Source organism: Lolium perenne, chromosome 7 (assembly GCF_019359855.2).
Source record: "Lolium perenne isolate Kyuss_39 chromosome 7, Kyuss_2.0, whole genome shotgun sequence".
NCBI classification, from domain to species: domain Eukaryota; kingdom Viridiplantae; phylum Streptophyta; class Magnoliopsida; order Poales; family Poaceae; genus Lolium; species Lolium perenne.
The window spans coordinates 112,536,863-112,608,951 of NC_067250.2; the positions used below are offsets into that span (position 1 = coordinate 112,536,863).

Here is a 72,089-nt window from a genome sequence, read left to right on the forward strand (position 1 = left end):
ATTCAACTAATGGTGAAGACCAAATAGGTCTAGGGTCAAAACTTATAAAAATGCCATAGGGCATATGTGAGGGTTTTTAGGGTTTTGCATTTTAGGGAATTTCTTCCTCTTTGATTTATTTGGTTGGTGATCTTACTATGATCACACTAGGGTTTTAGAGCATAGAAAATACAAGTACAAGCAATCATCATGGCATATCACTCAAATGCACAAGTCCTATGCATGGTACTATATGCAAATAGAAAAGTTTTTGTTGGTTTGAAATTTTGCTTTCTGGAATTCTCTAACTTTCTTTTTATTGAAATTTGGGGTGTTACAAACCCTTCCCCCTTACAAAAGATCTCGTCCCGAGATCGGAAAGAAAGTTAGGTACTAAAGAGATCTGGGTACTCCTTCTTCATGAAGTCTTCGCCTTCCCAGGTGGCTTCATCCTCGGTATGATTGCTCCATTGGATCTTTAGAAACTTGATGCTTCGGGTGCGGGTGGTTCGGTAAGCTTCTTCCAGGATGCGAATCGGCACTTCGCGGTAAGTCAGATCCTTGTTGATATCCACCGATCTGTGATCGATGTTCTTGAACACTTCGGTCTTCTCCGGGACTTCAAGGCACTTCCGGAGAAGTGAGATGTGAAACACGTCGTGCACAGCCGACATTTCTTCAGGCAACTCCAGTTGATAAGAAACTTCACCTCGGCGACTGAGGACTTGGAAAGGTCCGACATAGCGGGGTGCAAGCTTTCCTTTCAGTTGGAACCTTTGCATTCCTTTCAAGGGGGATACTTTGAGATAGACGAAATCTCCGATCTCAAAGGTCATCTCCCGACGTCTTTTGTCGGCGTAGCTCTTCTGTCTGGATTGCACGTTTTGAGATACTCTCGGATCTTGTGGACTTTCTCTTCGGCTTCCCGAAGAACATCTGGGCCGAAAACTTGGCTCTCTCCGACTTCTGACCAGTTCAGGGGGGTACGGCACTTCCTTCCGTACAAGGCTTCAAAGGGGGCCATCTGTAGGCTGGCTTGGTAACTATTGTTGTAGGAGAATTCTGCGTAAGGTAGGCAGTCTTCCCACTTGGATCCGTATTCCAGTACGCATGCTCTAAGCATGTCTTCTAGTATCTGGTTTACTCTCTCAGTCTGTCCGTCGGTCTGAGGGTGATAGGTGGTGCTGAAATTTAGGCGAGTGCCTAGTCCTTCATGCACTTTCTGCCAGAACCTTGAGGTGAACTGTGATCCTCTATCTGACACTATCGATTTGGGGGTTCCGTGCAGAGCGACTATTCTGGAGATGTAAAGTTCAGCTAACTTGGGGCCTTGATAGGTGGTTTTGACGGCGATGAAATGGGCAACTTTGGTCAATCTATCGACCACTACCCATATTGAATCATTGCCTTTGCTGGATTTGGGCAGTCCGGTGATAAAGTCCATTCCTACGGAGTCCCATTTCCATTCCGGAATATGGAGGGGTTGTAACAGTCCGGCGGGTCGTTGATGTTCTGCCTTGACTCTCTGACAGATGTCACACTTAGCGATATAGCTACCGATCTCTCTCTTCATTCCGTGCCACCAAAATTGTTCTTTTAGGTCCTGGTACATCTTGGTACCTCCGGGGTGGATTGAATAAAGGGTGTCATGGGCTTCTTGCAGAATGACTTGTTTCAAGCTGGAGTCCGATGGTACGCAGAGACGTTCTTTGTACCAAAGAATTCCGGCTTCGTCTATGGTGAATCCGGGGGCTTTTCCTGCGGCTATCTGTTTCTTGATTCCGTCAATGCTAGCGTTGTCTTTCTGGGCTTCCTTGATCTGACCAACCAAGGTGGGTTGCAGTTCTATGCTGGCTAGGAATCCTTCACTAACAAGTTCAAGTCTGAACTGTTCAAACTCTTGATGCAAGCTGGGCTGTTCAGTTGCGAGCATGGAGTTCAACTGACACGGCAGTCGACTCAAAGCATCCGCTACCACATTGGCCTTGCCGGGGTGGTAGTGAATCTCCATGTCGTAATCCTTGATCAGTTCGATCCATCGGCGTTGTCTCATGTTTAGCTCCTTCTGGGTGAATATGTATTTGAGGCTTTTGTGGTCGGAGTAGATCTCGCATCGATTACCCATGAGGTAATGACGCCAAACTTTCAAGGCTAAGACCACGGCTGCAAGCTCGAGGTCATGGGTTGGGTAGTTCTGTTCATGTTGCTTGAGCTGTCTTGAAAGGTAGGATACAACCTTGCCTTCTTGCATAAGTACGCATCCAAGTCCAGTCTTGGAGGCGTCGCAATATACGTCAAAGGGCTTTGCGATATCTGGCATGATCAGGATTGGGGCTGTTGTCAATCTACTCTTGAGCTGTTGAAAGCTCTCTTCGCATTTGTCGGTCCACTCAAACTTTCTGTCCTTTTTCAGCAGTTGGGTCATTGGTCGAGCGATGCTCGAAAAACCTTCTACAAATCTGCGGTAGTATCCGGCTAATCCAAGAAAAGCGCGGACCTCGGTTTGTGTGGTTGGGGCTTGCCATTCCATAACGGTTTTGATTTTGGCGGGATCTACGGCAATTCCTCCTGCGGACAAGATGTGTCCTAGGAATCCAACTTCTTCCAGCCAAAACTCACACTTGCTAAACTTGGCATACAACTTGTGATGTCTAAGGGTTTCTAGGACAATCTCCAAATGATGTTCATGTTCCTCTTCGGACTTGGAGTAGACGAGGATGTCGTCGATGAATACAACGACAAACTTGTCCAAAAAGTTCATGAAGATCTTATTCATGAGATTCATGAAATAAGCGGGGGCATTGGTCAGTCCAAACGACATGACGTTGTACTCATACAACCCATATCTGGTGGTAAAGGCAGTTTTTGGGATGTCGGTGGCTTGGATCTTCAGTTGGTGGTATCCAGTTCTAAGATCAATCTTGGAGAAAACTCGGGATCCGGTGAGTTGGTCAAACAAGTCTTCGATCTTGGGTAAGGGGTATTTGTTTTTGATGGTGACATCGTTAAGCTTACGATAGTCCATGCATAAACGATTTGCACCATCTTTCTTGTCGACAAACAAGACGGGGGATCTCCAGGGGGATGCACTTGGTCTAATCAAACCTTTGGCTAACATGTCATCGATTTGCTTCTTCAGCTCCACGAGCTCGGTTGCGTTCATGTTGTAGGCTCTCTGGGCTATGGGTCCAGTTCCGGGGATTAACTCGATGATAAACTCGATATCCCGATCCGGGGGCATACCGGGTAGATCATCCGGAAACACATCAGGGTAGCGACAAACGACCCTGATTTGATCCAGAGTTGGCTTGGATACACTTTGGTTGCAGGTGAATTTTCTGGGTAGTTTTTCAGAGACGTGCTCAACTACGATACCGGTGCTGCTAGTCATAGTGATGGCTTTCTTGGCACAGTCTATCAATCCATTGTGCTTGGACATCCAGTCCATTCCTAGGACAACTTCCAAACCTTTGGTTCCAAGTATGATTAGATTTGCAAAGAAATCTACATCATGGATTTTGATTGGCACATTTTTACAAAATTTTCTGGCTTTGGTGGTTGATCCGGGGATTTGGACTATCATAACATGCTTCAAACTGAGGGGTTGAATTTTACTTGTTGATGCAAAGTCTTCGGTGACAAAGGAATGAGATGCTCCGGAATCAAACAACACTCTAGCAGGGATGTGGTTGACAGAAAACATACCCAGCACAACATCTGGTGCTTCCTGGGCTTCTTCAGCGTTCATGTGGTAGAGGCGGCCGTTGCGGTTGTTGGGGTTGTTGGGAGCGAACTTCTTGCCGGTGGAGACACGGCGTTGCTGCTGAGCAGGTGCAGCGGTGTTGCCGGCGAGCTTGGCAAGACGCTTGGGACACTCGTTGGAGTAGTGCCCCACTACACCACACTCATAACAAGTGATAGTGGTCTTGTCCTGCTTGTTCGCAACGGGGACGGCATTGCTTCCGGTTCGGGGAGCGGTGTTGGTGTTGGTGTTGTTGTTGTTAGGGGCTCGGGGTGGAGCGCGGTTGTAGTTGTTGTTGTTGTTGTAGTTGTTGTTGTAGCCTCCTGGCTTGGAGTTTCCTCCACTCCGGTTCTGATAACTGGGGCGAGAGTTCTGCATCTGGGGTTTGTTGTTTCTCAGAGTGAAACCTCCGCTTGAGCTAGGGCGAAACTTTTGGGGGTGGCTTGATCCACTCTGATTGGCCATGCGGCACTTGCGGTTCTCATTGGCTTGGTTCAACTTGCCCTCCATCTGGATGGCGGAGTCAACAAGGGCTTCGAGGTCGGCGAAGGGGATGTTGACGAGGACAGTCTGCATCTCATCATGCAGTCCGTTCAGGAATCTCTCCTTCCTCTTTTCAACGGTGTCGGTCTCATCAGGGGCATACCTCGACAAAGTGAGAAACTTGTTGCGGTATTCAACCACCGTCATGCGACCTTGTTTCAGCTCACGGAATTCATCCCTCATCTTCTTGATAAGACCCAGGGGTACATGGTACTTGCTGAACTTGAGTTTGAAATCCTCCCAAGTCATGAATTGCCCTCCATTCATGGCACGGGTGCTTGTCCACCAAGCGCGGGCTGGTCCAGCGAGATAGTGTGTGGCGAACAGGACCTTCTCGTTGGCTTCTACTCCGGCTACCTCCAGATTGTTCTTCATAGTCTGGAGCCAATCGTCGGCATCGAGGGGCTCCTCGGTCTTGCTAAACACCGGAGGGTTGGTGTTTTGGAAGTTCTTGAGCTTAGATCCGGGGTGGTCATGATTTCCATGGCCTTGGTTGGCGATGTTCTGCAAGGCGATGAGGTTGGCTTGGCGTTCGGCTCTTTCGGTTTCCCGGTCTGCAAGCATGGTTTGCAGAAGTTGCAGCATCGCGTCGTTGGTGCGATTCGGAGGGGCCATCTGAAGATGTAGAAGATTATGAGATAAGAGGGAACATTATAGGGTTCATTTTGATTAAGTTTGAAAAACATTTGAAAACTTGTAATCTTTTCATGACAAACATAACATTCATTCATTCATGCAACACATAGTACAAACTACACACATACTCCAATGGTTTTAAGAACCATTCTCATGCTACGATACAAGGGACGGGATACAACTCACACCTACTATAAGTGAACTAGTGCAACTACTCCTCATCATCGACATCGATCGGGACGTAGTCGTCGGGTCCTGCCTCCAGGAACTCGTAGTCCTCCTCCTCGGTGTTCTCGTCCTCCTCAAAGTCGTTGTCGTCACTCAGAAAGGCGTCTCCTCCCTGAATGTCGATGCCTCCATCGTCATCCTCCAGCTGGCGAATCTGATCCTCCTGGACCTTGACAGTGGCCTCAAGTGACGCGATCCGGGCGCGAAGGCGACAAATCGTAGCGTCCTTCTTGGCACGCTGCTGGCGAAGGCTCTTGCGGTCGTTGTTGAGTAGCTTGATCGCCTCACCCTGCTCGGTGATGTGAGCATGGGTCTGGTTCGCGTAAGCGCGTGTGGCGTCGAGGTCCCTCTGAGTCTGGTAGAGCATGAAGTCCAGGTGCTCAGCATGGTGCCTAAACTCCGGGTGCGGCTGCAGCTCCATGGGCACTCCCGCGGCATCACGCCTCACAAGGTGGGCGTAGCGAGAAGCGAGGATGCTCACCACGTTCTGTCCACAGAGGCGCGCAAGTGCCTCCTGTAGGCCACGGGCGAGTCCGTCGAGCCAGTTGCTCTCGCGGAAGGAGAAGAGGATCCTCTCCGAGGTGGGAGGCTCCATCTTGCACCTTAAGTCGGCAGTGATCACCCACTGCAACTCTCCTCCAGGCGTGTCGTCCAGCTGAACCCCGTGGAACTCGGGGTGTGGGCGCCCAAGGAAATCAGAGAGGGCGTTGAGGTCGTGCTCGAAGATCAAGCTCCCTCCGTTCCCAAGCTGGTAAAACATGGTGTTGATGGGTTCATTCAGCGCCATCTAAAAGAGAATTGGATGAGTAAGTTAGAGAGTGCAAAGTGTGGCAAAGTTTTAAGTTGATTCAAATAAGATAGAACATGATTCATCAAATTTTGGCAAAGTCTCAAAGACAAGAGTGTAGTAAATTTTCACAAATAGTTTCTTTCATTTGCTTTCAAAGTTAAATTTTTCAGAACGCCCATTCTAACTAAGGTCTTCTAAGGTCAAACAATGGCTCTGATACCAACTTGTCAACACCCGGATTTTTAAGTCCGAATGCCTATTATGTCATACATCGCAATCCCAGGAATATTGTTGTTGCGAGGCATAATAGTTAAGTATCACAGTCATCATTCATTACAAACTATAAGTCTTACAATTTGGAATCACATGATCCATATTACACGAATAGTTGATCTATGGATCAACGAACAAACACAAGTTCATAGTTCAACATAGCGGAAGCGTAAGATACAAGGACTCTCTAGTCCACAGGCCAACGCTTGACGTCGGAAGGCGCTTAGTTGTCGTAGGCGTCCTGCTGGTCGTCTCCTTGGTCCTCTTCATACTCTGGCCATTTGAATAGCCAGGGACAAAGCCGTGAGTACGTTGAGTACTCGCAAACTAATAATAATGTAAGTGCTAGACATTCTAGTATGGTTTGCTAAGCTCTAGTTTATTTGCATAAAGCTAGTTTTAGTTCACAAAGTTTGAGAAAAACTTATTCAAGTGCTAACTAACTCAAGTGGGAACATTAGTGTCATTCCCACCATTCAAGTGGTGATTTCAATTCAATTCACCACAAGTCCTTTCACCATCACCCCTTTCAACATCATTTTCAAAGATATGACATCGGCAACTGTATGGCCTTTCCAACCGTCCGTAACCGTGGACGCGGCTATTCGAATAGGTTTACACTCTGCAGAGGTTGCACACTTGTGCCACAACATTTGATTTCATCCGTCGGGATTTCCCCGAATCATCGTAACACAGTACGCGGATCATCAACCATAACCTTTCACTTACGAATCCTAGTATGAGCACCTCTCCCCATGAGCTTGGCCTCCCAGTGAAGACCAACTGTCAACCTGGGAACTGCACAGGGCTTGGGCCGGACATTCACCTCATTTCGCATCATATCATATCATTTCTTTTGTGGTAGAGGCAGCTTTCGGCATAACCCCGATGACGCTTGTTTAGAGGGAACCCATACTAAGACGCATAAACTTCCAGTTAAGCCCTACCCATAATCAGGTATTGTGGGGGTACTTAATAATTGGAAAGGTATCGCATTCAAACCAACATCATTGTTTTATCAAAAATCACCATCTTCTCTTGTTCACATTCACCTTCAAAATCATTCAATGGAATGCATCTTCATTCCAAGGTTTCAAAAATCCTTCAAATTCACATTGTTCCCATCTAGAGTAGTCAAGTTTTAATTTATTAGCACTAGCTCTAATTCATGAGGGGTGCTAACTTGCTTGGCTTGGAGAAGACTAACTCACTACTCTAGTAATCAACTTGTACTTTGACCAAAGTTAACTATAAAAGTAACTCATTTAGAAAACAATTAAAAACTTGTAAAGTAAAAACTTGGGATGGGTTCATATAAGAAAAGATAAGAAACATGGTGCCTTGCCCCAAGGGGGCTTTGTACTTTGCAAGAATATTAGCTTGCATTGGTAATAGCTTGCCTTGGTAGTTCTCAAACTGTTCCTCCTCCTCCTCTTGGTAGCAACCTTCTTCTTCGGCGTACTCTCCGGTGCTACCGTCTAAATGTGAATACGAGTATAATTACTCACTAATTCAATGGCTATTCCATACATCACATATAACACACAAACTAGTCTATGCACACACAAATAATTAACTAGGGTGCATGGGTTGTGGGATTAAATAGAATGCACTTCTTTGTATCTCATATGTAAATGATAGTTTCCATAGGGTTCTTGAGAAATAATTTCCTCTCATTGAAATCTTCTTAAGATTTAATTTCTCAACCAATCATAGATGAACTCATATTGACCTTAGTCAAATGTTCATCATCATCATTTGAGAAAATGATTTAAATGAGGTGGATCACCTCATACTATTTAAATAACACTACATTTGATTTAAATCTCAAGTAATTCATATAAGAGAGTTTGGGACCAGGGGTCCAAACATCCCATGAATCCATGTGAGACAAGTTTAAATGAAGTGTAATACTCCACATAATTTAACTTTAATAGTTTTGGACAATATCAACTAGTTAAACTAGCCATAATATCCATTCATTAAACCATGGCATGATCATACAAAGTGACCACACCATTTTATTGCATAAACAATTAGTGTAAGTCAAATGTGAGCTATTAGAGTTGGAATTAACTTAATATCTATTTTGGTTGATTTTTAAGAATTATTTGAATAGGGAAAAGTCCCTGTCTTGTTATTTTTATCACATTTATTCTACAAAGAATCTGACCATGGGGCCAGTGGCATTGGCTAGATATTTTCATTAGCTTTCCAACAACATAAAGTTCACTAAATTTGGTTTAGCCAATTTGAATCTATTAAATTTCAAAGTTTGGACAGTATTGAAATGGATTTGTAATAATTAAACTGGATTTGAATTTAACAGGCCGGCGGGAAAACTAGTTGGGCTAAACAATTTGAAAACGGCCCAAACCAACCCAGTCCAGCCCAGCCACGGTCCATAGACGCGCGGGCTGCCTGACAGGGTGGGGGCCAGGCGTCAGTGGCTCATAACGCCCGAAGCGGTATGTTTCAATGTGGGGCGTAGGATTAGAATCCGATCGAACGGCTCCAGTTCATCGTCCCGCCGGCGAGAGGGGAGTTCACCGGCGGCTCTGGTAGGGGGTGGGAGAGCTTACAGCGGCTCCAGCTAGGGTTGGCAATGTGCTCGGGGAAGGTGTGGACGACGGCGAAGCAGCTGGTAGCAGTGGCGGAGCTCGAGGTGGCCTGGATCAATGGCGATTGCTCCAGGGCTTCCGCGGCTCCGATCTTGCAATTGGCCTTGCTCCGGCGACGATCGAGGTGGCTAATGGTGCGAGGAGAAGTGGTGAAGGGTGGGGAGTGAGATGGTGTGCTCAGTTGCTTCCAGGGAACGCTCTATTTATAGGATTGAGCAAGGGTTGCGGGGCAGGGTGGTGGTCGACATGCTCGCGGCGTTTACGGGAACAGGTCGTCGTCTCCGGTGCCGGCGGTCACGGGTTGGTGCTGGGCGCGTGTCTGGCGTGGCTGAGGTGTCACGGCGGTGCTCAACCTGTCGCGGGAGGGACCAGGGCGTGCTCGTGGTGGGGGCGCGGCGCGTGTCCAGGGCGCGTCCGTGGCGCGCATGGTCGCGACGCGAGCGGCATCCAGGGCGATTTTGGGCGCGCGTCGTCCGGGCGTTGTCGAGCTCCTCCTCGACCAGGGTGGTGCTAGGCGGCGCTAGGGTAGCACGGTGGCGAGCAACGGCAGGGTAGTCAAGTTGGGGAAGGAAGGGAGAGAGGTGGAGGTGGTCGGGCTCGGGGACATGGCCGGCATGGCCATGCCCTAGCTTGCCCTCTCCTCTCCTCAGCCTCACTATGCATCACTTAGGGTTTAAGGGGACCAGGGACACAATGTGATAGATTAGGGTAGTTTAGGTGAGGTAGATTCACTATTTCAAATAGTGTGTAATAGTGTCATATTTGGAAAATGTGAAAAATATCCAAATTTGAATTAATTCAAAAGGTGAAAGTTTTTGAAATGTGAGTGTTGCTATTAGTTGTAATTGACCAGAGGTGATTTGAGGTGGTGGTGGAAAAATTATAATTCCAAGATTGGCCAAAATGGCTAAGTGGAGATTGTTGCACTTGTTAAAATGTTGCAACTTTGGATGAGCATAGTTATTGCTCAAGAAAGAATTTGGCATGGTGATCTTTACAAAAAGTGTTCATCTTGATGTTTTCTTGGATGAGGTGCAAAGAGTTAGCAAGGTTTAGTTTGAGAAATTTGAATTGCAGGGGCTCAAAGTAGTGATCAGACTAAATTTGGCAGATTTGACCGTTATCATATGTGAGTGGGAATTGTGTTTGAATTTCATTTGATTTGTGAAACTTTGATTCCAAAAGTTGTAATAAGTGTTTAATAACATTATTCAACTAATGGTGAAGACCAAATAGGTCTAGGGTCAAAACTTATAAAAATGCCATAGGGCATATGTGAGGGTTTTTAAGGTTTTGCATTTTAGGGAATTTCTTCCTCTTTGATTTATTTGGTTGGTGATCTTACTATGATCACACTAGGGTTTTAGAGCACAGCAAATACAAGTACAAGCAATCATCATGGCATATCACTCAAATGCACAAGTCCTATGCATGGTACTATATGCAAATAGAAAAGTTTTTGTTGGTTTGAAATTTTGCTTTCTGGAATTCTCTAACTTTCTTTTTATTGAAATTTGGGGTGTTACAAGCTTTCACTCTCCTTGATCATGTTGTATCATCTTCCTCTCTTGATCCTTGAAAACTTCCTCCACACCAAACTCAAAACAACTCATTAGAGAGTTAGTGCACAATCAAAATATTCATGTTCAGAGGTGACATAATCATTCTTAACACTTCTGGACATTGCACAAAGCTACTGAAAGTCAATGGAATCGAAATATCCATCGAACATAGTAAAACAGGCAATGCGAAATAAAAGGCAGAATCTGTCAAAACAGAACAGTTCGTAAAGACGAATTTTATTGAGGCACCAGACTTGCTCAAATGAAAATGCTCAAATTGAATGAAAGTTGCGTACATATCTGAGGATCACTCACGTAAATTGGCTTAATTTTCTGAGTTACCTACAGAGAATTAGGCTCAGATTCGTGACAGCAAAGAAATATGTTTCTGCGCAGTAATCCAAATCTAGTATGAACCTTACTATCAACGACTTTACTTGGCACAACAAAACACTAAACTAAGATAAGAAGAGGTTGCTACAGTAGTAAACAACTTCCAAGACACAAATATAAAACAAAATACTGTAGTAAAAAAAACATGGGTTGTCTCCCATAAGCGCTTTTCTTTAACGCCTTTCAGCTAGGCGCAGAAAGTGTGTATCAAGTATTATCAAGAGACGAAGTGTCAACATCATAATTTGTTCTAATAATAGAATCATAAGGTAACTTCATTCTCTTTCTAGGGAAGTGTTCCATACCTTTCTTGAGAGGAAATTGATATTTAATATTACCTTTCTTCATATCAATGATAGCACCAACAGTTCGAAGAAAAGGTCTTCCCAAAATAATGGGACAAGATGCATTGCATTCAATATCCAAGACAACAAAATCAACGGGGACAAGGTTATTGTTAACGGTAATGCGAACATTATCAACTTTCCCCAAAGGTTTCTTTGTAGAATGATCAGCAAGATTAACATCCAAATAACAATTTTTCAATGGTGGCAAGTCAAGCATATTATAGATTTTCTTAGGCATAACAGAAATACTTGCACCAAGATTACATAAAGCATTACAATCAAAGTCATTGACCTTCATATTAATGATGGGCTCCCAACCATCCTCTAGCTTCCTAGGAATAGAAGCTTCGCGTTCTAGTTTCTCTTCTCTAGCTTTTATAAGAGCATTTGTAATATGTTTCGTGAAAGCCAAATTTATAGCACTAGCATTAGGACTTTTAGCAAGTTTTTGTAAGAAATTTATAACTTCAGAGATGTGGCAATCATCAAAATTCAAACCATTATAATCTAAAGCAATGGGATCATCATCCCCAATGTTGGAAAAAATTTCAGCAGTTTTATCACAGGCAGTTTCAGCAGTTTCAGGCAGTTTTTCGCGCTTTGCATTGGAAGTGGAAACATTGCTAACACCAATTCTTTTATTAGTAATAGTAGGAGGTGCAGAAACTTGTGGAGCATTAGCATTGCTAGTGGTGGTAATAGTCCAAACTTTAGCTATATTATCTTCTTTTTCATTTTCTTCTCTTTCCCATCTAGCACGCAATTCGGCCATCAATCTTATATTCTCATTAATTCTAACTTGGATGGCATTTGCTGTAGTAACAATTTTATTATTATGATTTTCATTAGGCATAACTTTCGATTTCAAAAGATCAACATCAGCAGCAAGACTATTGACTTTAGAAGCAAGTATATCAATTTTCCCAAGCTTTTCTTCAACAGATTTGTTAAAAGCAGTTTGTGTACTAATAAATTCTTTAAGCATGGCTTCAAGTCCAGGGGGTGTGTTCCTATTATTGTTGTAAGAATTCCCATAAGAATTACCATAGCCGTTGCCATTATTATAAGGATATGGCCTATAGTTGTTACTAGAATTGTTCCGGTAAGCATTGTTGTTGAAATTATTATTTTTAATGAAGTTTACATCAACATGTTCTTCTTGGGCAACCAATGAAGCTAACGGAACATTATTAGGATCAACATTTGTCCTATCATTCACAAGCATAGACATAATAGCATCAATCTTATCACTCAAGGAAGAGGTTTCTTCGACAGAATTTACCTTCTTATCTTGTGGAGCTCTTTCCGTGTGCCATTCAGAGTAATTGATCATCATATTATCAAGAAGCTTTGTTGCTTCGCCAAGAGTGATGGACATAAAGGTACCTCCAGCAGCTGAATCCAATAGGTTCCGCGAAGAAAAATTCAGTCCTGCATAAAAGGTTTGGATGATCATCCAAGTAGTCAGTCCATGGGTTGGGCAATTTTTAACCAAAGATTTCATTCTTACCCATGCTTGTGCAACATGCTCAGTATCCAATTGTTTAAAATTCATTATGCTACTTCTCAAAGATATAATTTTAGCAGGGGGATAATATCTACCAATAAAAGCATCCTTGCATTTAGTCCATGAATCAATACTATTCTTAGGCAGAGATAGCAACCAATTTTTAGCTCTTCCTCTTAGTGAGAAAGGGAACAATTTTAATTTTATAATGTCACCATCTACATCTTTATACTTTTGCATTTCACATAATTCAACAAAATTATTAAGATGGGCAGCAGCATCATCAGAACTAACACCAGAAAATTGCTCTCGCATAACAAGATTTAGTAAAGCAGGTTTAATTTCAAAGAATTCTGCTGTAGTAGCAGGTGGAGCAATAGGTGTGCATAAGAAATCATTATTATTTGTGGTTGTGAAGTCACACAACTTAGTATTTTCAGGAGTACCCATTTTAGCAACAGTAAATAAAGCAAACTAGATAAAGTAAATGCAAGTAACTAATTTTTTTGTATTTTTTATAGCAAACAAGATAGCAAATAAACTAAAACTAGCAAATAATTTTTTTGTGTTTTGATTTAGTGCAGCAAACAAAGTAGTAAATAAAATAAAGCAAGACAAAAACAAAGTAAAGAGATTGCGATGTGTAGACTCCCCTTGCAGCGTGTCTTGATCTCCCCGGCAACGGCGCCAGAAAACAGTCTTGATACGCGTACAGCACGCGACCGTTGGGAACCCCAAGAGGAAGGTGTGATGCGTACAGCGGCAAGTTTCCCTCAGTAAGAAACCAAGGTTTATCGAACCAGTAGGAGTCAAGAAGCACGTGAAGGTTGATGGTGGCAAGATGTAGTGCGGCGCAACACCAGGGATTCCGGCGCCAACGTGGAACCTGCACAACACAACCAAAGTACTTTGCCCCAACGAAACAGCGAGGTTGTCAATCTCACCGGCTTGCTGTAACAAAGGATTAGATGTATAGTGTGGAAGATGATTGTTTGCAGAAAACAGTAGAACAATTGCAGTAGATTGTATTTCAGTATAGAGAATTGGACCGGGGTCCACAGTTCACTAGAGGTGTCTCTCCCATAAGATAAATAGCATGTTGGGTGAACAAATTACAGTTGGGCAATTGACAAATAGAGAGGGCATGACCATGCACATACATATTATGATGAGTATAGTGAGATTTAATTGGGCATTACGACAAAGTACATAGACCGCTATCCAGCATGCATCTATGCCTAAAAAGTCCACCTTCAGGTTATCATCCGAACCCCTTCCAGTATTAAGTTGCTAACAACAGACAATTGCATTAAGTATTGCGCGTAATGTAATCAATAACTACATCCTCGGACATAGCATCAATGTTTTATCCCTAGTGGCAACAGCACATCCATAACCTTAGAGGTTTCTGTCACTCCCCCATATTCACGGAGACATGAACCCACTATCGAGCATAAATACTCCCTCTTGGAGTTACTAGCAAAAACTTGGCCAGAGCCTCTACTAATAACGGAGAGCATGCAAGATCATAAACAACACATAGATATAGATTGATAATCAACATAACATAGTATTATCTATTCATCGGATCCCAACAAACACAACATATAGCATTACAGATAGATGATCTTAATCATGTTCGGCAGCTCACAAGACCCGACAATTAAGCACAATGAGGAGAAGACAACCATCTAGCTACTGCTATGGACCCAGAGTCCAGGGGTAGACTACTCACTCATCACTCCGGAGGCGACCATGGCGGCGTAGAGTCCTCCGGGAGATGAATCCCCTCTCCGGCAGGGTGCCGGAGGCGATCTCCGGAATCCCCCGAGATGGGATTGGCGGCGGCGTCTCTGGAAGGTTTTCCGTATCGTGGCTCTCGGTACTGGGGGTTTCGCGACGAAGGCTATTTGTAGGCGGAAGGGCAGGTCAGGGGGCGTCACGAGGGGCCCAGGAGACAGGTCGGCGCGGCCAAGGGTGGGGCCGCGCCGCCCTACCTCCTGGCCACCTCGTGGCCCCACTTCGTTGACTCTCCGATCTTCTAGAAGCTTCGTGTGAAAATAGGCCCCTGGGCGTTGATTTCGTCCAATTCCGAGAATATTTCCTTACTAGGATTTCTGAAACCAAAAACAGCAGAAAACAGCAACTGGCTCTTCGGCATCTTGTTAATAGGTTAGTTCCAGAAAATGCATAAATATGACATAAAGTGTGCACAAAACATGTAGATATCATCAATAATGTGGCATGGAACATAAGAAATTATCGATACGTCGGAGACGTATCAAGCTTTCATACACATATAGCTCTATGTGCATCTGTTGCATGGCAATCACTACTCCTTGCATAGCTTCGATCATAAGACTTCCTCTTGTCTAATGATCACTTATAGCTTTGTAAGACTTTCTTCCATTTGGCCTTCCAAACCCCCATTAACATTCTTCATGCCATAACATCCTGGTGCTAATACCAAATGCTTGCGCTCACCGGTTGAGTAGACTTCGAAACAGTTGATTCATGACGTTCATGTTTATGTTTACTTGACTGAATCCTTCTTATGTTGTGAAAATTTACTTGATGCTTGGAATGAAGGATAGAACTTCTACGCTGAATACTTAACACATCTTTAATGAACTTTGTACGGTTTCATGTCTTTGAAGCAATAGTTCATGAAAACTTCTAGCTTGTTTAACTCTTGCATTATCATCTCTTATATCAATATAGACATTTGCTTTGAGTGATTTGATCTCAGTTCATATGCTTTACATCATTATTGGATCAAGATTATGTTGGTAGCATGTCACTTCAGAAATTATCTTTGTTATCGTTTACCTACTCGAGGACGAGTAGGAACTAAGCTTGGGGATGCTGATACGTCTCCAACGTATCTATAATTTCTGATGTTCCATGCTAGTTTTATGACAATACCTACATGTTTTGTTCAGACTTTATATCGTTTTGATGCGTTTTCCGGAACTAACCTATTGACGAGATGCCGAAGTGTCAGTTCCTGTTTTCTGCTGTTTTTGGTTTCAGAAATCCTAGTAAGGAAATATTCTCGGAATTGGACGAAATCAACGCCCAGAACCTTATAATTCCACGAAGCTTCCAGAACACCCGAGAGGCACCAGAGGGGAGCCCTGGGGCCACCACACGTGTGGGCGGCGCGGCCCAAGGGGGGGCGCGCCCCTGTTGTGTGGCGCCCCCGTCAGCCTTCCGACTCCGACTCTTCGCCTATAAGAAGCCCCCTGACCTAAATCTTCGATACGAATAAGCCACGGTACGAGAAACCTTCCAGAGCCGCCGCCATCGCGAAGCCAAGATCTGGGGGACAGAAGTCTCTGTTCCGGCACGCCGCCGGGACGGGGAAGTGCCCCCGGAAGGCATCTCCATCGACACCACCGCCATCTTCATCACCGCTGCTGTCTCCCATGAGGAGGGAGTAGTTCTCCCTCAAGGCTAAGGGCTGTACCGATAGCTATGTGGTTAATCTCTCTCCTATGTACTTCAATACAATGATCTCATGAGCTGCCTTATATGATTGAGATTCATATGATGAGCTTTGTATCACTATTAATCTATGTGCTACTCTAGTGATGTTATTAAAGTACTCTATTCCTCCTCCATGATGTAATGGTGACAGTGTGTGCATCATGTAATACTTGGCGTAGTTTATGATTGTGATCTCTTGTAGATTATGAAGTTAACTATTACTATGATGGTATTGATGTGATCTATTCCTCCTTTCAAAGTCTGATGGTGACAGTGTGCATGCTATGTTAGTACTTGGTATAATTGCGTTGGTCTATCATGCACTCTAAGGTTATTTAAATATGAACATCGAATGTTGTGGAGCTTGTTAACTCCGGCATTGAGGTGCTCTTGTAGCCCTACACAATTAATGGTCTTCATCATCCAACAAGAGAGTGTAGAGTGGTTTTATTATGTGATCAATGTTGAGAGTGTCCACTAGTGAAAGTATGATCCCTAGGCCTTGTTTCCAAATAATGCAATCATCGCTTATTTACTGTTTTACTGCATCTTTACTTACTGCAATATTACTACCATCAACTGCACGTCAACAAGCTATTTTCTGGCGCCGTTGCCGGGGAGGTCACCGTTTGTTTACTGTTCCACTGCATGTTTACTCGCTGCCATATTTTATTCAGATTGCTATTACCACTCATATACATCCATATTACTTGCATTTTACTATCTCTTCGCCGAACTAGTGCACCTATACATCTGACAAGTGTATTAGGTGTGTTGGGGACACAAGAGACTTCTTGCATTGTGATCGCAGGGTTGCTTGAGAGGGATATCTTTGACCTCTTCCTCCCTGAGTTCGATAAACCTTGGGTGATCCACTTAAGGGAAAACTTGCTGCTGTTCTACAAATCTCTGCTCTTGGAGGCCCAACACTGTCTACAGGAAAAGAAGCGTGAGTAGACATCAAGCCGCCACCTGGCCACCGGATGCCTCGAGCTCTCCTCCACTAGCCGCATCCAACTCGCACACGCAAGTATCCATGGAGAGGTGGCAGCACTCTTCTGCTCGCAGTACTTCCGGTGGCGGCCGGGAGCATGTGTTTCGCCTCGAATCTACCTGAGATCCAGCCTTGGAGGGCTCCAATCCGTGCTCCTAGCACTTGATATGGCGCATGTCGTCGGTCTTGCAGGGGAATGGTGGAACCCTAGGAGCTGCCCCATTTAATTTTGTGGGAGCTTTTAGCTGTCCAACAACTTATTCGCGAGCCCATGGTGTTACCGCAGGCCACCTTCAGTTTTCAGATATTAATTTAGACGGTGCCTGGTAATGGTGTTTGGCCAAGTAAAACCATCTGCTATGGCTAATTGAAAGCAATAATCCGTCAAGAATCCTGCAATCTCTCAACCAAACCATCCATGTATGTTTATTCTACGTGTAAGCTGCTTGGTAATTGAAGATTTGTGATAAAGACGTTGCATTCTGAATAATTAGTCGTGTATCTCGACACTGCAGGTTCTTGTAAGAAAGTGAGGCCTTGGTGTTTCTAGATGGTCAGGATGAAACAATAAGAAGTGTCCGACTTCATACACACCCGTGAAGATTGTCCATCCTTCATGTGTAGCTGTTCGTTTCAAGTATAGCCTGCGTTGAATACAATGATCTTTCATTCTAGAGTTATATGTAGTTTTTTCTTAGAGGATTTTAAGACCTTACTTACCTACTTAGAGAGAGGTAAGATGACAATTTAATCATAAACATTGAAGATAATATGCGAATTAGATGATAACCATCAATTGTTCAAGGTAAATTAAATTCAGCTTTATGAAGTAGCAAGTGCATCAAGAATCATAGAAAATATTTGTCAGAGTTAAGGGGTGAAAACAAATATATTGTAAATGGTACGAAAAGGAAATCTTGATGGAACCTATGTTGTTTGCAATTATAATGTTAGAAACAAAAATGAACCGGTTGTTTTCTGCGATATGGAGAAATCTACTTACTCCCTCCGATCTCTTTTAATAAACTCGAATTTAGTACAACTTTTTGCTAAATTTAAATCAATTAAAAAGAACCGCGGAGTATTTAATTTAGACCCATCGCAACGCATGGGCACTTTTGCTAGTATATACCTAAACTGTCGCACTTGAACTAATCAAAGACGTAGATGTACAATATACCTGGGACATGGAGCTAACCCGAGGGCGTGTGTACCGTGTGTGTGTTTGTTGGGCCATGGGTAGGAGTGGAGTTGGCAGCTGAGTATATAACAACCGAAGTTGTAAGCGGAAAGGCAAGAAAAGAAATAGAAGAAAAACAATCCCTGAAAACTTTCTCTCGCTTTCCCGTGTTCTTCCTTCTATCTTCCAGATTGAAATTACTCTTGTATCTGTGTGTGCTCACGTCTGCTCACGTCCCAGATCACCATCGGGGCAAGGGGTGTGACATAAACAGATGGCGGCGGCTTGGAGTCGCAGAGGACGAGGCGCGAGGGGGCAAGGCACGACGACGGTGGCGGCTCGTGGTCGATCGTGGCGGCGGCTTGGGGAGCGCACGGGATTGGGGAGCTCGTTCGATCTAGGTTTTCACCTCTCGTACGTGAACCTGAGAAGGAAGCGACCGAACGTGCGAACCTGCCTGCCTCTAATAGTCGGGCCCCGTACGTGGAAGGTCCTACCCGTCATGGAGTCTTTCCGAAGCCGAACGAGTGAGAAAAATTTTGACTAATCGAACGGCTGTGGTGAAAAGCGGGATTGGAGACTTACTGTTGCATGCTGATTGGATGTGTTGTGAAGTGTATATGAGAATTGCCCAGCCCTTTCCATCAGTTCGGACTTTTGGTTCAAGTGGCTCGTGCATGAAGCTTATCATGGTATCAGAGCCCCAGGTCTCAAGTTCAAATCATGGTTTTCGCAATTAAGCCTAAAAATTGCTCTTGCCCCCCTCTAAAGCCACCGCTGTTTCAGTGTGCTCTTCTTCTTTCACGTGTTGACTTTCTCTTCTCCCGTCACACACAAGTGGGGGTGTTGTGAAGTGTATATGTGGATTGCCCAGCCATTTCCATCAGTTCGGACTTTTGGTTCAATTGGCTAGTGCATGAAGCTTATCAGGACGAACCAGATTGGTTTGCCCCTCTCAGGTGCCTTGCATGCGCGGGTCTTCTTGGAATATTTATAGGAAGGAATGGCTGGCTGGTACAACGCCTCCAGCTTTACATTTGCATCTCGGTGTTGCTCCAAGCATCCGATTAAGAGCTACTGCAGAAAGACCAAATCTACAGAAGATGCACTAGCCTTGTAGATTTTAAAAAGCCTTAATAAGCCGTCCATCCCAACATGTTACATGAGAGAGCCTAGGATGGTTCCCACTCAAAAAACAAAGCATGAAACAAAACATGGAAGATACCAAAGACTACTTTTTTTTAGGGGAATACCAAAGACTACTTATGGCCATCAAAGCCATACAGGCCGAAATCCCTTGACGATGAACCAAACTGGTCTAAAGCGGAAGAAAAAGAAACATAGATTTTTCGAAATCAGTAGATAAATCTATACCTACTAATAAAGGAAGTAAGGTTTCTCCCCACTTTTTCCGTCCGTTTTAGACTTGTCCCTGTTTTTCTGTTGATATTACGGGCAGTGCCACCGCATAAGTCATAAAACGGTTCGTTTGTTGGTCGCATCCGATTGCTCGTTTCCTGGATGGTTTGTTCCTGATCGCTTTCTATCGCTCGGTATGGGCCGATTGATTGGTTCCCATCAATGTAGTGGGCTGATCACTTTATATTGCTCGGGCCCAACAAAGTATGCAACGATTTCGCTATCCATGTCACAAAGAAGCTGGTCGTCTGGGCTTTCTTATTCATCGTTCGAAACTGAGACATCCGAAGAAAGGGTCACGCTCAATAGACAATAGTCTCACCTCGCTCTCATATACGGAGTCACATCTGTTTATATACGTGATTTTTGGGATTGTAGCAAGCCGCCTTGGAACAACAAGCGAATATTACAGAAACACAGGGGCTAACGATAATGGAGGGAATTGAGAGGAGAGAGAGAGAGTCGGGGGTAGGCACAGCCATCAGTAAGGAGCGCTCCGGGATTTGAGAGGAGAGACAAGAGTCGGGAAGGCCGGCAGTCAGTATCATCAGGTATAGAGAAAGCAAACAGCTACGTGTGCCCATTCATACTTGATCAGCCTGACGCTACGACCTATGAAGTAGAAAAAGCTTGATGTCCCTTCCGCCAAGTTTACTACATACAATCTTTATTCTCTAAAAAAAGAGAGGCCGTGTATATAGGATCAAAACGGGACACTTCTGCTGCATGTAGGAACCTGGTTTTGATGTTTTCAAAATTAATTTTTGACCTTAGGATGGCAAAAAAAAAAAACATAATTTGAGAGAGTAGCAGCTTCCCCATCAATAAAATATAATTTTTAGTAATGATATCTTTCATGTGCTACAAAAAATATAGTGATACTCTTCATTGCTGGTCAATAAAAATAAACCGTAGCTATAAATTTATTTGGATTTGTATCTTAGTAAATTTCGTGTAGGGATGTCATCAGCGGTTATTACAAGTCTGCGGTAAGCTGGTGCCACGATGGGTTCTTAGAATTGGTCATGTTTCTCGTGATTAGGAGAACATGTGACCAACAGTAACCAAGAGGTGAGTTTTTTTTCTGAGTATTTGTTTCTCCCGGTGCAATGCACGGGCACTTTTTGCTAGTCTCCTCCTATGTCAACCGTGGGCAACTTTTTTTTTTGAGAAGTGACCGCGGGCTACTACTACGGACAAACCAGGACGGGAGAACGCCGCAGCCCGCAGGCGAGCTGTGGGCCGAGCCCGAACACTCATGTTACACTTTCTGGGCTGCCCGTACCAATTTAGACCGTGGCTGTCCCGTGGGCTTCTTCCCCGTGCGGGACTGAGCCGATGCGTAGTGGGCATTCCGGCCCGTGGCACTACTGTGTAACGCAACAAGCTACCGTGCCGTTCTAAAAAAAAAACATTTCCCCTTTTTTCTGGAAAGGCGAAAAATCTCTCTCTGCTCAGATTGAGTTGAGGAGATTCGCGCGCTCTCACCCAGAACAGCACAAACAAGACGTCATGGTCGCCTTTGTTCTTTTTTTTTTTTGATATGGAACACGTATATTCCATTAAGTCCTGACAAGATCGTCAGCAACCAGACTGATTACAATTGGTGGAAAGTTCTCCAGCCACAGTTCACAGCTATCTAATGCCCCACTCGCACCAAGTGCAGCCAGCTCATGTGCTGGTTTGTTACATAGTCTTGAGACATATTCAAAGCTAAACTGAATAAAAGACATTGACAACAGGAACTTAGCATGTAGAAATAGAGGTCCCAGCCTCGAAAGATCATAGGAGTTCGTCTCCATAGCTTGTTTGAGAACAAGGCAATCCGTTGAGAAGACAACTCGGCCAATTCCTAGGTTTTCCGCAACAGGGATGACATTGACAAGAGCCAACAATTCAGATTGTAGCGCTTCAGATGCCGCATTCACCCTGCCAGCAACAGCAAATACAGGTTCTCCCGCTGCATCCCTTCTAATGGCGCCCCAGCCCCCGGACTGTGCTTCCTCACTGAAAGCCCCATCAAAATTGATCTTCACCATGTCATCTGGGGGAAGCAGCCAACTCTTCTTCTCCACAGTGCTCGTCACTTTTTTATCGATGCAAATGGATTTCCATTCCTCAACATGACGTTGTATCAGGAACTGAAAATCAGAGACAGAGTGGCGTTGTTCTTCATGATTAATCTTGTTTCGTTCCTGCCACCAACACCAGAGAAGTGCCACACCTTTCATGCACATGTCATTTGGGATTGATCGTCGCCTTTGTTCTTGCTCGGACGTTTCATCCCCACTTGCCCAAAGAGTCAAGAATGAGGTTCTAATTTCTTCCAAGGAAAAAGTAACCAAGAATGGGACAAAGCATAGCGGGGCAGCGAGATCAGCAGGGAGAGATTTTTCGCCATAAACTGCATTGCACGCTTCTTCCAAATTCCCTTATAATGTTCAATAAAATGTCTAATTTCAATGCGATTGAATTCATCTGAGTACTACAGTACACTTGAATGTTTCTCTCTTTTTCGCGTTATTATTCAAATTCCGCTGAGAACAGAAAAGAAATCGCTACTCGCTAGGAACCATCGCCCGTCGCAGTCGCCGCGCACATTCTCTCGGCTCCGGTTTTCTCCGTTCGTTCGTTCTAGTAGTCGTCGTCGCCGCCGAAGTCGTCGTACCCGCCGCCGGCGGCCAGGTCGGCCTCCACCTTCTCCGCCACGCCGTCCTCGATCTTGTCCTCGATGTAGCTCGCCCCGCCCGCCAGCGCCAGCCCGCCGAGCACCCCCGCGGCCGCGCCCACCGCCAGCCCGGCCCCCATCCCCATCCCCTTCTTCTTCTTGGTTGGGTCCTCCACGGCCGGCGCGCCGGACCCGTACCCGCCCGATCCGTACGCAGGGGCAGGAGCAGGAGCTCCGTATGCTGGAGCAGGAGCAGGAGCTCCGTAGGCAGGAGCGGCGCCGTAGGCAGCAGGGTAGCCAGCAGGCTGCGGCGGGGCGCCGTAGGCGGCCGGGTACCCGGACGGCGGCGCGGCGTAGGCCGGCTGGCCGTACCCACCCGAGCCGTACCCGCCCGAACCGTACCCAGCGGAGGCTCCGTAGGTCGGCGCGGGGGCGGCGTAGGGGTCGCGCGCTCCTGCTCCGGCGGGCTGGCCGTAGGGGGGCGGGTATGCGGGGTCGTAGTACCTTGCGGCCTCGCGGACGGCGACGCGGACGTCGAGGCGGCCCTGGGGCCGCCCCGAGGGCCGCTTGAGGCGGAGGGTGCGGGACGCGCGGCCGCCGAGGCCGGCGTCGTCGAGGACGTCGCGGAGCGGGAGGCGCGCGGAGCCGACGAGCGGCTTGGTGCCCTCGGCGGCGTTGGCGTGGACGACGTCGAGGTGGAGGACGGCGTCCTCGAGGCGCGTGGAGGAGTGCGGGAGCGGGACGGCGACCTTCTCGTCCCACTCGGGGCTCTCGCCGTGGTCGAGGTCGACGCGGGTGGAGCACTTGGCGCCGTCGTCCACCCAGAGTACGGCGTACGGCTTGAGGTCGCCGTTACGCCAGTTGACGTTCTTCAGGTCCCGCGCCGAGCTCACCGTCACCTCCACCTCGTACCTCGACCCCATCCTTGCCCCTCTCCTTGCCGCCGGCGGCCAAGACGAACGGTGGAAGCTCTGTGGCTGGTGCTGACGAACGAGCTGTTGTGCTCTGCTTTGAGTGTTGGGTGACGGACGCCGAGGGGAGCGTTTAAATAGGAGCGCGGGTGCCTGTCCGATGACGCCGTTTGTGGTGGGGCCCACACGTCGGGACGATCGAGAGGTTGGACTGACGGACGGACGAGAGTGGACGCTGGACGGTGCCGGGGTACTGAATTTCGTCTTCTTTCTCGCTGTGCTGCAATAGCTGCTACGGTTTCTTCTCGTTTACTAGTTTCCATTTTCTCGTCATTTCTTAGGGGTTAAGGACTCACGTTAGGTGCTGCCGATCTTGGTTGGGTTTCCTTTGTTGCCAAGGAATGGTTAGGATGGATGGTTAATGAGGTTACTAACGAAGGGAGGACGCGCGCGTCGTCACAACTGCTGTTTGGGATTATCTGCACTGCAATGGCATTCATTCATAACCTATCCAGACTTATTAACCACGCGAATCAATGCAGGGAGATTGGAGTAGATACTGAATGATTCTGGAGCTCTATCTGGTTCCATCAACATATCCGTCCATGTCCATGTCATGCTGAATGGTTCTGGAAGCGCCGGTGGTGAACGATTAAGAATTAGGCGTGCAAATTGCGCCCTGACGCAGACAGTGACCAATTATCTTTGGGTCAAAGAAAACAACGACCGATGGAACCGAGAACGATGACAGCAAGTCCGTAGCACTTGCTAGTGGCTCTCTCCCGATCAGTTCTGGTCCGCACGGCGGACTTGGCCGGTGATCGGGACGCCACAGGGTGGTTCGCCTCCGATATACCGCCGGCGGCGGAAAGCAACCCAACCGGGATAGGATGGTGGGCTGGAAACTGTAAAAGGCATAATATCCTCACTCCGTCCCATGACGCCGGTGTTCCAAAAGGAGGCACCGGACCAATGCCATGCAACGCGGTTTGGACGCGGAACCGCGTCTGCACGCAACCATAGTCCATAGACGCTGAAAAGGGCACAGCTTCCCGTATAAGTATATATACCCATACCCCAACCCAAGTGAATTTACCTTGAATTGCACACCTTCCACCCAGGAAATGAAGTGCAAGAAAATCTACCTATCGTGCTCATACCTCTTGTTAAACTGGCTCTAGATTTCATCCTACGAATGAACAAAATATCATAGCGGAACAATGTCAATTAACAGATTAGCAAAATGCATCAATCTTGGTCCAGCACGTGGTAAAAAAAACATGTTGACTCGAAAACATGTGACGGAGCCTTGAGCCCCTGCCGCTCCAGATACTTGTACTATGATTCCGCCTAGAACCAGATGCTCAAGTGTTGGGCACTTCTAGCATAAAAGGTTCATCAGGACATGCTTAAAACAACCCAGTGAAGAAACCAAAAGGCAGAATAGAAATTTAACATCTTCACTAAACATCACACCGTCGCGCTTCCCAGCAGCAAGCAAATGCGAATGCGAGCAGTCTGACGTGCACCAAAGTGGAACCTTTGAAATATAACCATAAAGAACAGAAGCATGGCAAGGATTGCTTTGGGTTACTCCGCGTCTAAAAGATATCAATGCCTTGCTCATCGAGCACTTCAAGGAGAGCTTGGTTCAATCCCACATGAAGACAGGCATGATACTAGAATCCAGATGTATTGCCACACTCTAGTGGCCTGTTTCTTTTTTTTTATTCATTCATGCTGAGAAAAGTATATTCAGTTAAGTACACTTGCGCTACCCTTGGATATGGTAAAGGGTAGAACCGTCTGAGATTCACAATGTTTTTTCGCATAGGAAACTAAGCTGCCAAACTCTTCGAAGCAATCTCGTAGACGTTTTCAGATAGTCCATTGGCTGAGATAATCATCTCCAGCTGGGCCTGTATAAGAAAGGAGCGTGTTAGACTTTAGCCCGCACCTGTATAATACCTGTTCAGCAGAATAAGCAACCATTTTCCAAATGTGGAGTTACGAGTTTTTGGAGATACCTTGGCAAGAGCTTGTCTGGTCTCATCATATCGCCTCCACCGGGAGAACGCTGACACCATGCGGGATGCGACCTTCGTTGTCGATCCAAAAAAAAAATCAAAACCAGACTAAAACACTAAATTGGATGCGAGACGTTCATTTATTTTATTAAGATATACGAAACAAACCTGAGGATTTATTTTGTCGAGCTGTAAGACAACTTCACCCAAGAACTTGTAACCAGAACCATCTTTCGCATGGAAACTCACAGGTGACCCGCAAAATCCTCCAATTAAAGAATATACCTAAACCGCAAGCAAATCTTCAAGTAAGATCCTCAAATGCTACCACAAGTTTGAAGGCCAAACAAGTTCAACTAAAAGCACCATGTACCTTGTTGGGATTCCGCATGTCAAAAGCAGGGTGAGACAGCAAGTTTTGAACATTGGCTACATTTCCAGGAATGTCTGAGGTAGCTTGCAGAGCAAACCACTTGCTTACAACCTATTGGAACATGGACAAGTATAAGCTCACGTGTAATAAAATTGATCTCTACTTAGGTGGCACATCAAGATTGTTCAGCGAAAATCAATAGTCCTACAAGCAGCAAAGAACTTACCAAATAGTCATGCTGCCACTTGTTATAGAAGTCCAAAAGGGCATCATCCCGAACTTGACCTGGGTTTTGAGATAATGCTGCTAAGGCAGCAAACTGCTCGGTCATGTTAGTAGCAGAGTTGTATTCATTCAATGCAAGTTCAGTGACATCTGGCTCATTCAGGGATACAAGGTAAGCTGCAAAATCCACCCGAGAATATATTAAGATACATGACCTGAAAAATAATTCACATGTTGGAGCACGATTTCGAAAAATTAAAACATACCAAGACATGTATTTTTCAATGCACGGCGAGCCACACTATCGTGGTTAAATGAGTAAGTTTCAGAGCTTCTGTTGCTTGATACCTAAGATGAACAGAAACAGGTAAGAATCAAGGTGATACCAAAATGTGGGAACAATGACAGGAAAGTGTCACAGCATACTGGTCAGAAAGACAAGACAAAAGGCAGTCGAACAATACTTAATTTGGGGCATTGTACAAAACCTGTTCTGCCAGTGTTTGTTATCAAAATGCCCAAATAAGTACCCCCAATATAGTGGTTTTTTGAACAGTATAGTTAAAACTCAAACTCAATATAACAATGGTATCTGAATTCCCGCAAAGTAACGAAAATAGAGCACACTGCCACAATTTTCAGAACTGTAGTGGTTGCCTGATGTCACTTACAGCTGCAAGCAGATCATCTTTTAGTTGAATGGCGAGTTCCTTCTTAATAAAAGTGCGAACAGCATGAACTGCATCCGGATCTGCAACTGGCATCATGTCCATAATCTCCCCTTGACCAGGCAGAGTTATTGCTTTTGCAATAAATTCCTGTAGCAGCCCAAATTAGCCCTTTTAAATTGAATTTTGCTGTCATAAATCACAACTGAATCAGACGAAGAATTACTTTATCCAAGACTGTGCTGCGCAGGATTGCTCGAAGTCCATCAACAAATTTTGGATTAAGAGCTAGTGTTTTCTGTTGCTGGAAGTCAGCCACAAGACTGAGCATCAATTTGCGTGCTAATACCTGACCTGCTTCCCATCTAAAGAATAAAATAATAGTTATATTCAACTCTACACTAAAAGGCACATTTTTTAACGGGCAAATGAGAATAAACCTGTTAAATTCATCTGAATCATTGGCAAGTAAGAAATATAAGTCACTCTCAGTCAGATCAGAATCAAGACGGATGGGAGCACTGTAGCCCCTCAACAAGGAAGGAACTGGTCTCTCCGATACATTGTTAAATACAAACTCTTCCTCCTTCTGAAAGATCAAAACATGTCTCATTCAGCGACTGAAGAAGATCAGAAAAGAATGTGAAGAAGTAGTTGACTATCTACTGCAAATACGAAATCAAAGGCTGATAAGCTGAACACTAGTAAATTACTTTGTTAGGGAGTTCAAATCTGACTTCCTAACTTCCTATAACTATTAAAGTCCAGAAAATTGAGCTTCAATGTGAAGCCCTTGGAAGAAAATGCTACACTGTGCCACAAGGTAATGTAACAGACTATCAACGAAGAAGGCAGAGCAGCAGAGCTGAATTGGACATCATATAAATGGTAGTTAAATGCACACCTTCTAGATGGTACAGTTAAATGCACAAACAAGCTTATAGCCCAGCCACTGGTATTCAAGATGATCTTTTGCAGGAAGACAATAATGATGATGTTACCTTATTAAATCGGAGAACTGTGGTGAAAATCGGCTGACCATCATTAGAGAGTGTTTTGAGCATTCCATCACTGTAAATGGTAGTCAGGGGCATATCTTTTCCAGTAGAATCAACAAGTCCAACGGCAACAGGTATGAACATTGGCTCCTTCAACGGTTGGCCAGGAGTAGGTGGTACTTCTTGACTAAGAGATTAAAAAAAGGTGGATGAACTCAATACCCCTTTCAGAAATTAGCAACAAAAAGGCAACTACCAGTATGCACAAAATTGCTATAAAATGGAAGAATAATATCAGCCCAGAATATTTATTAGGCTTTGTAAATGTAAATCAAAACTGGAGAATGTGAAGCTTACCTAAATTTTAAAGAAAATGTCTTGGAGCTTTCATTGTATGATGAAGATACCTTAACAGTAGGTGTACCTGCTTGAGAGTACCTATTGGATGGTTCCTTCAAAATCAGGTTGTGCTTTCAACAGGTAAAATAATTGAATGGTAGACGTCTATTACCATTGTAAAAAGTTCGGGAGTTGTGTATTATTAGCATCACACATCGCTGCGTAGAAGTCTTCACAAGTCACAGCTTGCCCATCATGCCTCTGAAAGTATAGATCCATGCCCTACAGTAGATGTAAATAAACCAAATGAATATATAACCATATTTGACAGTTAAAGAAAAGAGAAATATCAATACATGCAATGTGTAGCAGATTCACTAATTAAGCATCCCAATGTAATTTCATATTTAAGAAACTGTTTTGTAACAACATTATGAAAACACAGCTTCCACATGTGACCTTTACCTTTCGAAACCCTGAAGCTCCAAACATTGTCTTGTACATCCTGACAACTTCGGCACCCTACACCAAGTGCAGATCCATAGGTTTCAGCCTACAGTTATTCTCTTTAAGGCACAGGAAATGACAAATAAAAAAAGACGAACCTTTTCATAAACCTGTAAGGAGATACCATAACCATTGGATGAAGAGGCAAAAAGCAGCAAAAGAAAACGTCAGAAATAGAATTGCAAGGTCTAGCTAATACAAAACATAACAAGGAAAACACATACCGTTACTGCCCAGGTCGCCCACATCCAAAGTCACCAAATTAAGAAAATCAGTCAGAAAAGATTTCAGGGGATTGGAAGTATTTAGTTAACATTGTGGTACCCCTCATTATGTGCATAATAATTCATAGGCAAAGCAACTCACCGGTATAGAAGTTGTCCATCTGCCAATCAAATACAAAGAATTATTATACACAAGATATTTACTGTACTTGTGCATTAAATGATAATTAAAATCAAACAGCTGAGACCTAAAGTATGATCACCTTGATATACGAATGGGGGCGAATAGGATGTGCCATAGGCCCAGCATCCTGGATATCAAGGGAAAATAATGATTAAAAACAAAAGAAACCATGTGGCTGCCAGTTCATTGCAGCATCTGCATCAGACTAAATAGAATGGAGTATGCAGCATCTGCATCAGACTAAATAGAATGGAGTAACACAGATTGCAATGTAGAGAACCTGGGGGAATTGATAGGATCTAAGTTTAGAGACATCAGCTATGCGCTTCACTGTGCGACAGCCAAGATCTGATGAGAATTCCTGCACAAACAACTTAATTAGTCAAGAAAAAACGAAACCAAATCTAAAGAAGATAATATATGGTCTACTGCATGAGTACCTGATCCCTGAAGACAGTTAATCCTTCTTTCAGTGTTAGCTGGAACCAATCACGACATGTCACTCTGCAAATAGATAGGCACACAAGGATTATTTACATTCTAGACTACTCATGCATGTGATGTCATCAGGAAAAACATTAGATGTATGGAGATACTTTCTGTTGAGAGGTTTCAAACTTTTTCAAGCACCATGAAGTCACTTAAACTAAAGAGAAAGAGATGAAAACCCTACTAAAGATGCAATCAGCAACAGAGCAACCCGATGATGTTGTTTTGAGATGACAAAATAATAAAAGATAAATCCATAAGCTGCTCGTGTTGAGATGTTACCTATTGCCAGTCCAGTTGTGGAAGTACTGCAAAAATAATCAGTCAATATCAAATGCACAACTAAATTCAGTATATCATAAACGCATCATCATATAAATACAATGGAGAACTTCTACGGGATATACCTCATGTCCAATGACACCCAAAATTGCAGCATAATCACCATCAGTCGCAGCTTCTGGAGATGCTAGCACAAGTCTAGATTGGAATACCTATTAATTGATAAGCAGAGCATCAGCAAATTACTGATGCAGGAATACTTCCTAAACAGAGGCAAATTCTTACATTCAAACTCTTGTTCTCCATTGCTCCCCTGCAAATAATAGACAGTTATTTAATCAGTAAGAGGCAATGCCAATAGAAATAACTGCAATACCATCTTTTTGGCAGAGTACCGATGCAAATAAGGAAACAAACTTACATATTGAAATCAGGAACAACAACAATGTTAAACAAATCAAGATCATATTCAAGACCAAACACCTGGCACAATCCAAAGGATGAATTGGATTAATAATTATGTCAATGGTTCTGATAAAGACTTGTAGAAAAAAAAACATAAGTAAATGAGTCTCAACGAACCTCCTCATCCCATTTCATAGCTTCTTTAAGAGAATACATAGCATGCGACGTTTTCGGCAAATCTTGACCAGGGGTCCAAATTCGAAGTGTAACTTTGCGGCCAGAACATGTAACAAATGAGTCCTCCCGGCACTCCAACTGACCAGCAACTAAGGCAAACAGGTAGCATGGTTTCTTGAACGGATCCTCCCACAATGCATAGTGTTTTCCACCCTGTAGTTAAGGAAAAAAATGCATATGGTTGAACATGTCATTCCGTGATACATCACCAGCTCTAATGATTGCATTGGAAGGCAGTGTACCTCGAGATCACCCTGCTTGATAAGATTGCCATTAGACAACAACACCGGATAGAGGGTTTTATCACCTTCAATACGACAAGTATACTTTGCCATCACGTCTGGGCGATCCTGTGATAGCATTCAACAAGTGCATATGTAAGTCATGTCTCATCACCAAACAATAGGTAAAATGTAATCTTTGATAGACAAGTAAGGTGGATTTGTTTGATGCAGCATACTAGGTACCAATATATGATATCCTACCTGAAAGTAGGTAATTTTCAAAAATGCAACCTACCTGAAAGTAGGTAATTTTCCGGAACCCTTCAGCTTCACATTGGGTGCAAAAATTACCTGTCGATCTGTACAGCCCCTGTAAACTTACAGCAAATCAGAACAGAGCACGGGACATTTTAATTCAAAGATCTAGTACAGTTTGTGCCCCTCTTGAGTAGTGCGTACCTCCAAAGAAGTGTTGAGCTGAGGATAGATCTCCGTAACAATTTCCAAAGTGAATACACCAGCAGGAGGTGTCAAAATTGTCAGATGGCGTGGATCAACTGTATACTCGTCACTCTAGTGTTCAGTAGAGATATGCAAGTCCGAATATTAGTATACTTGCATAGCACCCAAAAGATTTTTTCAATGGAAAAAAATGCTTATGAACCGTACAATAATTAGGCACACAGAGATTGGCACAAAATAACAGATAGCTATCATTGTACTTATGGGATCTAGAGTGATGAAATACTTAGCCTGAAGCATGCAGTAAGAATGTCAAACACCACTTCTTATACGCTTGACCACTAGTATTAGTATATAGCAACTAAAATATGCGCTTCCTTTTCTGTCTGTCATGTACATGCATGTACTTTGTCCAACTTCTAATATTCCAAAAAAGAACTTCAGGAGTATTGTGTGTAACCTATTATTAGCTTTAACCCTGTTCTTCCATTCTAGAATTACCTTGTGTTATTCCCATTGTATTTCTCAAAATCATGAACATATGAGTACCATGTGAGTGCATGCACAAAGAAAGTAGGTGCTATATGAAAGAAGTAGATCACACGAAGTATCACCTTTAGCTCTGTGCCATTGACTTTGACTGATAACAGCTTTAGATCACGTCCGTGAAGAGCTAGTGGAGATGTATTGCCTACTATAAAAACAAATATTACAACAGTATGTGAAAAAATCCAGAACCTAATGTTGAACATTTCAAACTCGGAAAATTAATTGACCGGCAAACAAATATACAGGAGGCCTGAAGACATCTAACTAGAAACCAAATTGTACTATTGAAAGTTTCAAAGTCAAGTATAGATGATAAATCTTCACCTTCATTGCCCGGAGATACACCTATTTTAGATGTAACTATGGTCTTTTCATCACCAAGTTGAAATTCTAAATCCACCTGCAGAATTTTGTAGTAAAAAAATACATAAATGATGTAGATATAGCAAAGACACGTTGCCAATTTACAAGGATCTATATCTCAGACTTGTATTTTTGTTGATCATACAGCAGCCAGCACATGAGCACTGTTGTTGCTACTGTGGATTGTCAAACAAGGATGTACATGCTAGCATGTCTCCTTTGACCTTTCTATTAAAATACGAGAATCTCTAATCACAAGTCCACAACCAGCCATATGCCACATCAGTTAGAAATTTTCCAGAGATGGAAGTGCATATACTGATTTAAAATTGGAAAGGGAAAGACGAGTTACCGTATCAAACAAGTAATCCGGTTTTTTGTAATCTTTCAAGAATATCTCCTTTGGAAGATCCATCTCTGGTTCTTCAGTAGCAGCAGGAGGGGGCTCTGTTGCAACCGAACAAGATGTCCTCTTGCTGAGAAACTTTGAGCTCTGAAATACGGAAGAAAATAATAAGGGGAATGCAGCACGAAAGAGCCAAATAAGTACATTGCGTGCCACGAGCAAGAAATATGCTATTTTAACGCACTTGTTAAAGATGTAGATTAGTTCATTTGCAAATTGATTTTAGCTACACAATGCAAGAACTTATTGCTGACCCTATTAGATCAACTTTGAGGAGAAAAATATATACGTCTTTAACAAAGATCAATAACGTATGTAAGACGGTACTAACATGTAACGACAAAGAAGGTTTCGGTATTGTTCTTGTCCAATGTGAACCCTGCAAGAACAGAAACGGAAATCTATAAGCGACAAGTAACGGCATGCAACAGAGCTAAAATTAAAAGGGGGTAACGCCGCACAATAAATATATGATTATCACATAGCAACAAGATCACAAGAGGGACCACACCTCCTTCGTTAGACTAGCGCGGCAGCTAGAGTAATTATTCCCTGGGGAACTCCTCTTTGATGAGGGCGGTGGCAATCTTTGATACTGAGAGAAAAAAGAGTGGGTAGATAGTCAAGAGAAGCCCAGTAGCTCACTAACAGCAAAATGCTAGATAACGACCCCACGACACGTAAATGCCAGCCATGCCAATCTAGTGCAAGTCTTTGTCAGATGCATCCACATATAAACCTGAATAGTACTAGAAATAGGGTAGTGCATCATGAATGAAGAAACCCAAACAAGTCAACAAAACCAGCAATCTGGTAACTTCTACACTGAAAAATAGGTACTATCCAGTAGCAATTCCATCATTTAGGTAAACTTCATCTAACCACTATATTGGATGGAAACGAAGGAGTAGTTGAGTGAGGGAGAGCGGAATCACATGGAGGGGGGAGAGCATGCCCAGAAACCCAGCCTTAACCAAACCGCAGCCTTGGCACGCCGCGGCGGGGCTAACGAGACGACGAGCCATCCCGAATCACAACGCAATCGAGTTCGGCCCTTAACCCTATTATAGGAAACCCTATCATCACATCAACAGATAAAAGACGGATCTAGACGGCGTGCCGGGCGCGCGGGCGCGCGCCCGGTATTTTTGGAAGTTAGTTCGAGATTTAGAGCGGTCGTCGGAAGCTCGTACCTAGGAAACCAGTGCCGAAGATCGGGAGCGGCGGCGAGGTGGCACGGGGGCGGGGGCGGGGACGGCGTCGGCGGCGGCGTGGGAGGCGTCGGCGGCGACGCTGAGCTGCGGCACAAGGTCGGTTAGGATCAGACGCCGCGGGTGGAGAGATGGGTTGGTGGAAGCTGCGCGTCGATGGGATCGGCGGGAGGGTGGAGAAGCGATCCGTACCTCGCGATCGACGGGCGACGGCGGGGTGGTGCTCGTCGGAGGCGGCGGAGGCGCAGCCGGAGTGAGCAAGAAACCGAGGGATATGGGTGGTGGGGATAAGTAGAGATTGAGCAGGTCGAGGAGTACGTAGGGGATTTGAGGGTTAAGGTCAATGACATGTGGGGACAAAGGATAAACGGGTGGTGCAGTGGCCCACGTGTCGGTGCAATGGAGGTCTTTCTGACGTGTGATGAACTGCGGGCCCACCTGGCTGCGAGTTCCGTCCTCAAAACTGTTTTCCAGCAGTTTCAGGTCCCTAAAAATATCTCTCCTTTGCTTTTTCTTGTTTTGGAGGCAACCACAAATAAAATCAGAAAAAAAATATACTCCCTCCGATTCATATTAATTGTCTTCGAATACCAAAGTTCGAGCTACCCAGCTCCGATTCATATTAATTGTCTTCCAATACCAAAATTCGAGCTACCCAGCATACAACAGATTCGAGTTCGGGGACACGAGGTTGAGTAAGTTAACGTTGTTTTTTGCTCAAAAGCAATTAGCTGGTCTCGATCCATCGAGAGCATCAGGCACGTTATGCCATCACCCCTATGAAATTTAAAACCACGTGATATCTGGGCCTAATGTACTTCTAGATTTGCGTTTTCACATTATATACCCGTCAACTTCGACTGAGCTTATGACTTCTAGTCTCTACGCGAGTCTACGACTCCCCTAGACACTCAGCCACTCGGGGGTTACTGACGTGGGCATATCCTATTGGGTACCACTATTATCATACCAGGTGCGGTCCAACTAGAGCCCCACATGAAGATTACGAAGCCGAAGAACCATTGGCAGCCCAAGTCCATGAACCTGGCGTGCGACACAAGAACTACCCCATACAGGGGAACCCTAACAGGTAACCGACCGGAGTCCTGACACCTAGCCTCCTTTATAAGGGCCATGAAGGATCGACGGGGAGGACAACTTACGATCTAGAGAACACCATAGCCATCTCGGGGACATTGTTACCTTCATCATCATTCAAGGATAGACAAGGAACGTGTAGGGTTTTTCCCTCCAAGGGCTTGAAGCTCGGTAAATTGTATCCCCTGTGTTGCTTGTACACCAACGAAACCACCATGGTGCATAATCCATGGGCATTGTCGTGGCACACCTGAAAGAGCATGCTCTATCTCTACGGCTTTGTGTGTTTGGTAACAACACTCGAATTGAATGTTACTGTATGTGCTCAAGTGTGTAGGAATCAATTTTAGCACTAAGGATGTTGACCCACCTTTTCCTATGGTCCAATGTTCGGTTTCTTTAATTGGATATTTGATCTTTTGTATTGGTGGAAGAGGACTTGTTGAGGAGAGGTGTATAAGACAAGAGGATTGAAGAAGAAGCATGAAATTTCCAGCAGGCCGGATCATTGATGTCTATGCCCCCCTCCTTTTCCTGTAGACAGTGTTGGGCCTCCAAGAGCAGAGGTTTGTAGAACAGCAGCAAGTTTTCCCTTAAGTGGATCACCCAAGGTTTATCGAACTCAGGGAGGAAGAGGTCAAAGATATCCCTCTCATGCAACCCTGCAACCACAAAGCAAGAAGTCTCTTGTGTCCCCAACACACCTAATAGGTGCACTAGTTCGGCGAAGAGATAGTGAAATACAGGTGGTATAAATATATATGAGCAAAGGGCAACGGCACCGAAAAAGTGATTTGCCCAAAGACAAGAAACAAGCAAAAGTAGTAACGACAGTAGTAACGCGATAAAACAAGATAAACAAGTAGCGATAGCAGTATTTAGGAACAAGGCCTAGGGATTAGACTTTCACTAGTGGACACTCTCAACTTTGATCACATAACAGAATAGATAAATGCATACTCTACACTCTCTTGTTGGATGATGAACACCATTGCGTAGGATTACACGAACCCTCAATGCCGGAGTTAACAAGCTCCACAATTCAATGTTCATATTTAAATAACCTTAGAGTGTAAGATAGATCAACACAACTAAACCAAGTACTAACGTATCATGCACACTGTCACCTTCATGCTAAGAAAGGAGGCATAGATCACATCAATACCATCATAGCAATAGTTAACTTCATAATCTACAAGAGATCATAATCATAGCCTACGCCAAGCACTAACACGGATGCACACACTGTCACCATTACACCGTGCAGGAGGAATAAAACTACTTTAATAACATCACTAGAGTAGCACATAGATAAATTGTGATACAAAACACATTGCAATCATAAAGAGATATAAATAAGCACTTCACTATGCCATTCATAACAGTGAATAAGTATTCTGTGAAATATAGCCTAAGAGACCCACACGGTGCACACACTGTCACCTTTACACACGTGGGACAAGGAGTCTCCGGAGATCACATAAGTAAAATTCACTTGACTAGCATAACGACATCTAGATTACAAGCATCATCATATGAATCTCAATCATGTAAGGCAGCTCATGAGATTATTGTATTGAAGTACATAGGAGAGAGATGAACCACATAGCTACCGGTACAGCCCCGAGCCTCGATGGAGAACTACTCCCTCCTCATGGGAGACAGCAGCGTTGATGAAGATGGCGGTGGTGTCAATGGAGGAGCCTTCCGGGGGCACTTCCCCGTCCCGGCGGCGTGCCGGAACAGAGACTCCTGTCCCCCAGATCTTGGCTTCGCGATGGCGGCGGCTCTGGAAGGTTTCTCGTACCGTGGCTTTTTCGTGTCGAGGTTTTAGGTCGAGGGGCTTCTTATAGGCGAAGAGGCGGCGTCAGAAGGTCGAAGGGGCGACGACACTATAGGGCGGCGCGGCCAGGGCCTAGGCCGCGCCGGCCTATGGTCTGGGGGCCCAGTGTCCCCCCTCTGGTCCTTCCCGGGTGTTCTGGAAGCTTCGTGGAAAAATAGGATGTTGGGCGTTGATTTCGTCCGATTCCGAGAATATTTCGTTACTAGGATTTCTGAAACCAAAAACAGCAGAAACTTGACAAGCGGCCTTTCGGCATCTCGTCAATAGGTTAGTTCCAGAAAACGCATAAATATGACATAAAATGTGCATATAACATGTAGATATCATCAATAATGTGGCATGGAACATAAGAAATTATCGATACGTCGGAGACGTATCAGCATCCCCAAGCTTAGTTCTGCTCGTCCCGAGCAGGTAAACGATAACAAAGATAATTTCTGGAGTGACATGCCATCATAAACTTGATCATATTGTAAACATATGTAATGAATGCAGCGATCAAAACAATGTATATGACATGAGTAAACAAGTGAATCATACAGCAAAGACTTTTCATGAATAGTACTTAAAGACAAGCATCAATAAGTCTTGCATAAGAGTTAACTCATAAAGCAATAAATCAAAGTAAAGGTGTTGAAGCAACACAAAGGAAGATTAAGTTTCAGCGGTTGCTTTCAACTTATAACATGTATATCTCATGGATAGTTGTCAATGCAAAGTAATATAACAAGTGCAATATGCAAGTATATAGGAATCAATGCACAGTTCACACAAGTGTTTGCTTCTTGAGATGGAGAGAAATAGGTGAACTGACTCAACATAAAAGTAAAAGAAAGGTCCTTCAAAGAGGAAAGCATCGATTGCTATATTTGTGCTAGAGCTTTGGTTTTGAAAACATGAAACAATTTTGTCAACGGTAGTAATAAAGCATATGTATCATGTAAATTATATCTTACAAGTTGCAAGCCTCATGCATAGTATACTAATAGTGCCCGCACCTTGTCCTAATTAGTTTGGATTAACACGGATTATCATTGCATAACATATGTTTCAACCAAGTGTCACAAAGGGGTACCTCTATGCCGCCTGTACAAGGGTCTAAGGAGAAAGTTCGCATTGGATTTCTCGCTTTTGATCATTCTTCAACTTAGACACCCATACCGGGACAACATAGACAACAGATAATGGACTCCTCTTTTAATGCTTATGCATTCAACAACAGATAATATTCTCATAAGAGATTGAGGTTTTATGTCCAAACTGAAACTTCCACCATGATTCATGGCTTTAGTTAGCGGCCCAATGTTCTTCTCTAACAGTATGCATACTCAAACCATTTGATTGTGAAAACCGCCCTTACTTCAGACAAGACGAACATGCATAGCAACTCACATGATATTCAACAAAGTGTTGATGGCATCCCCAGGAGCATGGTTATCGCACAACAAGCAACTTAATAAGAGATAAAGTGCATAAGTACATATTCAATACCACAATAGTTTTTAAGCTATTTGTCCCATTAGCTATATATTGTAAAGGTGAAGAATGGAAATTTTAAAGGTATCACTCAAGCAATTTACTTTGGAATGGCGGAGAAATACCATGTAGTAGGTAGGTATGGTGGACACAAATGGCATAGTGGTTGGCTCAAGTATTTTGGATGCATGAGAAGTATTCCCTCTCGATACAAGGTTTAGGCTAGCAAGGTTATTTAAAACAAACACAAGGATGAAGCGGTGCAGCAAAACTCACATAAAAGACATATTGTAAACATTATAAGACTCTACACCGTCTTCCTTGTTGTTCAAACTCAATACTAGAAATTATCTAGACCTTAGAGAGACCAAATATGCAAACCAAATTAGCAAGCTCTAGGTGTTTCTTCATTAATGGGTGCAAAGTATATGATGCAAGAGCTTAAACATGAGCACAATAATTGCCAAGTATCAAATTATTCAAGACATTTTATAATTACTACATGTAGCATTTTCCAATTCCAACCATATAACAATTTAACGAAGAAGAAACTTCGCCATGAATACTATGAGTAGAAACTAAGGACATACTTGTCCATATGCAACAGCGGAGCGTGTCTCTCTCCCATACAGTGAATGCTAGGATCCATTTATTCAAGCAAAAACAAAAACAAAAACAAACCGACGCTCCAAGCAAAGCACATAAGATGTGACGGAATAAAAATATAGTTTCAGGGGAGGAACCTGATAATGTTGTCGATGAAGAAGGGGATGCCTTGGGCATCCCCAAGCTTAGACGCTTGAGTCTTCTTGATATATGCAGGGGTGAACCACCGGGGCATCCCCAAGCTTAGAGCTTTCACTCTCCTTGATCATAATATATCATCCTCCTCTCTTGACCCTTGAAAACTTCCTCCACACCAAACTCGAAACAAACTCATTAGAGGGTTAGTGCATAATCAAAAACTCACATGTTCAGAGGTGACACAATCATTCTTAACACTTCTGGACATTGCCCAAAGCTACTGGAAGTTAATGGAACAAAGAAATCCATCCCACATAGCAAAAGAGGCAATGCGAAATAAAAGGCAGAATCTGTCAAAACAGAACAGTCCGTAAAGACGAATTTTAAAAGGGCACCAGACTTGCTCAAATGAAAATGCTCAAATTGAATGAAAGTTGCGTACATATCTGAGGATCACTCACGTAAATTGGCATAATTTTCTGAGTTAGCTACAGAGAATTTTGCCCAGATTCGTGACAGCAAAGAAATCTGTTTCTGCGCAGTAATCCAAATCTAGTATGAACCTTACTATCAACGACTTTACTTGGCACAACAAAACACTAAACTAAGATAAGGAGAGGTTGCTACAGTAGTAACAAACTTCCAAGACACAAATATAAAACAAAGTACTGTAGCAAAATAACACATGGGTTATCTCCCACGAAGTTCTTTCTTTATAGCCATTAAGATGGGCTCAGCAGTTTTAATGATGCACTCGCAAGAAATACTAGTTGAAGCAAAAGAGAGCATCAAGAGGCAAATTCAAAACACATTTAAGTCTAACATGCTTCCTATGCAAAGGAATCTTGTAAATAAACAAATTCAAGAAGCATAATGCAACAAGCATAGAAAAACTAGACAAGCTCAACTTCAAGATTTTAAGCATATAGAGAGGTGTTTTAGTAACATGAAAATTTCTACCACCATATTTTCCTCTCTCATAATAACTTTCAGTAGTGTCATGAGAAAACTCAACAATATAACCATCACATGAAGCATTCTTATCATGAGTCTCATGCATAAAATTATTACTCTCCACATAAGCATAATCAATTTTATTAGTACTAGTGGGAGCAAATTCAACAAAGTAGTTATCATTATTATTCTCATCATCAAATATAGGAGGCATATTGTAATCATAATCAAATTTATCCTCCATAACAGGCGGCAACAAAAGACTACTATCATTATAATCATCATAAATAGGAGGCAAAGTATCATCAAAGAAAATTTTCTCCTCAATTCTTGCGGGACTAAAAAGATCATGCTCATCAAAGCCAGCTTCCCCAAGCTTAGAATTTTCCATAGCATTAGCAACAATAGTGTTCAAAACATTCATATTAATAACATTCCCATTAGCATGCATATAAAGTTCCATGGGTTTTTTAATTCTCTCTTCAAACACATCATGTCCTAATTCAAGATAAAGTTCATAAAGTTCTCTCATATTTTTGTTGTTTTCCATTATGCCTTACTAGTGTAAACAAGAAACAAAAAGTTGCAATTGCAGGATCTAAAGGAAATAGCTTCGAGTACTTACGGCGCCGGAAAATAGCTTAGTAGCCGAGATCCGGAGTGTGAGTACCTTTTACCTTTCCTCCCCGGCAACGGCGCCAGAAAATAGCTTGTTGTCCACAACTGGCGCGTAGTTGACGTGGGAGGTTTAATGGCGGTTGACGGGCTTGGTGGAGTGTCTTGATTCGTCCTCGGCAACGGCGCCAGAAAATAGCTTGATGTCTACGCCCCCCTCCTTATCCTGTAGACAGTGTTGGGCCTCCAAGAGCAGAGGTTTATAGAACAGCAGCAAGTTTTTTTTCCTTTAAGTGGATCACCCAAGGTTTATCGAACTCAGGGAGGAAGAGGTCAAAGATATCCCTCTCATGCAACCCTGCAACCACAAAGCATGAAGTCTCTTGTGTCCCCAACACACCTAATAGGTGCACTAGTTTGGCAAAGAGATAGTGAAATACAGGTGGTATAAATATATATGAGCAGTGGCAACGACACCAGAAAAGTGCTTTCCCCAGGACAGTAAACAAGCAGTAGTAACGCAGCAGTAGTAACGCAGTAAAACAGTAAACAAGTAGCGATAGCAGTATTTAGGAACAAGGCCTAGGGATTAGACTTTCACTAGTGGACACTCTCAACTTTGATCACATAACAGAATAGATAATGCATACTCTACACTCTCTTGTTGGATGATGAACACCATTGCGTAGGATTACACGAACCCTCAATGCCGGAGTTAACAAGCTCCACAATTCAATGTTCATATTTAAATAACCTTAGAGTGTAAGATAGATCAACACAACTAAACCAAGTACTAACGTAGCATGCACACTGTCACCTTCATGCTAAGAAAGGAGGCATAGGTCACATCAATACCATCATAGCAATAGTTAACTTCATAATCTACAAGAGATCATAATCATAGCCTACGCCAAGTACTAACACGGATGCACACACTGTCACCATTACACCGTGCAGGAGGAATAAAACTACTTTAATAACATCACTAGAGTAGCACATAGATAAATTGTGATACAAAACACATTGCAATCATAAAGAGATATAAATAAGCACTTCACTATGCCATTCATAACAGTGAATAAGTCTTCTGTGAAATATAGCCTAAGAGACCCACATGGTGCACACACTGTCACCTTTACACACGTGGGACAAGGAGTCTTCGGAGATCACATAAGTAAAATTCACTTGACTAGCATAACGACATCTAGATTACAAGCATCATCATATGAATCTCAATCATGTAAGGCAGCTCATGAGATTATTGTATTGAAGTACATGGGAGAGAGATGACCACATAGCTACCGGTACAGCCCCGAGCCTCGATGGAGAACTACTCCCTCCTCATGGGAGACAGCAGCGTTGATGAAGATGGCGGTGGTGTCGATGGAGGAGCCTTCCGGGGGCACTTCCCCGTCCCGGCGGCGTGCCGGAACAGAGACTCCTGTCCCCCAGATCTTGGCTTCGCGATGGCGGCGGCTCTGGAAGGTTTCTCGTACCGTGGCTTTTTCGTGTCGAGGTTTTAGGTCGAGGGGCTTCTTATAGGCGAAGAGGCGGCGTCAGAAGGTCGAAGGGGCGACGACACTATAGGGCGGCACGGCCAGGGCCTGGGCCGCGCCGGCCTATGGTCTGGGGGCCCAGTGTCCCCCCTCTGGTCCTTCCCGGGTGTTCTGGAAGCTTCGTGGAAAAATAGGATGTTGGGCGTTGATTTCGTCCGATTCCGAGAATATTTCGTTACTATGATTTCTGAAACCAAAAACAGCAGAAAACAGCAACTGGCCTTTCGGCATCTCGTCAATAGGTTAGTTCCAGAAAACGCATAAATATGATATAAAATGTGCATATAACATGTAGATATCATCAATAATGTGGCATGGAACATAAGAAATTATCGATACGTCGGAGACGTATCAATCATCGATCCCCTCTTTGTAGAAGGCCAGATCGGGATGCTGATGTCTACGCACGCTTCTATTCCTGTAGACAGTGTTGGGCCTCCAAGAGCAGAGGTTTGTAGAACAGCAGCAAGTTTCCCTTAAGTGGATCACCCAAGGTTTATCGAACTCAGGGAGGAAGAGGTCAAAGATATTCCTCTCAAGCAACCATGCAATCACGATACAAGAAGTCTCTTGTGTCCCCAACACACCTAATACACTTGTCAGATGTATAGGTGCACTAGTTCGGCGAAGAGATAGTGAAATACAAGTGGTATGAATGAATATGAGCAGTAGTAACAGCGCCAGAAAAGTGCTTGCTGGCGTGCAGTTGATGGTAGTAATATTGCAGGAAGTAAACATGCAGTAGAACAGTAAACGAGCGGTGTTTGCAGTATTGGAAACAATGCCTAGGGATCATACTTTCACTAGTGGACACTCTCAACATTGATCACATAAATAAATAAGTTCTCTTCCTTTGTGCTACATATACTCTTGTTTGATAATGAACACCATTCGTTGTGTAGGGCTACTAGAGCACCTCAATGCCGGAGTTAACAAGCTCCACAACATTCGGCATTCATATTTAAGTAACCTTTAGAGCATAATAGATCTTTGCAATTTAAACCGAGTACTAACATAGCATACACACTGTCACCTTTACACTATGAACGGGGAATAAATCACATCAATACTATCATAGTAATAATTAACTCCATAACCTACAAGAGATTATGATCATAACCTACGCCAAGTACTACACGATGCACACACTGTCACCATTACACCGTGAAGGAGGAATAGATTACTTTAATAACATCACAAGAGTAGCACATAGACTAATAGTGATACAAAGCTCATCATATGGATCTCAATCATGCAAAGCAATTCATGAGATCATTGTATTGGGGTACAGAGAGAGAGAGATTAACCACATAGCTACCGGTATAGCCCTTAGCCTCGATGGAGAACTACTCCCTCCTCATGGGAGACAGCAGCGTTGATGAAGATGGCGGTGGTGTTGATGGAGGAGCCTACCGGGGGCACTTCCCCGTCCCGGCGGTGTGCCGGAACAGAGACTCCTGTCCCCCAGATCTTGGCTTCACGATGGCGGCGGCTCTGGAAGGTTTCTCGTGCCGTGGTTTTTCCGTATCGAAGATTTAGGTCAGGGACCTTTATATAGGCGAAGAGGCGGAGTCGGAAGGCTGACGAGGCGGTGACACAATAGGGGGGCGCGGCCCAGGCCCTGGCCACGCCACCCTGTCATCTGGTGGCCCTGTGGCCCCCCTCTGCTGGCTCTCGGGTGTTCTGGAAGCTTCGTGAAAAAATAGGATGCTGGGCATTGATTTCGTCCGATTCCGAGAATATTTCCTTACTAGGATTTCTGAAACCAAAAACAGCAGAAAACAGGAACTGGCACTTCGGCATCTCGTCAATAGGTTAGTTCCGGAAAATGCATAAAAACGATGTAAAGTGTGAACAAAACATGTAGGTATTGTCATAAAACTAGCATGGAACATAAGAAATTATAGATACGTTTGAGACGTACCAAGCATCCCCAAGCTTAGTTCCTACTCGCCCTCGAGTAGGTAAACGATAACAAAGATAATTTCTTAAGTGACATGCTACCAACATGATCTTGATCAATACTATTGTAAAGCATATGAGATGAATGCAGCGATTCAAAGAAATGATGGAGACAATGAGTAAACAAATGAATCATATAGCAAAGACTTTTCATGAATAATACTTTCAAGACAAGCATCAATAGGACTTGCATAAGAGTTAACTCATAAAGCAATAGATTCAAAGTAAAAGGCATTGAAGCAACACAAATGATGATTAAGTTTCAGCAATTGCTTTCAACTTGTAACATGTATATTGAAGGAGATATGCCCTAGAGGCACTAATAAAGTGGTTATTATTTATATCTTTATGTTTATGATAAATGTTTATATATCATGCTATAATTGTATTAACCGAAACATTAGTACATGTGTGATATGTAGACAAACAAGAAGTCCCTAGTATGCCTCTTAAACTAGCTTGTTGATTAATGGATGATTAGTTTCATAATCATGAACATTGGATGTTATTAATAACAAGGTTATGTCATTGTATGAATGATATAATGGACACACCCAATTAAGCGTAGCATAAGATCTCGTTATTAAGTTATTTGCTATAAGCTTTCAATACATAGTTACCTAGTCCTTATGACCATGAGATCATGTAAATCACTTATACCGGAAAGGTACTTTGATTACACCAAACACCACTGCGTAAATGGGTGGCTATAAAGGTGGGATTAAGTATCCGGAAAGTATGAGTTGAGGCATATGGATCAACAGTGGGATTTGTCCATCCCGATGACGGATAGATATACTCTGGGCCCTCTCGGTGGAATGTCGTCTAATGTCTTGCAAGCATATGAATGAGTTCATAAGAGACCACATACCACGGTACGAGTAAAGAGTACTTGTCAGGAGACGAGGTTGAACAAGGTATAGAGTGATACCGAAGATCAAACCTCGGACAAGTAAAATATCGCGAGACAAAGGGAATTGGTATTGTATGTGAATGGTTCATTCGATCACTAAAGTCATCGTTGAATATGTGGGAGCCATTATGGATCTCCAGATCCCGCTATTGGTTATTGGTCGGAGTGAGTACTCAACCATGTCCGCATAGTTCACAAACCGTAGGGTGACACACTTAAAGTTGGATGTTGAAATGGTAGTACTTGAATATGGAATGGAGTTCGAATATTTGTTCGGAGTCCCGGATGAGATCCCGGACATCACGAGGAGATCCGGAATAGTCCGGAGAATAAGATTCATATATAGGATGTCATTTTATGTGAATTAAAATGTCGCAGAAGGTTCTATGGAAGGTTCTAGAAGGTTCTAGAAAAGTCTGGAAGAAACCACCAAGGAGGGTGGAGTCCACATGGGACTCCACCTCCATGGCCGGCCAACCCTAGTGGGGGAGGAGTCCCAAGTGGACTCCCCCTTAGGGGGCCGGCCAACCCCCCATATGGGAGGTGGAACTCCCACCTTGGTGGGAGTCCTAGCTTGGCTAGGTTTCCCCCTCTTATGGGAAGTTTTTGGTTCGGGTCTTATTCGAAGACTTGGAGACTAACTCTTGGGAATCCACCTATATAATGAGGGGCCAAGGGAGGGGGCCGGCCACCCCAAGACCACAAGCTGGCCGCCCCCCTTGAGTGGCCGGCCACCCCCTCCCAAACCCTAGCCGTCCCCCTCTCCTCCATATCTCCCGCGTAGCTTAGCGAAGCTCCGCCGGACTTCTTCACCACCACCGACACCACGCCGTCGTGCTGTCGGATTCAAGAGGAGCTACTACTTCCGCTGCCCGCTGGAACGGGGAGGTGGACGTCATCTTCATCAACAACCGAACGTGTGACCGAGTACGGAGGTGCTGCCCGTTCGTGGCGCCGGAACCGATCGTGATCAAGATCTTCTACGCGCTTTTGCAAGTGGCAAGTGAACGTCTACCGCAGCAACAAGAGCCTCCTCTTGTAGGCTTTGGAATCTCTTCAAGGGTGAGACTCGATAATCCCCTCGTTGCTACCGTCTTCTAGATTGCATCTTGGCTTGGATTTCGTGTTCGCGGTAGGAAAATTTTTGTTTTCTATGCAACGTTATCTTTCATATATCTCATGGATAATTGTCAACATAAAGCAATATAACAAGTGCAATAGGTAAACATGTAAGAATCAGTGCACACAGTTTACACAAGTGTTTGCTTCTAAGATAGAAAGAAGTGGGTAAACTGACTCAACATAAAGTAAAAGAAAGGCCCTTCGCAGAGGGAAGCAGGGATTAAATCATGTGCTAGAGCTTTTCAAGTTTTGAAATCATATAGAGAGCATAAAAGTAAAGTTTTGAGAGGTGTTTGTTGTTGTCAACGAATGGTAGCGGGTACTCTAACTACCTCATCAACCAGACTTTCAAGAGCGGCTCCCATGAAGGACGTTATCTCTACCAGCAAGGTAGATCATCCCTCTTCTCTTTTGTTTACACATGTACTTTAGTTTAGTTTTTTATTTATTTATTTATGGATGACACTCCTCCCAACCTTTGCTTTCTCAAGCCATGGCTAACCGAATCCTCGGGTGCCTTCCAACAATCACATACCATGGAGGAGTGTCTATTTACAAAATTAAGTTGCTTACTGATGAATCAGAGCAAAACATGTGAAGAGAATTATTAATGAAAGTTAATTAATTGGGGCTGGGAACCCCATTGCCAGCTCTTTTTGCAAAGTACTGGATAAGCGGATGAGCCACTAGTCCATTGTGAAAGTCTGTCCGAAGTAAATGACAAGATCGAAAGATAAACACCACATACTTCCTCATGAGCTATAAAACATTGACACAAATAAGAGATAATAGCTTTTGAATTGTTTAAAGGTAGCACATGAAGTATTTGCTTGGAATGGCAGAGAAATACCATGTAGTAGGTAGGTATGGTGGACACAAATGGCATAGTTTTTGGCTCAAGGATTTGGATGCACGAGAAGAATTCCTCTCAGTACAAGGCTAGGCTAGCAAGGTTGTTTGAAGCAAACTCAAGTATAAAACGGTGCAGCAAGACTCACATATGAACATATTGTAAGCATTATAAGACTTTACATCGTCTTCCTTGTTGTTCAAACACCTTAACCAGAAAATATCTAGACTCTAGAGACCAATCATGCAAACCAAATTTTAACAAGCTCTATGTAGTTCTTCATTAATGGGTACAAAGTACATGATGCAAGAGCTTAAACATGATCTATATGAGCACAACAATTGCCAAGTATCAAATTATTCAAGACATTATACCAATTACCACATGAAGCATTTCCTGTTTCCAACCATATAACAATGAACGAAGCAGTTTCAACCTTCGCCATGAACATTAAGAGTAAAGCTAAGAACACATGTGTTCATACGCAAGAGCGGAGCGTGTCTCTCTCCCACACAAGCATGAATTTATTCAAACAAAACAAAAACAAACAGACACTCCAAGTAAAGCACATAAGATGTGACCGAATAAAAATATAGTTTCAAGAGAAGAAACCTGATAAATTGTCGATGAAGAAGGGGATGCCTTGGGCATCCCCAAGCTTAGACGCTTGGGTCTTCTTGAAATATGCAGGGATGAACCACGGGGGCATCCCCAAGCTTAGACTTTTCACTCTTCTTGATCATAGTATATCATCCTCCTCTCTTGACCCTTGAAAACTTCCTCCACACCAAACTCAAAACAAACTCATTAGAGGGTTAGTGCATAATCAAAAACTCACATGTTCAGAGGTGACACAATCATTCTTAACACTTCTAGACATTGCCCAAAGCTACTGGAAGTCAATGGAACAAAGAAATCTATCAAACATAGCAAAACAGGCAATGCGAAATAAAAGGCAGAATCTGTCAAAACAGAACAGTCCGTAAAGACGAATTTTCCAGGGGCACTTAACTTGCTCAGATGAAAATGCTCAAATTGAATGAAAGTTGCGTACATATCTGAGGATCACGCACGTAAATTGGCAGATTTTTCTGAGTTACCTACAGAGAACCCTGCACAAATTCGTGACAGACAGAAATCTGTTTCTGTGTAGTAATCCAAATCTAGTATTGACTGTACTATCAAAGACTATACTTGGCACAACAATGCAATAAAATAAGATAAGGAGAGGTTGATACAGTAATAACAACTTCCAAGACTCAACAAAACAGTACCAAAATAAACACATGGGTTATCTCCCAAGAAGTTTATTCTTTATAGCCATTAAGATGGGCTCAGCAATTTTAATGATGCACTCCCAAGAAATAAGAGTTGAAGCAAAAGAGAGCATCAAAAAGCAAATTCAAAACACTTTTAAGTCTAACCCACTTCCTATGAAAAGGAATCTTGTACACAAATAAATTCATGAAGCATAATGCAACAAGCATAGAAAGATAAAACAAGTGTAACTTCAAGATTTTCAGCAAAAAGAGAGGTGTTTTAGTAACATGAAAATTTCTACAACCATATTTTCCTCTCTCATAATAACTTTCAGAGGCATCATGAACAAACTCAACAATATAAGTATCACATAAAGCATTCTTATTCACATGCATAAAAGTATCATTACTCTCCACATAAGCATAATCAATTTTATTAGTTGTAGTGGGAGCAAATTAAACAAAGTAGATATCATTATTATTCTCATCAAGTGTAGGAGGCATAGTATAATCATAATAAAATTTACTCTCCATAGTAGGCGGCACCAAAAGACTACTATCATTATAATCATCATATATGGGAGGCATATCATAATCAACATAAACTTTCTCCTCAATACCCGGAGGGCTAAAGAGATCATTTTCATCAAAACCGACCTCCCCAAGCTTAAATTCTTCCATAGCATTAGCAACAATGGTGTTCAAAGCATTCATACTAATAACATTCCCATTAGCATGCATAAGTTCCATGGGTTTTTTAATTTTCTCTTCAAACACATCATGTCCTAATTCAAGATAAAGTTCATAAAGATCTCTCATTTTGTTGTTGTATTCCATTAAGCCTTACTAGTGTAAAACAAGAGACAAAAAGATGCAATTGCAGGATCTAAAGGAAATAGCTTCGAGCACACACACAACGGCAACAGAAAAGTACTTAGTTACCTGGGAACGGAGTATGAGTGCCTTTTACCTTTCCTCCCCGGCAACGGCGCCAGAAAAGTGCTTGATGTCTACGCACGCTTCTATTCCTGTAGACAGTGTTGGGCCTCCAAGAGCAGAGGTTTGTAGAACAGCAGCTAGTTTCCCTTAAGTGGATCACCCAAGGTTTATCGAACTCAGGGAGGAAGAGGTCAAAGATATTCCTCTCAAGGAACCCTGCAATCACGATACAAGAAGTCTCTTGTGTCCCCAACACACCTAATACACTTGTCAGATGTATAGGTGCACTAGTTCGGCGAAGAGATAGTGAAATACAAGTGGTATGAATGAATATGAGCAGTAGTAACAGCGCCAGAAAAGTGCTTGCTGGCGTGCAGTTGATGGTAGTAATATTGCAGGAAGTAAACATGCAGTAGAACAGTAAACGAGCGGTGTTTGCAGTATTGGAAACAAGGCCTAGGGATCATACTTTCACTAGTGGACACTCTCAACATTGATCACATAAATAAATAAGTTCTCTTCCTTTGTGCTACATATACTCTTGTTTGATAATGAACACCATTCGTTGTGTAGGGCTACTAGAGCACCTCAATGCCGGAGTTAACAAGCTCCACAACATTCGGCATTCATATTTAAGTAACCTTTAGAGCATAATAGATCTTTGCAATTTAAACCGAGTACTAACATAGTATACACACTGTCACCTTTACACTATGAAGGGGGAATAAATTACATCAATACTATCATAGTAATAATTAACTCCATAACCTACAAGAGATTATGATCATAACCTACGCCAAGTACTACACGATGCACACACTGTCACCATTACACCGTGAAGGAGGAATAGACTACTTTAATAACATCACAAGAGTAGCACATAGACTAATAGTGATACAAAGCTCATCATATGGATCTCAATCATGCAAAGCAATTCATGAGATCATTGTATTGGGGTACAGAGAGAGAGAGATTAACCACATAGCTACCGGTACAGCCCTTAGCCTCGATGGAGAACTACTCCCTCCTCATGGGAGACAGCAGCGTTGATGAAGATGGCGGTGGTGTTGATGGAGGAGCCTTCCGGGGGCACTTCCCCGTCCCGGCGGTGTGCCGGAACAGAGACTCCTGTCCCCCAGATCTTGGCTTCGCGATGGCGGCGGCTCTGGAAGGTTTCTCGTACCGTGGTTTTTCCGTATCGAAGATTTAGGTCAGGGACCTTTATATAGGCGAAGAGGCGGAGTCGGAAGGCTGACGAGGCAGTGACACAATAGGGGGGCGCGGCCCAGGCCCTGGTCGCGCCACCCTGTCATCTGGTGGCCTTGTGGCCCCCCTCTGCTGGCTCTCAGGTGTTCTGGAAGCTTCATGGAAAAATGGGATGCTGGGCATTGATTTCGTCCGATTCCGAGAATATTTCCTTACTAGGATTTCTGAAACCAAAAACAGCAGAAAACAGGAACTGGCACTTCGGCATCTCGTCAATAGGTTAGTTCCGAAAAATGCATAAAAACGATGTAAAGTGTGAACAAAACATGTAGGTATTGTCATAAAACTAGCATGGAACATAAGAAATTATAGATACGTTTGAGACGTATCAGATGCTTCCAGAGATGGGGGCGGAAATATTTTCCGTCCCCACCCCCGAACGAAATTACGTCTGCCCCGCCATCAAGATAAGTGGCAACCTCGCAGAAGTGGGGCTGGAAGTATTTTTCATTCGTCCCCCCGATATAAAATACTACCCCCTAACAGGAGAAGAGCCCAACCGCTAGAGAGGGGGGAAGAAGGATTCTACATCCGCCCACGGAAGAAAGGTTATATCCGGGCTAGGCCAGACCATCCGGGAGGAGAATCATCCGGGGTTAATAAATCTGGATCATCCGCCCCCTCGATGCTTCAACGGCTCCAAGGGCTCGTACAAGCTTTAAAAGGGGGATCCGTCTTCCTCCTCAGTTTAGATCTACCCAAGACAAAGAACACACACACACTCTCTCTCTCCTCTCCATAGTTCTTGAGCTTCAATCGAGTGGATCTCCCTCCCTAGCCAATCGAATACCCCAAAACTTTGGGGATCGATGGAGTGGGGCTAGATCTACCTATCTACGCAAGAAATTTTGCAATCCCCATACTTTACTTTCTGGAGTTGGAAACCCTAGATATCTTTTTGTGGGGGTCCTTGTTGTTGAGAGCATCTTGAGTTTAGATCTTGTTGTGACTAGTTCGTGATGTTGTTGAGAGCCTCCATCCTTTGTGGAGTGTGCCCCAAACTTGTGTGAACGTTAGCCGCCTCGACCGACCTTGCTTGGTGGAGAAGGTAGGCACGCCTTTGTAGTGTGCCTACGAGGAACAAGGTGGCACCTTTGTGGTGGTTGGCACCGTTATGGTGCCACACCTCCTCAATGTAGACGTACTTCCTATTGTGGAAGGAACTACGGGGAACATATCGCGCCTCGTGTCTCTGCTCATCTCCCCTACCGTACCGCTTCCCTTTATCCTTACTTTGTTACTTATGTTTCCTTTTCCTTCGTTTGCATCGCATATAGGATCATCTTTATTTCAAGCAATCACCTTTACTTCCCCACTTCAACCACCCCTTCTACTCATTACCTCACCCACTTTCAACACCCACGACAATGGGGGAGCTTCTTGCGAGCGGAAAGGCCGAGGAGGTGCATGTCGAGGAGATGGAAGAATGTCGCGTCATGAGGCACCAGATGAGGGGGGCGCCGCCGCCAAGCACGTTGCAGGAGGTGCCACTCCGGGGAGGGTGAAATATGATGTCCATTGAGATCCCCTCAGTTTTGTCTTCACAAATTTCCCCATACAGTGTTTACTACTATTCACAACATTTTTTACTGCAGCATTTTTCTCTAGGCGTAAAAAGGTAAAAATAATTCACTACATCAAGGTATAGTTTTCCTTATATACTATGTTATTATGAGGACGAAACATGATTGTGAGCATCAAAGATTTGAATGTTGCAGAATAGCGATAAACCAACTTTTCTAATCTCAGGGGCTTCGTAGGAAAATTGCACATAAGCAGTAGGGATAAACCAACTTTTTTAATCTAAGGGGCTTCGCGGGAAAATTGCACAGAAGGGTCCATCTGCCCCCGCACCCATAACACCATCTGCCCCCGCACCCATAACACAATACGTGGCGCGGCCGTGTAGCATTGTATGATCCAACATAACCAAAAGCCGAGAAAATGGCTAGACAATATACTTTAACAATACATTCATATAGTAATCCAACATCTTGAGCCTGGTTTCATATCTTATTGATTCCAAAAAAAAATTTACCATGATATTATGATTGGAAAAGTTGTGAGCGAGCACCATGACATTGCACACCCACGCTTTTCTTTTTGACCTTTTATTTTTTCCTTTCTCTCAAACTATATGATATATGGATTTGAAATTTTGCAAGTCTCTGAAAAATAACAACTAGAATGTGGAAAATAATAGTTCAGAATTTTTTGTGCAATATATTTATTGTCTTAAAAAATCCAAACTAATTTTCCCATCTTGAAGTTGTTATGTTTCAGTGATCTGCAAAGTTTGAAATTCAAAGATTGTATTGGTGTGAGAGATACCAAAAAAAATAAAAAAAATGTTTGATAGAAAAAACCCAGATACAACAGGTGTACAGTGAGCACCTACTCAGAAAGTCCTCTCTCATTATGGATATCAAGAAATGCAGTGTTAACTGAGATAAAAGATGCTCGGGTGCTCTAATTCTCTTCCAGGAGAGGTTTGGTTTCATCGGTGCCGCTCCACTTTCGCACATTTCTTGAAGCTAGCGCAGCCTGCAATTATGAACAATGAGATTGGCAATGGTGGAAAGCTCAATATTTTCCGTACAAATAATTGGGAAAAGTTACATAAATTATGTCTAAAATCATACAAAGAAAGAAAAGAAGGCATGCGTCATATGACATGTGCCTACTCAAGATTGAATGTTCTATGACATCTGCTCATATATACACACATTTTAAATTGGAGCCTAATGAGCAGCTATTATTATAAGGATGAGCTAACATTCTCCAGCTAATTCTTTCACTAATTTTGTGAAGTTGTGTTCTTCAAGTTTTGACAACAAAAAATATGGTAAAAACTGGCAAGGTGATGGAATTCTATACCTCTGCATTCCAATCTGTTCTCCACACTATGAAGACTAAAATCAGTGTCTGAAGTGCAATCCCGCAAAGCATGCCAGACCAAATCCCCTGATATGAACCAATGTCACAAAAAAAAATGTTAGTGAGCAACATCACAAAATCAAACCTTAGACATTCTTCAGTATTTTCTTTTTGCGAATTGCAGTAGTTCAAATTAACAAAATCAATTACAATAACTCCGTAGTTGAACTTGTAGCCGAGAAGGTAGCCCAAGGGTAATCCAAAAACGTAGTAGCAGCCTAGGTTGATGTATGCGACAAGGCCTTGCCATCCTCCTCCAATAGCAACCCCTGAACCATGACCACGCGAGAGACGAGGTTGAGGTGACATGAACAAAACAAAATCATATGATGATGTCGGACAAAGAAGCATACCTGAAATCACCTGCTGCACGCTGTTGAGCACCATGGTCAACCCGAGCAGTCCTGCAATCTTGGAGACGGCGTGCTGGAGCTCCACATCACTAGTGTAGATGATGGAGAATTTATTCCTGAAGATCAAGACGAGGACCATGCATAGCAGCCCGATGAGCAGCGACTCGGCGACGACGACGATGACAGCGTGCTTCGCTGCCCTTGGACGGCCAGAACCCAGCTCATTGGAGACTCGGACACTGAAAAGTGTAGCCAGGTAACGGGAGCAGTTCAGAGACTAAAATTCGAGATTCGTGGAGCAGTGTGGTTGGTTCAGTCGTTCAAGCTAGCTAGTTCTCCTGAACAAAACAAGAAGCGACAGTTTGTGCATAGGCAGTTTTAATCGCTCTGACCTGATAGCAGCATTGAGACCGATGAAGAGCATACCCTCCCATCCGTTTACGTTCATGCTGAAAAAGCACAAACATTTCTTCAGCTATACCCCATATAGTTAGTTGTAAAGCTTTTATGATAGAGTCTTGAGTTATTCCAGAATGTTTGTAGTAAGAAAAGAGTTTTTCATTCTGAATGTTTTCAAGTTGTAATTTGGTGTGGTTACTACTATGTTGTTCCATTGTATGGTAAGAAGTATTTCCTCTGTTCCAAAATACTAGTACGTATAAGATGTTTTGGTAGTCTAAAAAAGAGTAGTACAGTACCAGATGCCAAGCGAGTCGACGGCAATCTGCGCATCCTGGAGATCGCCGGTGACGACGGTGATGAGGCAGACGTACCAAATCTCGAGGCAGAGCATGACGGCGGACGCGATTGAGAGCTTGACGAAGGCCCACATATCGTTGAAGGCCGCCATGGACCATCCCCTCCACCCGTCCTTGCACCAGCCGATGATGTATGCCGCCTGGCCCAGCGCGATGGCCCAGAGCGAGATGTCGTATGCGGCCGCGGCGCCAGGGGTTCCCCACCCGAGGACGGTGACGACTAGGTAGGTGAGCGCGACGTGGAAGCCGATCCCCGCGACGCCGATCCAGGCGAGCACGAGGACCTTGCTCTGCGCCTGGAGGAACTTTGCGGTGGGGAAGTTGATGGCGAAGGAGAAGGCGCCGGGGAGGATGTAGAGCGCGAAGCGCGCGGCCTCGTGCGCCACGGCGGCGTCCTGGCCGATGGCGAGGAGCAGCGGCTCGGCGAAGACGAAGAAGGGCACCATGAGGAGCGCGGCGGCGGTGAGGACGATCCATGAGCGCTGCAGGTAGACGCCGAGCATGGCGACCTGGCCGGCGCCGAACGCCTGGCCGCAGAGCGTCTCCAGCGCGCTCCCCATGCCGAGCTGTGGTGGTACTCCACATGATCATTAGCGTCTTTCAGTTGCGAGTAAAAACCGCTGGTGAGCCAGCATACATGTATATGCAGTGGAGAATGGAGATGAACAGTGACGTACTAGGAATCCGAGGGCGAAGGTGGAGTAGACGGAGAGGCCGATGGATGCGGCGGCGAGCGGCAGGTTGCCGAGGTGGCCGACGAAGATGGTGGTGACGGAGCTGACGGCGAACAGGCTGAGGGTGGCGATGGCGATGGGCATGCCGATGCCCCAGAGGCGCTTGGACTCCTCCCACACCATCCGCGCGGCCTCCCCCGCGGTGCTCACCGCCGGCGCGTCGCCGTCGACGGACTTCATCGCCAGCTCCCTCGCTGGTTCCTTCAACAGCAACGTGGCCTGAGCAGCACCGAGCACTTGCTCTGCTTCCAAGTGAAGCCCCGTCGGCTATATCTAGTGGAGAGTCCGAGGAGGAAAGAGCGAGCGGGTAGGTTGCAGCTACCCGCGCGGTTGGTTTCACGTGGTCCGTGCGATTGCTAGCGCCAACCGATTGGGCCTGACAAGCAAGTTTTCGTATCTGTTTCTTTGCTCGCGTCACTGTTTTCGTATCTTCGTACTGTGGGATGACGCGTGTTTGTCTACAGATGGTATTGTGGCCACTCAACAGTGTACGAGGGGTTTCTTCTGTACTGGCATATACGTATATGTATTGGGTTTTGGCTCTTTGTAAATGATAGTTGCTCATACTCAATAATTTTTATTTCTCCCTTCACACTCTATCCTGGCTGTTTTGAGATCGAGTAGCCTTTATTCTTATGTGGCTCTTATTAGAACATCTTTAGCCGATTTCGTAAAAAATTATACAGTCAAAATAATTTGCGGTTTGCTTATGAGACGGTTATAGAGCAAAAACCATATTATGCTAACAGATTCCACAAAATTCGTACGCTAAAAATATTTCTCCTCCATTTGTCAACGTGATTACATATAAATAACACAAATATTAATTAACTATTATTGTTTCCACATCAAACAATATAACAACAATGCAAATTACAATAATATATTAATACCAATAAATTAAACAAATAGCATATGCATGGGCCCAAATGCAACACGTGGATAAAATGAATAGACATGAATAATGTGAGACTATCTCCCAAATAATTAACATTGATGCTCAGTGAAATCTTAGCGAACTTGGGTATGCAAAGTTTTTTGAAAGCACCTGGGTATGCAAAGTTCGTTCTTCAATCTCTGGTACTCCTTCCGATCTCTTTTAATTGATCCGGATTTAATATAACTTTGTACTAAATTTGAGACAATTAAAAAGGACCGGAGGGAGTACATCTCAAGAAAAGTTTGGATCTGGTGCACGCACTGCTACCAACATTCTGTCATACTCAATGTCTAAGCCCAACCTCCTCCCATCCTTGTTTACCACGTTGTGAATTAGCGCACACACCGTTACGATGTTGGCAAGATTTTTTTTTTGTCCCAGAAGAGTGAGAGGGACCTCGAAAAGTAGCAAACCAAACTTGCAGCGCACCGAAAGTTTTCTCAATGTCCTTTTGACAAACTTCTTGACAAACGGCAAATTGGCAATTCTTATTACCTTGAGGATTTGAGACTATCTTCACAAATATTGATTATGAAAGATCGATATGGTGTCAACAAGATAGTACCCATGTCATATGCATGGCCATTGACCGTGAATCTACAAAACGGAGCATCACCATTGCAAACCTAGCAAATACATTTTTTAGAAATGGTAACCTAGCAAATACATGAGATCTTTGCAGAATATTTACATAATTAGTGAACCCAACAACCCAAAAAGCAATGCCAAAACCATAAGTCCTTGGAGGCGTCTACTTCAAGTACGATAGTTGGCTCACGATAATAACCAATGTAGTTGTGCCTCCGTAAGCCCATAAGACAGTGTTTTCACATAAAGTGTGTGCAGTTTATACTCCCAAGCATGCCCGACCACCCCTTTCCGGCTTTCCTCCATTCATCGCACTAGACTCTTTTGTGTCCTCTTAATTGGGAGCTTTGAGGTACTTATCACCGGAAATCTTGATCACTTTCTCCACAAAATTCTTTACGCTCTCGAGGGTAGTGTCTTTTCCAATGCAAATATACTCATCAGTGTAATCAGCTCGAATACCGTATATGATCACTCGCATAGGCACCAATAATTTTTATATGAAATAAACACAACGAGTCTGATTGCATTCTTCTAACAAGTCAAATATCTAAAGTTAGCTTCACAAGCTTCAACAATGTGCACAAGGAGGTCTATTCTCATTTAATAAATCCTATGAAGGATATGAGCGGGATATTTGCGAACCTCGGCGAAATAATTCTTCATGGTTGAGATAATGTAATCAATCCCATCTTTTTAAAACCAATCATCGTTGAAATCATCTGAGGAAGACGAGTCCTAAAAAAGAACTCAAGTTGGACGAAATCGTCTACAATGTCTGCAATTCATATGCAACAAATAATATGATGTGCACTTGACTAAAAAATGGACACGAAAAATGAAAAAGTACCTTCGGAAATTTTCACAAACACCCTACGGGCATTGAGGGGGGGCTTTGTCCAAATCGGACGTAGGAGGTCTTCGGCCAGAAGCGGGGGAAAAAGACGAGTCGAACGCCAAATCGAGCAAGCCGGTCTTGATTTAGTTGAGGTTGCTGAAGGAGATATGCCCTAGAGGCAATAATAAAGTGGTTATTATTTATATCTTTATGTTTATGATAAATGTTTATATATCATGCTATAATTGTATTAACCGAAACATTAGTACATGTGTGATATGTAGACAACAAGAAGTCCCTAGTATGCCTCTTAAACTAGCTTGTTGATTAATGGATGATTAGTTTCATAATCATGAACATTGGATGTTATTAATAACAAGGTTATATCATTATATGAATGATGTAATGGACACACCCAATTAAGCGTAGCATAAGATCTCGTCATTAAGTTATTTGCTATAAGATTTCAATACATAGTTACCTAATCCTTATGACCATGAGATCATGTAAATCACTTATACCGGAAAGGTACTTTGATTACACCAAACGCCACTGCGTAAATGGGTGGTTATAAAGGTGGGATTAAGTATCCGGAAAGTATGAGTTGATGCATATGGATCAACAGTGGGATTTGTCCATCCCGATGACGGATAGATATACTCTGGGCCCTCTCGGTGGAATGTCGTCTAATGTCTTGCAAGCATATGAATAAGTTCATAAGAGACCACATACCACGGTACGAGTAAAGAGTACTTGTCAGGAGACGAGGTTGAAGAAGGTATAGAGTGATACCGAAGATCAAACCTCGGACAAGTAAAATATCGCGTGACAAAGGGAATTGGTATCGTATGTGAATGGTTCATTCGATCACTAAAGTCATCGTTGAATATGTGGGAGCCATTATGGATCTCCAGATCCCGCTATTGGTTATTGGTCGGAGTGAGTACTCAACCATGTCCGCATAGTTCACGAACCGTAGGGTGACACACTTAAAGTTGGATGTTGAAATGGTAGAACTTGAATATGGAATGGAGTTCGAATATTTGTTCGGAGTCCCGGATGAGATCCCGGACATCACGAGGAGTTCCGGAATGGTCCGGAGAATAAGATTCATATATAGGATATCATTTTATGTGAATTAAAATGATGCGGAAGGTTCTATGGAAGGTTCTAGAAGGTTCTAGAAAAGTCCGGAAGAAACCACCAAGGAAGGTGGAGTCCCGGAGGGACTCCACCTCCATGGCCGGCCAACCCTAGTGGGGGAGGAGTCCCAATTGGACTCCCCCAAGGGGGGCCGGCCACCCCATCCATGGAAGGTGGAACTCCCACCTCTAGTGGGAGTCCTAGCTTGGGTAGGTTTCCCTATCTTATGGAAGGTTTTTGGTTCGGGTCTTATTCGGAGACTTGTAGTCCAACCCTTGGGGCTTCCACTTATATAATGAGGGACAAGGGGAGGGGGCCGGCCACCTCAAGACCACCACCTGGCCGCACCCCTCATAGTGGCCGGCCACCCCCTCCCAAACCCTAGCCTCCCCCTTCTCCTCCATAGCTCCCGCGTGCTTTAGCGAAGCTCCGCCGGAGTTCTCCACCACCACCGACACCACGCCGTCGTGCTGTCGGATTCAAGAGGAGCTACTACTTCCGCTGCCCGCTGGAACGGGAGGTGGACGTCGTCTTCATCAACAACCGAACGTGTGACCGAGTACGGTGGTGCTGCCCGTTCGTGGCGCCGGAGGGATCGTGATCAAGATCTTCTACGCGCTTTTGCAAGCGGCAAGTGAACGTCTACCGCAGCAACAAGAGCCTCCTCTTGTAGGCTTTGGAATCTCTTCAAGGGTGAGACTCGATAAACCCCTCGTTGCTACCGTCTTGTAGATTGCATCTTGGCTTGGATTGCGTGTTCGCGGTAGGAAAATTTTTGTTTTCTATGCAACGTTATCCTACAGTGGTATCAGAGCCGTGTCTATGCATAGATGGTTGCACGAGTAGAACACAATGGTTTTGTGGGCGTTGATGCTCTTGTTATCTTTAGTTTGAGTACTTTGCATCTTTGTGGCATAGTGGGATGAAGCGGCTCGGACTAACTTTACATGACCGCGTTCATGAGACTTGTTCCTCGTTCGACATGCAACTTGTATTGCATAAGAGGCTTTGCGGGTGTCTGTCTCTCCTACTATAGTGAAGATTCAATTTACTCTTCTATTGAAAACATTAGTATCAACGTTGTGGTTCATGTTTGTAGGTAGATTAGATCTCTCTCGAAAACCCTAAACCACGTAAAATATGCAAACCAAATTAGAGACGTCTAACTTGTTTTTGCAGGGTTTGGTGATGTGATATGGCCATAATGTGATGATGAATATGTATGAGATGATCATTATTGTATTGTGGCAACCGGCAGGAGCCTTATGGTTGTCTTTAAATTTCATGTGGAGTAGTATTTCAAAGTAGTTGTAATAGTTGCTACATGGAGGACAATCATGAAGACGGCGCCATTGACCTTGACGCTATGCCGACGATGATGGAGATCATGCCCGAAGATGATGGAGATCATGTCCGTGCTTTGGAGATGAAGATCAAAGGCGCAAAGACAAAAGGGCCATATCATATCACATATGAACTGCATGTGATGTTAATCCTTTTTATGCATCTTATTTTGCTTAGATCGCGACGGTAGCATTATAAGATGATCCCTCACTAAAATCTCAAGATAATAAAGTGTTCATCCTTAGTAGCACCGTTACCATGACTTGTCGTTTTGAAGCATCTCGTGATGATCGGGTGTGTTAGAATCAACAAGTACATACAACGGGTGCAAGACAGTTTTGCACATGCGGATACTAAGGTGGCCTTGACGAGCCTAGCATGTACAGACATGGTCTCGGAACACGTGATACCGAAAGGTAGAGCATGAATCATATGGTTGATATGATGAACACTTTGAGTGTTCGCCATTGAAATCACACCTTGTCTCGTGATGATCGGACTTAGGTGCGGTGGATTTGGTTCGTGTGATCACTAAGACAATGCGAGGGATATTGTTTTGGGTGGGAGTTCACTTAGTTTCTAATTATGTTGAATTAAAATTTGAACTCAATTTGTCATAAACTTAGTCTAAACTTTTGCAAATATATGTTGTAGAGATGGCGTCCCCAATCAATTTTAACCAGTCCTAGAGAAAGAAAAACTTAAGAGCAACGGTAGCAACTTCACCGACTGGTTCTGTCATGTGAGGATCTTCCTCTCTGGCGGAAATCTGCAATATGTGCTTGATGCACCGCTAGGTGACCCTCCTGCAGAAACTAAAACCGATGAAGTAAAAGCTGTTTACGAGACTCGGAAAATTCGGTACTCTCAAGTTCAGTGTGCCATCCTGTGCAGTCTGGAATCCGATCTTCAAAAACGTTTTGAGCACCACGATCCTCATGAGTTGATGAAAGAGCTGAAAGCTATTTTTGAGACTCATGCGGCTGTGGAATGCTATAAAGCATCGAAACAATTCTTCAGCTGCATGATGGAAGAAGGCAGCTCCGTTAGTGAGCACATGCTCGCCATGACCGGGCATGCGAAGAAACTCAGTGACTTGGGAAAAGTGATTCCTAACAGACTGGGGATTAATCGTGTCCTTCAATCACTGCCACCAAGTTACAAGAACTTTGTGATGAACTACAATATGCAGAACATGAACAAGGAGTTACCTGAACTTTTTGGCATGCTAAAAGCTGCTGAGATTGAGATCAAGAAAGAGCTACAAGTGTTGATGGTCAACAAGACCACCAGTTTCAAGAAATAGGGCAAGTCTAAGGGAAAATTGAAGAAGGGTGACAAGAAAGCTGCCACGCCTCCTGTGAAACCTAAGAACGGCCCTAAGCCTGATGCTGAGTGCTATTACTGCAAGGAGAAGGGACACTGGAAGCGTAATTGCTCCAAGTATCTGGCTGATCTGAAGAGCGGCCTTGTCAAGAAGAAGAAAGAAGGTATATCTGATATACATGTTATAGATGTTTATCTCACTGGTCCTCGTTCTAGTACCTGGGTATTTGATACTGGTTCGGTTGCTCATATTTGTAACTCGACACAGGAACTAAAGAATAAACGGAGACTACTGAAAGATGAAGTGACGATGCGTGTTGGAAACGGATCCAAGGTCAATGTGATCGCAGTCGGCACACTTTCTCTACATCTACCTTCGGGATTAGTTTTAAGCCTAAATAATTGTTATTTTGTACCTGCGTTAAGCATGAACATTATATCTGGATCTTGTTTAATGCAAGACGGTTATTCATTCAAGTCTGAGAATAAAGGTTGTTCTATTTTTATGAATAATATCTTTTATGGTCGAGCACCAGAAAAGAATGGCTTATTTCTGTTAGATCTCGATAGTAGTGATACGCATATACATAACGTTGATGCTAAGCGAATTAAATTAAATGATAATTCTACATATATGTGGCACTGTCGTCTTGGTCATATTGGAGTGAAACGCATGAAGAAACTCCATAAAGATGGATTACTTGAATCACTTGACTTTGAGTCACTTGATAGATGCGAAGCATGTCTAATGGGAAAAATGACTAAGATTCCATTTTCTGGTATGATGGAGCGAGCTACTGACTTATTGGAAATCATACATACCGATGTGTGCGGACCAATGAGCGTAGCATCGCGCGGTGGTTATCGTTATGTTCTAACCTTCACAGATGATCTGAGTAGATATGGGTATATCTATTTCATGAAACATAAATCCGAAACTTTCGAGAAGTTTAAGGAATTCCAAAGTGAAGTAGAAAATCAACGTAACAAGAAGATTAAATTTCTACGATCTGATCGTGGAGGTGAATATCTGAGTTATGAGTTTGGCATGCATTTAAAGAAATGCGGAATACTTTCACAATTGACACCACCGGGAACACCACAACGAAACGGTGTGTCCGAACATCGTAATCGAACTCTCTTAGATATGGTTCGTTCTATGATGTCTCTTACTGATTTGCCGTTATCATTTTGGAGTTATGCATTAGAGACAGCCGCATTCACTTTAAATAGAGCACCATCAAAATCCGTAGAAACGACACCGTATGAATTATGGTTTAATAAGAAACCTAGGCTGTCGTTCCTGAAAGTTTGGGGTTGCGAAGCCTATGTAAAGAAGTTACAACCGGACAAGCTAGAACCCAAAGCGGAGAAATGCGTCTTCATAGGATACCCTAAGGAAACTATAGGGTACACCTTCTATCACAGATCCGAAGGCAAAATCTTTGTTGCTAAGAACGGAACCTTTCTTGAGAAAGAATTTCTCACTAAACAAGTGACTGGAAGAAAAGTAGAACTCGATGAGATTGATGAATCTATACTCGTTGATCAGAGTAGCGCAAGATCGGAAGTTGTACTGCATCGCCTACACCGGCAACAGAGGAAGCTAATGATAATGATCATGAAACTTCGAACGAGGAAACTATTGAACCTCGCAGATCGACAAGGGAACGTGCCACTCCTGATTTGTATGATCCTTGTCTAAATGTTATGATTGTGGATAACAATGATGAGGACCCTGCGACGTATGAAGAAGCGATGATGAGCCCAGATTCCAACAAATGGCAAGAAGCCATGAAATCCGAAATGGGATCCATGTATGATAACAAAGTATGGACTTTGGTAGACTTACCTGATAGCCGAAAGGCTGTCGAAAATAAATGGATCTTCAAGAGAAAAATAGATGCTGATGGTAATATTACTGTCTATAAAGATCGACTTGTCGCAAAGGGTTTCCGACAAATTCAAGGAGTTGACTACGATGAGACTTTCTCACCTGTAGCGAAGCTAAAATCTGTGAGGATTTTGTTAGCAATAGCTGCATTTTTCGATTATGAGATTTGGCAGATGGATGTCAAAACGGCGTTCCTTAATGGAGACATTGAGGAAGAGTTGTATATGGTACAACCCAAAGGTTTTGTCGATCCTAAAAATGCTGACAAAGTATGCAAACTTCAGCGTTCAATCTATGGACTGAAGAAAGCATCAAGAAGTTGGAACCGATGATTTGATCAGGTGATCAAAGACTTCGGGTTTATACAGTGTCATGGAGAGGCATGTATTTACAAGAAAGTGAGTGGGAGCTCTGTAGCATTCCTGATATTATATGTAGATGACATATTATTGATCGGGAATGATATATAACTATTAAGCAGTGTAAAGGGTTATTTGAATAATAGTTTTTCAATGAAAGACCTTGGTGAAGCATCGTATATATTAGGCATCAAGATTTATAGAGATAGATCAAGACGCCTAATAGGGCTATCACAGAGTACATATCTGGACAAGATTCTAAAGAAGTTTAGAATGGACGAAAGTAAGAAAGGGTTCTTACCTATGTTACCAGGCAAAGTCTTGAGTAAGACTCAAGGACCGGCTACGGCAGAAGAAAGAGAAAGGATGAGTAATATCCCCTATGCCTCGGCAGTAGGATCTATCATGTATGCCATGCTATGTACTAGACCGGATATAGCACATGTTGTTAGTTTGACTAGCAGATATCAAAGTGATCCAGGAATGGAACAGTGGACATCGGTCAAGAATATCCTGAAGTACTTGAAAAGAACTAAGGATATGTTTCTTTGTTATGGAGGTGACCAAGAGCTCATTGTAAGTGGTTACACTGATGCAAGTTGGAACACTGATCCTGATGACTCTAAGTCACAATCTAGGTACGTGTTTATATTGAATGGTGCTGCAAGTCGGGCAAGCTCGAAGCAGTGCACGGTGGCGAAGTCTTCAACAGAATCAGAGTACATAGCGGCTTTAGAGGCTTCATCAGAAGCGGTATGGATGAAGAGGTTCATTGTAGAGCTCGGTGTGGTTCCTAGTGCATTGGACCCATTAATCATTTACTGTGATAACATGGGTGCCATCGCCAATGCACAAGAGCCAAGGTCACACAAGAGGCTGAAGCATATCAAGCTGCGTTACCACTCGATTCGCGAGTACATCGAAGATGGAGAAGTAAAGATTTGCAAAGTACACACTGATCTGAATGTAGCAGATCCATTGACTAAAGCTCTCCCTAGGGCAAAGCATGACCAACACCAGAATGCCATGGGTGTTAGGTATATTACAATGTAATCTAGATTATTGACTCTAGTGCAAGTGGGAGACTGAAGGAGATATGCCCTAGAGGCAATAATAAAGTGGTTATTATTTATATCTTTATGTTTATGATAAATGTTTATATATCATGCTATAATTGTATGAACCGAAACATTAGTACATGTGTGATATGTAGACAACAAGAAGTCCCTAGTATGCCTCTTAAACTAGCTTGTTGATTAATGGATGATTAGTTTCATAATCATGAACATTGGATGTTATTAATAACAAGGTTATATCATTATATGAATGATGTAATGGACACACCCAATTAAGCGTAGCATAAGATCTCGTCATTAAGTTATTTGCTATAAGCTTTCAATACATAGTTACCTAATCCTTATGACCATGAGATCATGTAAATCACTTATTCCGGAAAGGTACTTTGATTACACCAAACGCCACTGCGTAAATGGGTGGTTATAAAGGTGGGATTAAGTATCCAGAAAGTATGAGTTGAGGCATATGGATCAACAGTGGGATTTGTCCATTCCGATGACGGATTGATATACTCTGGGCCCTCTCGGTGGAATGTCGTCTAATGTCTTGCAAGAATATGAATAAGTTCATAAGAGACCACATACCACGGTACGAGTAAAGAGTACTTGTCAGGAGACGAGGTTGAACAAGGTATAGAATGATACCGAAGATCAAACCTCGGACAAGTAAAATATCGCGTGACAAAGGGAATTGGTATCGTATGTGAATGGTTCATTCGATCACTAAAGTCATCGTTGAATATGTGGGACCATTATGGATCTCCAGATCCCGCTATTGGTTATTGGTCGGAGTGAGTACTCAACCATGTCCGCATAGTTCACGAACCGTAGGGTGACACACTTAAAGTTGGATGTTGAAATGGTAGAACTTGAATATGGAATGGAGTTCGAATATTTGTTCGGAGTCCCGGATGAGATCCCGGACATCACGAGGAGTTCCGGAATGGTCCGGAGAATAAGATTCATATATAGGATATCATTTTATGTGAATTAAAATGATGCGGAAGGTTCTATGGAAGGTTCTAGAAGGTTCTAGAAAAGTCCGGAAGAAACCACCAAGGAAGGTGGAGTCCCGGAGGGACTCCACCTCCATGGCCGGCCAACCCTAGTGGGGGAGGAGTCCCAAGTGGACTCCCCCAAGGGGGGCCGGCCACCCCCTCCATGGAAGGTGGAACTCCCACCTCTAGTGGGAGTCCTAGCTTGGGTAGGTTTCCCTATCTTATGGAAGGTTTTGGGTTCGGGTCTTATTCGGAGACTTGTAGTCCAACCCTTGGGGCTTCCACCTATATAATGAGGGACAAGGGGAGGGGGCCGGCCACCTCAAGACCACCACCTGGCCGCACCCCTCATAGTGGCCGGCCACCCCCTCCCAAACCCTAGCCGCCCCCTTCTCCTCCATAGCTCCCGCGTGCTTTAGCGAAGCTTCGCCGGAGTTCTCCACCACCACCGACACCACGCCGTCGTGCTGTCGGATTCAAGAGGAGCTACTACTTCCGCTGCCCGCTGGAACGGGAGGTGGACGTCGTCTTCATCAACAACCGAACGTGTGACCGAGTACGGAGGTGCTGCCCGTTCGTGGCGCCGGAGGGATCGTGATCAAGATCTTCTACGCGCTTTTGCAAGCGGCAAGTGAACGTCTACCGCAGCAACAAGAGCCTCCTCTTGTAGGCTTTGGAATCTCTTCAAGGGTGAGACTCGATAAACCCCTCGTTGCTACCATCTTCTAGATTGCATCTTGGCTTCGATTGCGTGTTCGCGGTAGGAAATTTTTTGTTTTCTATGCAACGTTATCCTACAGTTGCAACGTCTAACTTGATGGGCCAACCGAATCGGGCAAGCTAGTTTCGATTCGACCAAGGAGCTCGATTCAGTCCCGCGATCCAAAAATCGATGCTTGTGGATCGGGGCAGATGACTATGTGGATCATGAAATATCATCGGTGGTCCTTCTGATCCCGTCATGGCCTTGTGATGAGGTCCTAGCGACACCCATGGCGGCCACTCGTGAGGTCTGACAAGAGAAGGATAGGACACGACGCAAGCTCCTATAGCGTTGGGAATAGCCAAGGAGTGGCGGTGGACCTTCGTGGCAGCGCATAAGAGCATCCCCAGCCGTTGGAGGCACCCGGGCCACAATCCGGATGTAAATTGGTCCGGATTGGATCTATTTTTGGCATGGGGAGCAACGATTTTCCAGCCATCCCGAGGAATTTGGGTAGGCCAACTTCACTGACACGCGGGCTAGAGCGCGGAATTTGCTCCATCCGGAGTCCCCGATAGCACCCCGGGAAACCGATGATGGCCTGGGGAGTCCGGACGGATTTAGGCCCAAATCCGGACGAAAACGAGAAGCTGGAGGCATGACTGGGCCATTTTCATCCGTCCGGATGAAAAAAAGAGGCCCTGGGGGCCTTCCCGGGGACATGGTTGGAGATGCTCTAAGCAATGTGGATGGCTCGTACTGTAGATGGGATGTGGCAGCGACAAAATAGCCTCGTTCTGAAATTTCTGTGGCACGAAGATGTCGTCACTTAGCATTCACTGTAAGAAATTACATGATGGCCGTTTTACCAGATCTAGAATGTGGCGTTTTTCCATAAAAATAATAAAATAACTGTTAGTTTGTGTTTTTCCCTTCTAACAGGGTCTGCCAGAGACTCACTTACCCTTCCTGACGTGGGCATTACCCTTCGGGTAACTAATGTTGCACTACCTCTTGCGGCCCAACCGGGGGCCCATGAAGGCACTCGATGGCCAGGTGGGCCACTACGTCGATTCCAAAGAAGAATTCTTGAAGAACAAGACATTCAAGACAAGGAGACGAAGAATACAAGGGAAGTTTAGACCTAGTACTCTTTGTAACCTAGTCGTACCCGGTCAGATCTCTCGAGACCTGGCTCCCAATATAAGGGCAAGGAGAGAGGCTGCCGAGGACACACACAATCTTAGTAACCATAGCCACCATAAGTCTAGAGCTAGGTCCCTGCAGAACTTAGTCTCTCGACGAGATCATAGCCGAAACATTTGGCACCCTATTGTAACCCGATATTTTCATAATCAAGATCAGACATGCAGGACGTAAGGGTTTTACCTCACCGAGGGCCCTGAATCTGGGTAAATCGCTTTCCCCGCTTGTTTGATAACCAATGTCTCATGTCAGCCTACAGGATTCCATCTGCCCTAAGCCCCAAACGGAGGGCATTGCCAAGGAGTACCCTCGACAATTGGCGCCGTTTGTGGGAAGTCTGTCGGCACAAGGCATGTCATCGGCAGTTCTAGTTACGTCTGCAGCGTTCGTGCTAGAATCACCAACGCCACCAAGTCCAAGAAACTCGGTTCGTTGCGGATCCTTTGAGTTCACACCGCGCTCTGAGGCATCGCATCCGATCTTCACGGAGTCGCGCGGCAACATGGATACTAGTTTCGGTGGTGTCCACTTCATCATCGATTCCAGAGGGTTTCTTCTCCTGCCTAGTTCAAGCGTGCCAAGCCCAAGAACTTCGGTTCCAGATGATATCGCTCCAGCAACAGCTTTGGCGGTCCTGCATGGGAACATGGGAGAGGGCAGTCGAAGCAGTTTCAGCAGCAAAGAGGAGCAAAGGAAAAGACGAAGGGATTCACGCCGCGAAGAAGAAGAGTGAGTTACGACTCACCCTCGACAGTATGAACGAGGATGTCACAATATGCAGCCGAACAAGAACCGTCTTCGCACACCTTATCTATCGGCCGCGGAGCAACTTGAAGCACCGTGTTACTTGCATTCTTACATCGACCCGAAGGATAATATTGAAAAGTCCACTCATCTGCTTAGAAATTGTCGGCAGTTCCTTGAAGTCCGACAGTTTTGCGATGATCTTAGGACCGAGACGGCAGCAAAAGCTCACCCGGTGGAAAAAAGGGCGGCAACCTATAGTTACCCACCATAGCCATACATACTAGAAGGAGGAGACATGTATGTACCAACCGAAGTATTCCCAGTGTCTCGAGGACAGGTCAACATGATTCATAAAACTAGTTTTTCGAAGAGAGAAGCCAAGAAGTTTACGCGAGAGGTGAAGTATGCAGAAGTTACCTATGACTGAGGTGCCCGAATATATCGACTGGTCAGACCAAAACATATCTTTCGGCAAGGCGGATCACCCAAAAACCGTTCCAAGACCTGGCCACGCTGCCCTAGTTTTTGAAGCACAAATTGGAGGTTACAACATGAGCAAGGTGTTCATGGATGGAGGAAGCGGTCTGAATTTATTATTCGCCAGCACAATGAAGGCAATGGGACTAACGGTTGATATGCTAAAAGAATTTGATACAGGATTCCACGACATCATCCCGACCCGACCCGCTTATCCCTTTGGCAAAATATCACTGGATGTAGTTTTCGGCACACCTAGCAACTTCAGAATGGAGAAGTTTGAATTCGAAGTGGTTGATTGGGAATCCCAATATCATGCCATCCTCGGCAGACCAGCGTTTGCTAAATTCATGGCCGTACCTCATTATGCATATCTAAAACTGAAGATGCCACGCAATAACGGGATATCAATAACCGTTCACGGATGTTTTTCTCGTTCTGATAACTGCGACAGGGATTTCCAGAAGATCGCCTCGAAGTTTGGCGCTAAGGAAGAGCTCAATGCACTCGATGTTGTTACAGATCACACAAAACCACTAGCCGATAATCGGAACGTGAGATCCGACGAATTTCACGTTGCAAAGAAGGCAAAGAAACATCAAGTGCACCTCTCTGACCCGAAGAAAACAGTCAACACTTCGGCAGATCTTAGTGTCGCATAGGAAAGCGCGCTCATCGAGTTCCTCCGTGAGCGCTGGGAAATATTTGCATGGGAGCCATCCGACATGTCAGGTATTCCCAGGGAACTCGCTGAGCACGCCCTCAATGTTGACCCCAAAGCCAAACCTGTACAGCAGACGATGCATCGTTTTTCAGAACCAAAAAGAAAAGCTATTGGCGAAGAAGTTAATCGACTCCGCAAGGCTGGATTCATTCGGGAGCTCAAGGGAGCCGAGTGGGTAGCTAACCCAGTCATGGTGCCAAAAAAGAATACGACAGCTCTTCGCATGTGTATCGATTACACAAGTCTTAACAAGCATTGCCCAAAGGATCACTTCCCGCTGCCCCGTATTGACCAGATAGTCGACTCCACAGTAGGATGCAATCGTCTCTCCTTCCTCGATGCGTACTCTGGATATAATCAGAGCAAGCTCAAGAAAGAATATAAAGAGTTAACTGCGTTCATAACCCCGCACGTCGTTTACTGTTACAACGTCATGACTTTCGGGTTTAAAAACGCAGGTGCAGCTTATCAGCGGTGTATGCAAGCCTGTCTCGGGGAGCAGATGGGTAGGAATATCGAAGTATACATCGATGATATCGTGGTTAAAACCAAACATGCAGTTACCCTCACTGACGATCTGTGAGAAACTTTCAACAATCTCGACAGATACAAAATAAAGCTGAACCCGAAGAAATGTTTCTTCGGGGTGCCCGGAGGACAAGTACTGGGGTACTTCATCTTAGCTAGAGGAATAGAGGCCAATCTCCTTGACATGGAACCGCTGAAGAATTTGCATCAAGTGTAACAATTGGCAGAACGATTGGCAACGCTTAGTAGATTCATCGCCAAGTTGGGAGAAAAAGCTTTGCCCTTTTATCAGTTGATGAAGAAGTCAGAAAAGTTCGAGTGGACAGATGAGGCACAGGAATCTTTCGACAATTTGAAGAAGATTTTGTCGACATATCCAGTACTCGTGACTCCACATGAAAAAGAACCAATGCTCATGTATATAGCATCAACGGTGCAGGTCTTTAGCATGGTCCTAGTCGTTGAGCGAGAAGAGGCAGGAAGAGTCCATGGTGTACAACGACCCGTTTATTACCTTAGCGAGGTACTCACGCCAGCAAAACAGAGATACCCTCATCGCTAGAAGCTAGCATTTGTCGTATGGAGGACAACGCGTAAGTTATGACATTACTTTACGGAGCACCCGATCATCGTGGTAAGCGAAGCACCATTGAAGAATATACTCACTAACCCAGAGGCTACGGGTAGAGTATCTCAATGGGCTATCGAAATAGAACCACACGATATAACTTATGTCAATCGAACAACAATCAAATCTCAGGTTCTCCCAGATTTCTTGGCTGATTGGATTCAATCGCAAACTCCGGCAGCACCCGACATGACTGGATCCTGGACAATGTACTTTGATGGATCGAAGCGGAGTACAGGTGCAGGCGCAGGAGTAATACTGATTTCACCACAGGGAGACAATATGAAGTATATTCTACGGATGAACTTCTCACTGCCGACAAATAACGAAGCAGAGTACGAAGCACTGTTGCACGGAATGCGAATGGCTAAGGCGTGTGGAGCAACTCGCTTGGAAATTTATGGAGATTCAAATCTTGTGGTGCAGCAGTCGATGAATTTATGTGACGCAGTCAGTGACAACATGATTCCTTACCGCCAATTTTACCAGAATATGGAAGCCAAATTTGAAGGGTGTGAGCTAAAACACATCGGCAGAGCTAGCAACGAGGAAGCCGACGCTCTGGCAAACATAGGGTCCACATGTTCCCCTATCCCAGATGGAGTATTTTATGAAGTTATTACTCAGCAATCAATCAAGGAAAAAGTGTCGGCACCTCCAAAAGTATCGACAGATGATTCAAGAACTGAACTGCAAAAAGATGTCGAAGATCCTACGTTGCAATCTATAGAGCGGGTCCTTCTTATTGAGCCTTGATACGTCTCAAACGTATCTATAATTTCTTATGTTCCATGCTACTTTTATGATGATACTCACATGTTTTATACACACTTTACATCATTTATATGCATTTTCCGGCACTAACCTATTAACGAGATGCCGAAGAGCCAGTTGCTGTTTTCTGCTGTTTTTGGTTTCAGAAATCCTACAAAGGAAATATTCTCGGAATCGGACGAAATCAACGCCCAGGGTCCTATTTTCCACGGAAGCTTCCAGAGCACCAAAGAGGGACCAGAGGGGAGCCAAGGGGGCCCCACCCCACCTGGCGGCACAGCCAAGGGGGGGCGCGCCCCCCTATGGTGTGGGTCCCCCAGGACCCCTCCGAGGCTGCCCTTCCGCCTACTTAAAGCCTCCGTCGCGAAAACCCTAAAAATATAAGCCACGATACGGAAAACCTTCCAGAGCCGCCGCCATCTCGAAAATCCAATTCGGGGGACAGAAGTCTCTGTTCCGGCACGCCGCCGGGACGGGGAATTGCCCCCGGAAGCCATCTCCACCGCCATCTTCATCGCCGTTGCTGTCTCCCATGATGAGGAGGGAGTAGTTCTCCCCCGAGGCTAAGGGCTCTACCGGTAGCTATGTGGTTCATCTCTCTCTCTCCCATGTGATCTTTATGTGATCATGAGCTTTGTATCACTATTAATCTATGTGCTACTCTAGTGATGTTATTAAAGTAGTCTATTCCTCCTCCATGATGTAATGTTGACAGTGTGTGCATCATGTAGTACTTGGCATAGGTTATGATTGTAATCTCTTGTAGATTATGAAGTTAACTATTACTATGATAGTATTGATGCGATCTATTCCCCCTTTCATAGCTATTGTTGACAGTGTGTATGCTATGTTAGTACTCGGTCTAAATTGCAACGGTCTATTATGCACTCTAGAGGTTACTTTAATATGAACTCTGGATGTTGTGGAGCTTGTTTACTCCGGCTTGAGGTGTGCTTTTATAG

The 72,089-nt window shown here is 44.0% G+C and overlaps 3 protein-coding genes across 3 annotated transcripts; all 3 read right to left on the minus strand.

The window, feature by feature from the left end:
- Positions 1-22,141: 22,141 nt before the first annotated feature.
- On the minus strand, positions 22,142-23,408 carry LOC127315195 (uncharacterized). The gene has a single exon (XM_051345709.2). It carries the CDS (start codon positions 23,292-23,294, stop codon positions 22,338-22,340), a length of 957 nt encoding a protein of 318 aa, XP_051201669.1. The 5' UTR covers positions 23,295-23,408; the 3' UTR covers positions 22,142-22,337.
- Positions 23,409-24,969: 1,561 nt separating this feature from the next.
- LOC127315193 (puromycin-sensitive aminopeptidase) lies at positions 24,970-33,729 on the minus strand. The gene is made up of 34 exons (XM_051345707.1): positions 33,438-33,729; positions 33,180-33,305; positions 32,756-32,839; positions 32,576-32,623; positions 32,191-32,331; positions 31,800-31,875; positions 31,541-31,617; positions 30,924-31,037; positions 30,760-30,834; positions 30,483-30,590; positions 30,181-30,393; positions 30,020-30,081; positions 29,884-29,911; positions 29,724-29,810; positions 29,599-29,624; positions 29,268-29,331; positions 29,108-29,188; positions 28,907-28,954; positions 28,786-28,804; positions 28,644-28,648; positions 28,518-28,529; positions 28,378-28,434; positions 28,085-28,194; positions 27,931-28,011; positions 27,577-27,760; positions 27,016-27,164; positions 26,802-26,940; positions 26,579-26,725; positions 26,174-26,255; positions 25,909-26,084; positions 25,683-25,793; positions 25,478-25,594; positions 25,310-25,381; positions 24,970-25,201 (listed from the first exon to the last, which is right to left on the minus strand). The coding sequence occupies exons 2-34, from the start codon at positions 33,267-33,269 to the stop codon at positions 25,121-25,123; spliced, it is 2,964 nt and encodes a 987-aa protein (XP_051201667.1). The 5' UTR covers positions 33,270-33,305; positions 33,438-33,729; the 3' UTR covers positions 24,970-25,120.
- Positions 33,730-52,347: 18,618 nt separating this feature from the next.
- LOC127315187 (protein DETOXIFICATION 35) lies at positions 52,348-55,111 on the minus strand. The gene is made up of 7 exons (XM_051345702.2): positions 54,778-55,111; positions 54,041-54,666; positions 53,735-53,791; positions 53,343-53,581; positions 53,140-53,258; positions 52,930-53,016; positions 52,348-52,596 (listed from the first exon to the last, which is right to left on the minus strand). The coding sequence occupies exons 1-7, from the start codon at positions 55,012-55,014 to the stop codon at positions 52,522-52,524; spliced, it is 1,440 nt and encodes a 479-aa protein (XP_051201662.1). The 5' UTR covers positions 55,015-55,111; the 3' UTR covers positions 52,348-52,521.
- Positions 55,112-72,089: the final 16,978 nt, after the last annotated feature.

What these genes read in the sequence shown, in the direction of transcription:
- LOC127315187 (XM_051345702.2), bottom strand. Translation starts at nt 55,014, where the DNA reads ATGAAGTCCGTCGACGGCGACGCGCCGGCGGTGAGCACCGCGGGGGAG. An exon ending in CCTTCGCCCTCGGATTCCTA is followed by an intron (nt 54,667 to 54,777) that starts GTACGTCACTGT and finishes GTACCACCACAG; the next exon opens with CTCGGCATGGGGAGCGCGCT. An exon ending in GGTCTCAATGCTGCTATCAG is followed by an intron (nt 53,582 to 53,734) that starts GTCAGAGCGATT and finishes TACACTTTTCAG; the next exon opens with TGTCCGAGTCTCCAATGAGC.
- LOC127315193 (XM_051345707.1), bottom strand. Translation starts at nt 33,269, where the DNA reads ATGGCTCGTCGTCTCGTTAGCCCCGCCGCGGCGTGCCAAGGCTGCGGT. An exon ending in CTATGAAATGGGATGAGGAG is followed by an intron (nt 30,082 to 30,180) that starts GTTCGTTGAGAC and finishes GGATTGTGCCAG; the next exon opens with GTGTTTGGTCTTGAATATGA. An exon ending in ACATTTTCTTTAAAATTTAG is followed by an intron (nt 27,761 to 27,930) that starts GTAAGCTTCACA and finishes TTAATCTCTTAG; the next exon opens with TCAAGAAGTACCACCTACTC.
- LOC127315195 (XM_051345709.2), bottom strand. Translation starts at nt 23,294, where the DNA reads ATGGGGTCGAGGTACGAGGTGGAGGTGACGGTGAGCTCGGCGCGGGAC.